This window comes from Hypanus sabinus, chromosome 6 (genome assembly GCF_030144855.1).
Source record: "Hypanus sabinus isolate sHypSab1 chromosome 6, sHypSab1.hap1, whole genome shotgun sequence".
Taxonomy (NCBI): domain Eukaryota; kingdom Metazoa; phylum Chordata; class Chondrichthyes; order Myliobatiformes; family Dasyatidae; genus Hypanus; species Hypanus sabinus.
In genome coordinates, this window is record NC_082711.1 from 125704533 (window position 1) to 125776621 (window position 72089).

At 41.2% G+C, this 72089-nt stretch overlaps 1 long non-coding RNA gene across 1 annotated transcript; it reads left to right on the forward strand.

Moving 5' to 3' along the window:
* Nucleotides 1-12872: 12872 nt before the first annotated feature.
* On the forward strand, nucleotides 12873-28693 carry LOC132395072 (uncharacterized). The gene is made up of 3 exons (XR_009512513.1): nucleotides 12873-12951; nucleotides 17346-17413; nucleotides 28513-28693. It is a non-coding gene; the product is annotated as an uncharacterized LOC132395072 (long non-coding RNA).
* Nucleotides 28694-72089: the final 43396 nt, after the last annotated feature.

Below are 72089 nucleotides of genomic sequence, written 5' to 3' on the forward strand. Positions count from 1 at the left end.
CATTATATCTTTCGTCGGTCAAGTTTCCTTAAATTTGCCAGGTTATCCTTCACCCTAACAGGAACATGCTTCTCCTGGACACTTGCGTTCACACTACAAAAAAACTCTGACTTGCTAATTGTTCATGTTCCTTTATAAGGACTCTTTCATTCCACCTATGCCAGATCCTGGCAAATCCATAAAAAATCCCGTTCGATCCACATTCCCATCACACTCGTCGAACTAATAGAATGAAGAAGGACTGAACAATTACAAGAGAAAAACATGGGAACATGAACCAATGCTGACAGACTGAATAGAATTGGAGAGTGTGAGTAACTTCAAGTTCCTGGGAGTCAAGATATCTAAGGATCTAACATGCTCCCAAAATAACAATGCAGCTATAAAGAAGCTATAAAGTGTTTATGTTGCATCAGGACTTTGCAGAGATTTTGTTTATGATCTGAAGCACTCACAAAACTCTATATATGTACCATGGAGATCATTCTGACAAGGCTGCATCACTGTTTGGTGGTTGTGGGAGGGGTGAGGGTGGGCTACTGCACAGGACCGAAAGAAGCTAACAAACATTGTAAAAGTACTCAATACTCAAGGGGCGATGCCTCAGAAAGGTGACGTCTGTGATGAAGGACGCCCTTCATCCAGGATATGCCCTCTTCTCATTGTTGTGGTTAGGAAGGAGGTAGACAAAATTGAAGGTGCACAGTCAGTGATTCTGGAACAGCTTCTTCCCCCCTGCCATACGATTCCTAAATGGGTTTTGAACCCATAAGCACTATGCCACTTTTTAGACGTATATTATTTCTGTATTTGCACTATTTTTGATCTATTTAATATGCATATATACTCATCGCTGTTGATTCACTTTTTTCTCCTTTCTATATTATCATGTATTGAATTGAACTGCTGTTAAGTTAACAAATTTCACAACACATACCGGCGATACAACAGATTCTTGATCAGCCCGGGGAAGTCGGCTGAGGAATGACCAATTGTGTTCAGTCCAGACGCGTGAGGTGTTGCAATTTGTGAAGTCATATCAGAGGAGGACTTTGTGAATACATCCCAGTCTCGCACAAAAAGGGCCTCCCCTCCATTGACTCCGTCTGCATTTCCTGCTTCTTCGGGAAAGCAGTTATCATAATCAAAGGCACATCACACCCATGTCATTCTTTCTTCTCACAACTTTATAACCAGTAAATTGCTGCTTTCCGTGTTGTATGTTGTGTTGAGGCAACGCTGGAGTGTCCTTGACAGGGCTCAAGCCTGGGCAAGGTTGTATGGAAGACCAGCAGTTGCCCATGCAGCGAGTCTCCCCTCTCCAAGCCACTGATGTTGTCCAAGGGAAGGGCAAGGGCCGATACAGCTTGTCACCAGTGTCGTCACAGGAGTTACCAGAACAAGGTAGCAGGCAACGTCGGACTGCCTTAGGGACTCCAGCTCCGGACAGGACCTCATGGTTTAATCCCGAAGCCTTTCCCATCAGTGGGTATGGCCACAAGGCAGCGGAGGTTTGAAATCAGAGCTTTCCCTCTCTGAGATGGACTGCCTTCCCAGGCTGACGAGCTCCATTTTCTCGTGTTCTAGTACCTTTAGATTAGGTGTGTATGATAAAGCAGCTTGGTAAGAGGAACAATAGCGCGGACTGTTGTCTAAATGGGGAGCTAATTCAAATATCAGAGGTGCAGAGGGACTTGGGAGTCCTTGTGCAAGACTCCTAGAAGGTCAATTTACAGGTTGAGTCATTGGTAAAGAAGGCAAATGCATTGTTGTCATTTATTTCAAGGGGAATAATATATAAAAGCAATGAGATAATGCTGGACTTTATAAGAAACTAGTCGGGCACAGCATTCTCAAAGGTTTTGGGCCCGCTATCTCAGAAAGAATGCGTTGTCATTGGAGAGAGTCCAGAGAAGGGTCATGTGGATGAATCCAGGAATGCAGAGGTAACATATGAGGAACATTTGGTAGTTTTGGGAGACACTGGAGTTTAGAAGAATGCGTGAGCATTTCATTGAAACCTACCAAATGTTGAAAGGACTAGATAATGTGGAGGTGGAGGGGATATTTCCTATGGTGGGGGTATCCAGAACTATATGGCACAGCCTCAAAACTGAGGGGCTATGCTTTAGAACAGAGGTAAGGAGGAATTTCATTTAGCCAGAGTAGAATATCTGTGGAATACCCAGTGAGTGCATACATTTAAGGCAGAAGTTGATCATTTCCTGAGCAGGATATGGAGAGAAGTAAGGTGTATTTGGATGAGTGGCGTCTGTAATCAGCCATGATGGAATGATGGAGTAGACTCAACGGGTCATGTTCGACGCAGCATTGTGGATTGAAGTATTGTGCTCTAAGTTTTCTATTCTATTCTATTCTATTCTATTCTATTCTGTTCTATTCTATTCTATCTTGTTGCACCAGTGTGATATGATGAAGCAGAACAGTCGGCCTTAGAACATCTGTCAACGCTAAAATGAGTTTTGTTCAATTGGCAATTCTCCGAGAAGTGCCATGAATTTTTTTCTTAAATACGATTTCAATATTTTAAAGATTCTTTGCTTCCAGCAAGGGCAGAGATGTGAGGTTATTTGAATAACCATTGATGGTAAAGTAATTTAGATAAGGAATCATTAAAGCCAATTTTTCGGGCAACTATCAACTTTCTTTTTCTTTTTGCCTTGGAGAACAATTTAAAGTGATTTCTTTAATCCCAACTTGCCGAAAGAGGTGAATATTATTGCCCTGGGATCATGGATGTCATTCTATGCCGTTTTCTTTACCGTGTACATGGGAACAAAAATTCTGTACACAACTGTTTGATTAAATAAATCACAAGACCCCTCCAACTGAAATTTGTGCAATGATTATAATCAATGATGGGAAGATTCAAATAATGAAGTGCTTCAACAATTTGGGGTGGCTTCATTTTATCAGTTTGCATGTTATAATCAGTGGCTGATGACATCACTGTGTCTTTAAATCAGAATCTATGAGAAATATTTTAGTATTGATATCCCAGCTATCAGATAAGAAGCACAAACTATTGTGTTTCTGTCTACAGCTCGGAAATACTAGAGAAATAAAGAGGTGGTAACTCCCAAACAAATGGGGTTGGGAAGGAGCAGATGCTTGCTCAGGCAAGAGGAAGAGGAAAGATCTCAGGTAATTCTGAACTTGTCAGTTCAGTGTATTTAAGAATAAACTAAATCTATATTTGTCTATAATGGTTCACAGGTAAGAAGAGGAGGAGCAAAAAGATCAATTTGGTCAAGGGAGTGTTTTTTCTGCGGTTCTTTCAAGGGTAACATGTTGGAGATGAACATTAAACTTTGAGGGTTTGGGCTAGTTGTATGGAGCAGTTTAGTGAAATATGTGAACGGATAGAATGGGATGCATTGAAAGGGCAGGGATGGGGAATCAATGTACAGAAATTAAGTTGCTGGATGTTAAACTTTTGTAAGTTTCCATCTAATCTTATTTTATCGCATCCGAAAATACTAACAGCTAGGGAACTAATCTATTGCCATTCCATTGCCCTTGTGCAATGTGCTTCCTCCAATGTGAGTGTCCCTGCATCAAAAGGTAACTCTAGCCTGACTTTACAGACTCACCAAGGATCCTGCAGCTCATCTGATGAATCTGCTTTTGTGACACTATCAGGTGTGAAGTTTTTTTTACAGCTATGTGCGATCTTTTTCAGTATTTATTGAAAATGCTTGGTAGGTACTTACAGAATTCCATATATCCACAGCTAACGTTATAGCATAGTACTGATGGGACAATCTCAATAAATTTAGTTGCTCATGAAGGGTTACAGTTGTTCATATCAGCAGAATTGTTTTCAAGTGCCAACTGTAATCTCGAGGCCTGGTCTATTACTCCTTTTGTCCACTATCAAGTCTATTTTTGTATACTATCAAGCTAGGGAACTAAGAACCGTATAACAATTACAGCATGGAAACAGGCCATCACGGCCCTTCTAGTCCGTGCCAAACGCTTACTTACACCTAGTCCCACCGACCTGCACTCAGCCCATAATCCTCCATTGCTTTCATGTCCAGATACCGATCCAATTTTCCTGTAAATGACAATATCGAACCTACATCTACCACTTTTACTGGAAGCTCATTGCAAACATCTACCACTCTGAGTAAAGAAGTTCCCCCTTGTGTTATCCCTAAAAATTTGCCCCCTTAATCTCAACTCTTGTCCTCTTGTTTGAATCTCCACTACTCTCAATGGAAAAAACCCTATCCACGTCAACTCTATCTATTACCTGCATAATTTTAAATATTAAGTACCTCCAGCCCTCAATCTTCTATTTCCAAAGTATAATGACCTAACTTTCTCTGTAATTTGTGCTGAAACCCAGACAAAATTCTAATAAATCTTCTCTGTGCTCTCTATTTTGTTGGCATCTTTGCTATAATTTGGTGACCAGACTGTACAAAATACTCCAAACGGCCTTACCAATGTCTTGTATAATTTTAACATTACATCCTAACTACTATACTCAATGAATCAATGATTTATAAAGGCCAGCATACCAACAGCTTTCTTCACCACCCTATCCACATGAGATTCCACCTTCAGGTAACTACGCCCCGTTATTCCTAGATAACTCTGTTCTACTGCATTCTTTAATGCCCTACCATTTACCATTCATGTCCTATTTTGATTAGGCCTACCAAAATGTAGCACCTCATACTTATCAGCATTAAACTCCATCCGCCATCTTTCAACCCGCTATTCTAACTGGCCTAAATCTCTCTGCAAGTTTTGAAAACCTGCTTCATTATCCACAACGCCGCCTATCTTAGTATCATCTGCATACTTACTAATACAATTTACCACCCCATCATCTGGATCATTAATGTATTTGACAAACAGCATTGGACCCATTACAGATCTCTGAGGGACACCACTAGTCACCGGCCTCCATTCTCACAAACAGTTATCCGCCACTATGCTCTGGCATCTCCCATCCAGCCATTGTTGAATCCATTTTACTACTTCAGTATTAATACCTAACAATTGAACCTTCCTAACTAACCTTCCATGCAGAACGTTGTCAAAGGCCTTATTGAAATCCATATGGACAACATCCACTGCTTTACCCTCGTTAACTTTCCCAGTAAACTTTGCAAAACATTCAATAAGATTAGTCAAACGTAACCTTGCACGCACAAATCCAAGTTGACTGTTTCTAATCAGACCCTGTCTATTCAGATATTTATATATTACCATCTCTAAGAATACTTTTCATTAAAATACCGACGTCAAACTGACAGGCCTATAATTGCTAGGTTTACTCTCAGAACCCTTTTTAAACAATGGAACAACATGCGCAATGCGCCAATCCTTCGGCAACATCCCCGTTTCTAATGACATTTGATATATTTATGTCAGAGCCCCTGCTATTTCTACACCAATTTCCCTCAATGTCCTAGGGAAATCCTATCAGGACGCGGGGATTTATCCACTTTTATATTCCTTAAAAGCGCCAGGACTACTCCTCTTTAATCTTCATAGTTTCCATAACTTCCCTACTTGTTTCCCTGACCTTACACAATTCAATATCCTTCTCCTCAGTGAATATGAAGAAAAAAAAATTCAAAATCCATCTCATTTGGCTCCATACTTAGCTGTCCACTCCTACTCCCTAAGGGACCAATTTTATCCCTCACTACCCTTTTGCTATTAATATAACTGTAGAAACCCTTTGGATTTATTTTCACCTTACTTGCCAAAGCAATCTCATATCTTTTAGCTTTTCTAATTTCTTTCTTAAGATTCTTTTTACACTCTTTATATTCCTCGCGCAACTTATTTACTCCATGCTGCCTATATTTATTGTGGATAACTCTCTTTTTCCAAACCAAGTTTCCCTGTATCCCTTGAAAATCATTGCTCTCTCAAACTTTTAACCTTTCTTTTCAACCTAAGAAGGAATATAAAGATTCTGTACCCTCAAAATTTCACCTTTTGAATTACCTCCATTTCTCTATAACATCCTTCCCATAAAACAAATTGTCCCTGTCCACTCCTTCTAAATCCTTTTGCATCCTCTCAAAATTAGCCTTCTTCCAATCAAAAATCTCAACTCTGGGTTCAGTCCTATCCTTCTCCGTAATTATATTGAAATTAATGGCATTGTGATCACTGAATTTGAAGTGCTCCCCAACACATACCTCTGTCACTTTACCTATCTCATTCCCTAACAAGAGATCCAACACTGCCCCTTCTCTAGTTTGTACCTCTATGTATTGCTGCAAAACTCTCTTTTGCGCACATTTTACGAGCTCCAAACCATGCAGCCCTTTTACAGTATGGGCTTCCTGGTCTATGTGTGGAAAATTAAAATCTCCCACAATCACAACTCTGTGCTTCATACAAATATCTGCTATGTCCTTACAAATTTACTCCTGTAATTCTCGCTCCCCATTAGGTGGTCTATAATACACGTCTATATGTGTTACTATACCTTTCCCATTCCTCAATTCCAGCCAAAGAGTCTCCGTAGACGAGCCCTCAAATCTATCCTGCCCTACCACCGCTGTAGTATTTTCTCTGACAAGCAATGCAGCACTACCCCCGCTTGTCCTCCGATTCCATCACACCTGAAGTAATGAAATGCAGGAATATTTAGTTGCCATTCACACTCCTCCTGCAACCATGTTTCACTAATAGCTGCAACATCACATTTCCAGGTATCAATCTATGCTCCAAGCTCATCCACATTTATTACAATGCTCCTCGCATTAAAATAAATGCATTTAATAAATTCTCTACTTCTTAATCTCTGTTAATATCTAACGGTGCAAACAACGTTATTAGGCAATCACGAGGAACTCTGCAGATGCTGGAAATTCAAGCAACACACTCAAAATATTGGTGGAACGCAGCAGGACAGGCAGTCTCGGGTGGAAACGTCGACAGCATTTCTCCCTATAAATCCTGCCTGGCCTGCTGCGTTCCACCAGTATTTTGTGTGTGTTGCTCAAACAACTTTATTACCTTTTTCTTCCTTCCCCCATATATGTGTTCCTACACTGTGGTTGACCTCACCCTTGTATATAGTTTAAATCCACTGGAGCCTCTCTAGCAAACCTACCTGCAACAAAAATATGTCCCCCTCCAGTTCAGATGTAAACCTCCTGCCGGAACAGGTCCCACCTTCTCTGGAAAACTGTCCAATTATCTATAAATCTGAAGACCTCACTCACGCACCATGTCTTCAGACACGTGTTGATTTGCGGTATCTATGTTGAAACCACCCCCCCCCCCCCACTGCACGTGGCACTGGTAGCAATCCTAGGACTGCTATCCTGGAGGTCCTGTCCTTTAACTTGGTGCCTAACTCCCTAAGTTCACCTTTTGGGTCCTCCTCACTTTTCCTACCCAGGTCAATGGTCCTTACATGGACCACGACATCCGGCTGCTTACCCTCCCTCTTGAGAATACTGAGAAGTCGATCTGAAATTTTACGGACACTGGCACTAGGGAGGCAACAGACCATCTGGGATTCTCGATCTCTTCCGGGAACCTCTTATCTGTCCCCCTAACTATCGAATCCCCTATCACTACTGCTCTCCCCTTTCCCTCCTTCCCTTCTGAGCGGAGGGTCCAGTCTCGGTGCCAGAGATGTAACCACTGCAACTTGTCCCTGGTAGGTCGTCTCTACAAACAGTATCCAAAACGGTATACTTATTATTAATAGGAATGGTCACAGGGGTGCTCGGCTCATTCTGTCTAATCCCCTTCACTCCCCTGACAGTCACCCAGCTACCTGTCTCCTAATTCTAAGGGGTGACTATCTCCCTGTAAGTCTTGTTTATTTCTACCTCTGCCTCCCGAATGATCTGAAATTCACCCAGCTCCAGTTCCAGTTCCCTAACACGGTTTGTCAGGAGCTGCAGCTGGATGCACCTTTTACAGGTGTAGTCATCAGGGACAATTGTGCTCACCCTGAATTCCCACATACTGCAAACAGAGCACTCAGCTGCCCTAACTTCTGCCTCCATTATCTACTCCTAAGGTAATTAAATTCATTAAAGGAGCTTACCCGGCCTTTCCTCACTGAGTGTGAAGCCCGTCCTCAGCCTCTGCTTGCTTTTTAAATTCTCCTGCTGATTCATGGGCCTACTTCCATGCGATTGTCCAGTCGTGTCCCGTTCAAACCTCGCCGAAGCCTGGTGAGCCAAAGCAATCCCACTCTGACAATGGCCGTGGTTTATAGTGTTTTTTTTTTAACTTTAGCGCGTGCCCGATTTACCGAACCAGCAGAAATGGAATAATACGTTGGAATCTGGTATTACTGTAACTAAAAGTGTTTATTAGTAAACTAAGTAACAACAGTACTATAAAATGCAAATATATATATATATTTAAAACAGGTTAGCCATGAAGAAGTGTGGAAATAGAAATCAAAACCAAGCTCTTTCAAAGTCTAGGGGTAAATGAACAGTCTTAAGATGGTGCAGAATTCGGTTCAGTTTAGTTTTAGTCGAGGTAGTTGCTGTTGTACCGTTGGAGAGAGAGAGACCGATAGGTTCTGCAGTTGCAAGCAAACCTTCCGTTGTCGTCTTGCCCTGGTGTGGTCACTGACTGTGACCATACCAGGTGCAACCGTTCTTCAGTGGTAGTCTGACAAGACTGGGTGACAACCCAGGCGAGAATGGACACACACGCAAGCCCCCACCGGTCCACCTTCACATGATGTGAACCTTTGATCGATTCTCCAAACCCGCACCTTCGCATGTGTGCACAACGCTCTTCCAGTGTTTGTGTTTGTGCTTGTGTCTCAGCAGAATTGCTTTCTATCTCCCCTGACGGGGTACCAGCCATCCAACAGCTATCCATCACCTAGAACCACTTTGCTGTCTCAGCAGGAATCCACAAGAGTAGGCAAAAAAAGCGTCCTTGGAGCAAAGTAAACAATTAGCGAAGAAACCATAATACTAAATCTCTCTCTCTCTCCCTCTCTCTCTCTCTCTCTCTCTCTCTCTCTCTCTCTCTCTCTCTCTCTCTCTCTCTCTCTCTCTCTCTCTCTCTCTCTCTCTCTCTCTCTCTCTCTCTCTCTCTATCTCTCTCTCTCTCTCTCTCTCTATCTCTCTCTCTCTCATGTTTTTAGGATCTGCAGCAGGATGCCTCCCCCCTCCTCTTCTCTCTTTCTCGTTAGCAGCATAGTTCACAAGGGTTGTCAACTCTGAACCCCATCTCAGCCTGTTTCGCTCATCACACATCACACGTGCTACGTCACGTGCCTGCGCAGTCTGAAAACGGCTTTTCTCCGAGATTACTTCATCCCGCTCTGCCTCTTGCTTCGATTTAAAAGACCGTTAAAAATCCCTCTCCTTTTTAAACCTTTGGTGCGCTACATCACACTCCTACACAGTCTAGCCTCTTTTCCCCGAACAGTTAAAAATAACCGCTTCTCTCTGAGATGCCTTTACTTCTTCCCTCACTGCCTGTTGCTCTGATTGGCAATCTTTTGCTATTCCCTTGCCCTTGTGCAGTCTGCTTTCTCAAAAGAGAGTGTCCCTGCATCAAACAGTAACTCCAGCCTGACTTTACAATCTGGCCAAGGATCCTGCAGCCCATCTGATGAATCTGCTGCTGTGACACTATCAGGTATGAAGTTTCTAACAGCTGTATGTGAGCTTTTCAGTATTCTTTGAGTAACTACCAAGTACATTCAATTAATACCGAAAAACTATTTTAAGCCTCTGCACATGCCTTATGTTCTGGATGAAATATTCATCTAAAAACCTTGTAAAACCTGTTTTCTAGAATTCATCATTTCAGTCTTTTTTATTTATTGATTTTCCAACAGAGAAAAAAAATACAAATCAGAGGAGAAGCTTTAACAAACACATAATACAAAAGATGTAGAAACAACAAAAAAATACTGTCAAAGTCAATTAAATATGATGTTAAGCTGTTTTATATAGTATATAAACAAGAAACCACTACTCTTCTTGACAAGTCATAAAGAAAATAAAAGATTGGAAATTTTATTAAATAGAAGAAAAAGAAAACCCGCTAAACTAGCCTAAGACAAAAAAAAAGAAAGAAAACATCCTTCCAGTCACCTCTGAACCTTCGCAGATAAGGATTTTTTCCTTAAAAAATTTTTTTAGAAATTAAATCTTTTGAAAATTTTGAATAAAGTACCGCCAAACTTGCTCAAAGTTAAAAGATGTGTCAAATGTCCAGCTTCTAATTTTCTCGAAACATAAAAAAACATAATGGAGGAAAGCCAGATAAAAACAGTAGGTGGATTATAATTCTTCTAATATAACAAGATAGCTCTCCTAGCCAGTAAAGTTGAAAAGGCTATCACGTGTTGAGCGGAAGCAGCTCTACCTGTTTCCTCTGGAATAATCCCAAAGATTGCTGTGAGTGAATTGGGTTGTAAATCCACACCTATAACTTTTGATAATATTCTAAACACATCCCTCCAAAAATTATTGAACTTTACACAGGACCAAAACATATGAGTTAGAGTAGCCACCTCAGCGTTGCATCTGTCACAAATAGGGTTTTTATTAGAAAAAATATGCACTAATTTATCTTTTGACATCTTTTGACGTATTATATTAAACTGAATTAGGGAGTCATGTGCACACATAGATGAATTATTAACTAGATAATACATTTTACTCCATTGATCATTTGAAAGTGAATGTTGATCTTCTATTTCCCATGAACGTTTAACCTTGTCATTAGGTGTCATACGTGCATTCATTAACTATTTATAAATAATAGCTATTAATTGTGTTTGAAATGGTTTAAGCTGAAAAATAGCATAAACCAAATTTGATGAGAAAGCCAAAGGATAATTCGGTAAAAAATCACGCGAACAATTCCTAACTTGTAAATATCTAAAAATATGTACTAGATATATCATATTTATCCATTAACTGCGAAAAAGTCATTAAACAATCCTCTGAAAGCAGATCTAAAAAAGTTTTTATTCCCCTAGTTTTCCATATTAAAAAAGCCTTATCCAGAGTTGATGGTTTGAAGAAAAATTTAGAATAGATATTACTAGAGAGTACAAAGTTAATGAATTCAAAAAATATATGAAACCGGAACCAATTTTTAAAGTATGTTTAACAATAGGACTAAGACCTTGTCTACCTATACTGGGAGAACGAAAAAGGAAGGGGTGCTCCGAGTAAAGAAGCTAAAGAAAACCCCCTTACCGAATTCTCCTCCAAATGTAACCATAAAGGACGATACTGGTTACCTATACCATGAATCCAAAAGGAGATACAACAAATATTAATTGCCCAATAATAAAATCTAAAGTTTGGTAGCACCAGTCCTCGATCTTTTTTTTTTGGTTTTTGCAATAAAAATGTATTCACTCTGGAACTTTTATTATTCCAAGTGTAAGACAAGATCATAGAATCTACTTTATCAAAAATATTTTCAGAACAAAAGATGGAACTGCATGAAATGTATGTAAAATTTCTGATAAAATAACTATTTTAATAGCATTTATTCGACCAATTTATGACATTGATATAGGGGACCATTTAGAAAGCGCTTGTTGAGTATATTCAATTAGAGGGGGGAAATTATATTCATATTGGTTTTTAAACTTTTTAGTCATTTTGATACCAAGGTAAGTGAAATAGTTTTTAGCAATATTAAAAGGTGTTTGATCATAATAATCGGAATAATTATTAAAAGGAAATAGTTCACTTTAATGTAACTTGAGTTTATATCCAGAGAAAATACTAAACTCCGTAATAATAGATTTTTACGTAAAAGGAATAGATTTCCTAGGGTCTGAAATACAAACCAATAAATCATCCGCATATAATAAAACCTTATGTAATTTATCCCCTCTCAATACCCTGCAGAGTATTAGAATCCCGAACAGCGATAGCAAGTGGTTCTAAAACAAACTAAATAATAAAGGACTGAGAGGACAGCCCTGGCAAGTTGCTCTATATAATCTAAAATAAGGAGACTTTTGATTATTAGTTATAATCGCAGCCACTGGGGCTTGATAAATCAGTTTAATCCAGGAAATAAATCCCAGACCGAAATTAAACAAATAAGGCCACTCCACCCTATCAAAAGCTCTCTCTGCATCCAGAGACACAATACATTCAGATTCTTTAACTGAGGGGGATTAAATGATATTGAACAGTCTTCGAAAATTAAAATGTGAGTACCTGTTTTTAATAAATCCAGTTGATCATTTGTGATAACAGTGGCAAATATTCTCTTAGCAAGAATCTTAGAAAGAATTTAAAAATCTACATACAGTAAAGAGATGGGACTATATGATATACATTCTAGTAAATCTTTTCCTGTTTTAGGAATCAATGAAATTAATGCTTCATAAAAAGTTTTCAGAAGATTCCCAGAGGGTAAAGAATCAGTAAAAGTTTTTATAAAAATGTGTTATAAGCATTTCAAAGAAAGTCTTGTAGAATTCATTTGTATAACCATCTGGTCCCGGAGTTTTCCCTAATTGTGTAGATGATATAGCTTTAGCTATATTTTGGGTATAATTTTGGATATATTTAATTTTTGCAGAAATCTGTTCATAATAATAGCATTGGCAGAGGATTGAGATTCATAAAGATTAGAGTAGAAATCCATAAATATCTTACTAATTTCATAAGGGTCTTAAGATTTCAAATCTAACTGGTCTACGAATTTTTAAAATCTGTCTTCTAACCATACCAGCCTTTAACTGACCAGCCAAAAGTTCACCTGACTTTACTCTGTGGTGAACTACATATACCTGTATGGACACGGCCCCTGCTGACTGCTCCTGCGGCTCCTCCCACAGATCGCTGTATAAAGACGATCGAGGCCTGAGCCCGGCCTCTCAGTCTCCAGGATGTTGTGTGGTGGTCACTCACTGCTTGTACCTTCTTCCAGTCAATTAAAGCCGATATCTCGCCTTTATGTCTCAGAGTGAGTTATTGATGGTGCATCAGACTCCATGTATATAAAATAGACTTTTAGATTTAAGAATTTGCTGTTCGATGGAAAAGGTCAGAAGCAAATCATATTGTGATTGAAGTTCGACCCTTTCTTTATATAGATCTTCAGTAGGTTTAACTGAATATGCTTTATCTATCTCTCTAATTTTATTAGTAAGCACTGACAGTTCCGCTTTAGTTTTCTTTCTTAAAGCTGCTGAGTATGAAATTATCTGTCCCCTAAGAAAAGATTTCATCATGTCCCATAAAACCAGGTTTGACATTCCTTCAGTTGTATTAAATTCAAAAAATATGGAAATTTGCTCCTTAATAAAACTAACAAAAGCTGGATCCTGTAACAATACGGGATTCAGTCTCCACTGCGACATTTTCAAAAAGCTATCCGAAAACTTCAGGGTTAACTTCAAAGGCGCGTGATCCGGCAACGTAATGATGTCATACGCACACTCAACAACGGAGTGTAACAAACGTGTGTCGAGGAAAAAGTAATCAATTCCAGAATATTTATTATGAACGTGAGGGAAAAGAAGAGAAATCCTTGTCGTTAGGGTGTTTATATCTCCAGATATCAACCAGGTCATATTCTAGTAAAAAAGAATTAGTACACGCCGCTGCTTTATTAGGAAGCGATGGATTGGGTGATGACCTGTCAATCGCCGGGTTCAGGCAACATTAAAGTCACTGCCCATGATCAACTTCCATTCATTCAAATTCGGTAGCTCAGAAAAAAAGCTTCTTAAAATATTCAGGACTATCTACATTAGGTGCGTATACGCAGACCAAAGCTATCTTTTGTTTGCATAATAAAACAGTAACAATTAAATATCTTCCAATCGAATCAGTAATAGTATTAAAATGTACAAAAGGGATTTTGGATTTAACAAAAATAGATGTCTCTAACTTTATTAGTCGATAACAACGAAATAAAGGATCTTGCCAAAATTTGAAAAATGGGTCATCCTGTCTCCGTAGATGATTTTCTTGAGCAAAAATAATTTCTGCGTTGTGTTTTTAAATTTCATAAAAATATCTTGCGCTTAATAGGATGATTCACACTGTTCAGATTCCAAGAGATTATATTAATTATTAACATACATGTTTAAAATTTAATTTAATATTTTATAAAGTAAACTATTGCACAAGTAGAGATTAATCCAAATGGCACGGATATGACTAGAAGGAATGACGTATTTGCGAAAAAAAATGTCCATCTAAAGAACTGCCCAATCGAGAAAGAAAACCTATTCTAATAGCCCCCCCCCCCCCACCACCTCCCCCGCATAAAGCCAGAAAAGCAGCAACCAATAGGCTGGTCGCATGCTAACCTTGACGCTATCCTCCATTTTGCAGCTACGCATATTAAATTTGAAATATTAATCTCATCCAATATAGCCATAATAAAAGGAACGAACAAATTTCAAATACTGCAATGTTATGTCTAACTGTAATAAAAACGTAACTGGCGACGGCCATCTTAAATTCATCTAAAGTTTATTAATCACATATTCAAAAAAAAGTAAATCCAAGCAAATAATATTACAAACGAAGTTCTTTCTCTCGAAAAGAAAAAAAATAATATATATGTCAATATTTATATATAAATATAAAAAATCCTAAAGCTATATTAATGTTGAAACAAACAAACAAAAAAAGGGAGAATAATACGAGCAGGACCAATATGGACCTTTATAGTATAATACTGTAAGAGTTCCCTATAAAACAATTATATACATATATACTAATTATTAATGAGTAAAAAAAACTCACCCACATCCCATACCAGAGACTCAAAACGCATAGAATAAACTTAACTCAGGGCATCTATAAACATCTCATACATCAAAATTACCTAATCAGCAATCAGCTTAACTCTTAACTTTAAGATTTTTAATGTACTCCTAATCCCTCCTGGGGGGAGTAGATTCTCAGTGACTGAGACCCTTCAGGAAAGATTATCTGCCGCGCTGGGTGCCGAAGAGATGGATGTAAATTTATCTTATACATTTCACTCATGACTTCTCGGTATTTCCTTCTTTCGGCAAAAGTCTCAGGAGGAACATCTTCGATTAGACAAACCTCTGTTGAATTGAAGATAATCTTTCGCTTTCTTCTGGCCTCTCGAAGTATAGCTTCTTTGGTTGTATAATAATACAAAGAACAATTGGTCGAGGATATAATTCAGATGAACGCTGAATAAATGGAACTCTATGGACTCTATTGATTAAAGGACTAGCTTCCAGGGTGTCACTAAAAAGTGAGTACAGCATGTCTGAGAAGAACTTTAACAGATCACCAGGCAATTTCAGGCAATCCAAGTATACACAAATTCCTCCGACGTGCTCTACTATCCAAATCAACTATTTTTTCTTTGTTTTAGATAGTTCTGAGGTAATTGCATTTCTTTTTCATCCAAGTCATCTTCGTTCTTTAATAGCTTGCCTCAATTGATAATGTTCATTTCCAATTCAATTTGTAGTCTACTTAAGCGTCTGAAAATGAAAGTCCAAATTCTTCAGAGATTCATGAACATTAGAGATAGATTTTTCAAGCTTCCTGTAGGTATCCATCAGCTTATCAATCTTAGCATTGAGCGATCCAAATTCCAACTTCATGTCGTGTATTGAAGAAAATATTCCTGCTGAAGTAACAGTTTCCTCCTGTTCAGTTATTTGTTCAGTTTGCTCCGTTTCAGGAAAAGTCTTGCCGCTTCTCAATTCAATACCAGATTGATTCACAGTCATCACAATTAAATCGTAAATCCTTCAGTAGAAGTAGTAAATCATCAAACTGAAAAGGAATCTCTCAGTGGGATATAAAATATCAAGAAAACTGGAGCCGCTGTGAAATGGTGGATCCTCTAGAATTCTTCCAGTCTGGTCAGGTGATTATTAATGATTCCACAGTAGTATATATAGGGTGCTAGAAAGTTTGTGAACCCTTTAGAATTTTCTCTATCTCTACACTGATGACCAAAAATCTGATCAGATCTTCATGCATTATAGACAAATGTAGATTAAGTTTGCTCTTAAATACACTGAACACTTACTCCTGCTCCTGACACTCACAGACCTCTGGAAAGTAACTTGTAGTATCTTCTGCAGTGAAGGCAGATGCAAAGCAACCATTGCGTGTATCTGCTACTATTTTGTCCCCCATTGCTACCTCACCATCATCATTTACCAATGGTTGAATATCAACTCTCAACTCTCTTTTGCTCTTTCCAGAATCAAAAAAAAAACTTTTGGTATCCTGCTTTTTTTGTATGCCTATCAATTTCAGAACTTCTTCGGCTATGCAACCTATGTATCCAGCACCTTATGAACTATTCCCAGAAACTTCAGCTATTTCTGCTCTGCTGTAATCCCTGCCAGTATCCTCCTCCAGTCCACCTGGGCACAGTTCTCTTTCATTCCTCTGTAAATCCACTTATTCCATTAGGATAAGGATATATCTGAGTTATGCTTCACCCTCTCAAATTGCTGTATGAATTCAATCAGAAAGTATTATGATCACAGCCTCCTAATGGTTCCTTTATATAAAGCTCCCATATGAGATCCAGACTATTATAAAACACCCAATCTAAAGATGGCCTTTTCCCGAGCAGGCTCGAGCACAAGCTGCTCTAAAAAGCCATATCATAGGCATTAAACAAATTCATTCTCTTGCAATTCAACATCAACCTGATTTTTCCAATCACCTCGCATATTGAAGTTCCCCACTTCAATTGTGTCATTATCCTTAGTCACAGAATCAGGTTTATTATGACTGGAATGTGACATTAAATTTGTTAACTTAGCAACAGCAGTTCAATGCAATACATTATATAGAAGAAGAAAAAAATAATAGTAAATAAGTAAATTAATTACAGTATATGTATATTGAATAGATTAAAATCATGTAAAAATAGAGAAACTAAGTATTAAAAAAGTGAGGTAGTGCCAAAGGATTCAATATCCATTTAGCAATCGGATGGCAGAGGGAGAAAAGCTGTTCATGAATCGCTGAGTGCGTGTCTTCAGGCTGCTGTACCTCCTACCTGGTGGTAAAAGTGAGAAACGGGCATGCCCAGAGCACTGGTGATCTTCAATAATGGATGCTACCTTTCTGAGACAACGCTCCTTGACGATGTACTGGCTCGTTCTCAAGATGGGGCCGACTAAATTTTCAAACCTCTACAATTTATTTCAGTCCTGTGCAGTAGCACCCCCATTCCAGACAGTGATGTGGCCCGTTGGAATGCTCTCCATGGTACATCTACAGATGTTTATGAGTGTTTTTGTTGACATAACAAATTTCTTCAAACTCTTAATGATGTATAGCTGCTGTCTTGCCTTCTTTATAACAACATTTATATGTTTGGTCCAGGTTTTATCCTCAGAGATCTTGCCATGCATGAACTTGAACGTGTTCAATTGCTACACTTATGAGGATTGGTATGTATTCCTTTGTCTTACCCTTCTGAAAGTCTACAGTCTGCTCTTTCGTCTTGATGATGAGTGCCAGGTTGTTGCTGTGACACCACTCCATTAGTTAGCACATCTCATTCATGCACGCACTTTTGTCACCACCTGAGATTCTTTCAGCAATGGCAATTTAAGCAAATTTATAGATGGTATCTGAGCTATGTCTAGCCACACAGACAGGGTATATAGAGAGTAGTGCAGTGAGCTAAGCACAAACCGCTGAGGTTCAACAGTGTTGATTGTCAGTGAGGAGATGTTATAACTAATCCACGCAGTTTTTGGTCTTACAGTAAGGAAGTTGAGGATCCAATTTTAGAGGGAGGTATAGAAGCCCAGGTTCTGCAACTGCTGAACCAGAATGATGGGAAAGATGGTATTAAATTCTGAGCAATAGTCGATGAACTGCATCCTGGCATAGGGTTTATGTTGTCCAGGTGGTCTAAATCCATGTGAAGAGCCATTGAGATTGCATCTGCCATTGACCAATTGTGGCAATAGTCAAACTACAATGGGTCCAGGTCCTTGCTGAGACAGGAGTTCTGTTTGGTCATGATTAACCTCTCAAAACATTTCATTACTGTAGATGTTAGTGTGATTGAGCAATAATCATTAAAGCTGCTCACATTATTCTTCTCAGGCACTAGTATAATTGTTGCCTTTTTGAAACAAGTGGGAACTTCTGCCTGTAACAGTATGAGGTTGAAAATGTCCTTGAATGCTCCTGTGAATTGGTTGGCATGGGTTTTCAGAGCCTAACCAGGTACTCCATCAGGACCTTCTACTTGTAAACCTGCTCAGCTCTGCCATACTGGTTCCCAGTATATGGAACAATTCATAGAATGGTACAGTATAGGGACAGACCATTTGTTACAATCCCTCTTGCGAGGATGCACTCTCTTTAAAGACAGCCTAACATCAGTCTCTGAGACAGAGATCACTGGGTCATCAGATGCAGCAGGGAACTTCTCCCTTTCAAAGCAGGCATAGAAGGTGTTAAGTTCATCAGGTAGTGAGGCATCACTGCCATTCATGCTATTGGGTTTCCCTTTGCAGGATGTAATCTCTTGCAAACCCTGCCTGAGTTGTCGTACATCTGATATCACCTCAAACCTCGTTTGAATTTGTCTCTTCGCCCTTGAAATAACCCATCGCAAATCAAAACTGGTTTTCAGGTACATTGGTCGCCAGAGTTGAATGTCACAGATCTGGCATTCAGCAGACAAAATGCAGTCCTTCATTCCTGTAAACTTTGTCTTTTTAGAAGTTGCCTCTGTGGTACAATTTAACACCTTGCTCTGTTTGCATTTGTACCCAATCATTGGCGTGTTCTTCCGTCATCTACTCGTAGATCTGCTGGGTCATCCTCAGCTCTGTCATACTGGTTCCCAGTATGTAGAACAAATCATTGAACAGTACAGCACAGCAACAGACTGTTTGCTCCATAATATAGTGCCAAACAATCTGTAAAGTAAATCAGTAAACCTCCAAAAGCTAATCCTTCTGACCAACACAAAGTCCATCTCCCTCTATGCTCTTCACGTTCATGTACCTATCTAAATATTCTGTAAAGAAAAACCCTAATATATTTAACTCCAGCACTCCAACACTCTGAGTAAAAAAAAAACATACAACTCACATCTCCTTGCAAACTACCCGCTCTCACCTTCAATGTATTGGACATTTCCACCATGTGGTAAAGACACTCCATATCTACTCGATCTAAGCCTCGCATAATATTATAAACACCTATCTGATCTCCCCTCTCCCTCTGCTGCTCTAAAGAAAACAGCTCAAGTTTGTCAGGGCACTTATGTTAGCACAAGCAATTTCAACCAAAAAGCATCCTAGTAAGCTTCTTCTGCTCTTTCTCCAATGCCTCAAAATCCTTCCTATACTGGTTCAAAAAGAATTATGTTCAGTACTGGAGATGTGGCCTAACCAGAGTCATTTTAACGTTGCAACATAAACTCTTGAACTTTCAGCTCAATAACTCAGCTAATAAGAGCAAACATGTGATAAGCAACTTAACCTTAAATTGACCAACGCCGTCACTTTCAAGGATCTGTAAACTTGGACCTCAAATCTCTCTGCTCAGCAACACTCTTAATGGTCCTCCACTTAACCCTTTGTTACTTGCTTTTGGCCTACCAAGGTGCAACACTTCACATTTATCCGTGTTCAGCTCCATCTGCCATTTCACTGTCCTTATCAGCGAATGATCTACATTGTGCTGTATACTTTGCCAGTCTTCTTAACAATCCACAACTGCAACACTCTTGGTATCATTCAAAAACTTATTAAGCCACCCATCTACATTTTCATCCCGGTCATTTTAATATTTCATAAGTAGCAGAGGTCCCAGCATAGATCACTACAGAACGCCACAAATTACAGACCTCCAGCTCGAATAAACCTCTTCAAACACTTTGATTAATCAAGGGGGACTTTGCTAAATGCTTTGGTAAAATCCATTTAGATGACATCATCATCTCTACTTTCATCTATGTCCTTTGTCACTTTGTAAGTAAAGTCAATCAAGTTGTGAAGATGGGACCTGCCCCACACGATGTCATGATGGCTCTCCCTACTTAGGACCTGGCTTCCAAAAGTTCATACATCCAATCTCAAGTAAGTTACCCAGGCATTTTTTGTACAACTGATGTGAAACCTACCCATCTACAGTTCTCTGGATTTACACTGGTTCCCTTCTTAAATACTGGTTTAACATTCACCACTCACACGTCCTCCGGGTACACGTCTGTGCCTGGGAAAGATATGAAGTTACTGGTCAAGGACAAAGTAATCTCGTCTAATGCTTCACTCAAAAACCTGGCGTAAATCCCATCATGCCCCAGCATGTTATTAACCTTAATATTCATTAGTAGACCCAATACGTCCTCCTCCTTGACCTCCAAACTCCCTAACATAATTATACATGCAGCACTGTATACTAGTCCACATCTTTTCCCTTTGGTAAATACTGAAACAAAGTGCTTGTTATGTAATTCAATCATATTCTCTGCATCCAAGCAAATATTCCCCAACCCTCTCCACAGTTATCCTCTTGTCTTGATATATGTATAGAGTGCCTTGGGATTCACCTTAATTCCACTTGCCAAGGAATTTTCATGGCTCCTCCTGGCTTTCGTAAATTGCTTTTTTGTTCTTTTCTTGATTCTGTTTAACCTTCAACTAATCCACTTGATCCTAACTTCCAAAACTTGATGTACTTTCACTTTTTATTCTTGACTAAATTCTTCACTTCTGTGGGCTTTCAAGTTTCTCTTCGATTTCCATCCCTGTCGTTCGTTCCAACAGGAAGACATACTTTCTGTACTCTGTGCAATTAATTTTTAAACACTTTCCCCATGTCTGATGTGGATTTACCAGAATAAAAGATACTTTCGATTAACCCTTCTTAGTTCCTGCCTAATGCCCTTCTAATTTGTCCTTCTCCTATTTATAGATGTACCACCCTTATCTATAGCTATCTTGAAAGTGAGGGAGATGTGGTCTCAGTCACCTAGCTGCTCACCCACTGAGTGGGCAGTTACCAGAATAGACTCATTACCCAACACCAGGTCCAATCCAATTCATTTGATAGCACACTTCCTGTTCTTCAGTTCTCTTCAAATGGACTCAATGTATGAAACCTCCACTGTGTCTCGCCTGTGAGTAGCTGTGAAATTGTCCCTGATTAGTAGTTCAACTCATACCTCTTTTACCTCCTCCTCCTGCCCATTTCTCAACTGAGTGTCTGTAATGGAAACAACATTACAGTTCCATGTACTTATCCATGTTCTGTCCTCATCAACTTTACCCATAATATTCCTGACATTAAAATACACGCCATTCAAAATATATGTCTCATCATATCTGTTAATTTGATTTTGCCCGTCCATACTTTCACTGATGTCTACCTTCGTGTCTGATCCTTCACTTGCTGACCTGGTGTTCTGATTCACTGCCCCTGAAAAGCGAGTTTAAAACCACCTGAGTAGCAGTAGCAAACCTCCCAGCCACCATATTACTTCCCCTCCAGTTTGGGCGCAACAGGTCCCTCTTCGAAAGGTCATACTTTGCACAGAAAAAGGTTCCGAAGTTTCAAGCTTGAAACCCCGACCGCTGACCTGTCAGCTCTGTCACTCATTAAATTGTGCTATCATCCTATTCCTATATGCAGAAGCCCATGGCACTTGGAATAATCCAGAAATTACTACCTTGGAGGTCCTTTCTTCATCCAATATCCTAACTCTGTATACTCAGTCTGTAGAACCTCATCCACTTTTTTGACAATGACATTGGTGCCAATATAAACCACGACCTCTGGCTGTTCACTCTTCCCTTTGAGAATATCCTACAGCCACCTGATACATCTGAACGCAATCACCTGGGAGGCAACACAGCATCCCGGAGTTTAATTTACGGCCACCGTATCGCCTGTTTGTGCCCCTGACTATCAAATTCCCGATCCGTCATGCACTGCCTGACTTTACACTTCCCTGCCACAGGGGAACCCCTAGGGTTTCTTCGTCTCATTTGGAACTTAAAGAAATTAATGGATTCGGAAGCAGGCAAAAATTACTAAGAGTGTGTGTGGACTTGGTCTGACTGCCAAATAGAAAGTGTTCAATACCAATTTTCTTCCAGAGACCAAGGGCGAGCTGCATGCTGCATTAGCTAGACGAGAGATAGTCCTTAGTGTACATTGGAGACAGGAGGAAAGAGCCGATATGAGACAGGGCAGTTACTGTGGATAGGGTCAGGGCCAGACCCATGACAGATATGTGCTGCAGAGACTGAGTCCAATTTTGGTCTAGCATGAGGAGCCGCTAGAGCCAGTGCCTGATTCCTGGAGCAACTTTCAGAGATCGCAGGACCAGTGGAAATGTCAAATTGGCTGGGTGGGAATATTTTACATAAAGCATAATTATACCCGTAAAATGCGGTACTGACATTGTGTCCTGTCCTGCATCTGGGGAGGAGCTCTGAGTGGAAATGGAATTATACTTTATTTCTGACTACACCAGTTTCCTTTCAGTGACCAAAGGCAAGTTGGATATTATGGTCATTGGCCACAAAATGCAGTCTGATGTGTACTTGGGTGACGGAAGGAAAGAGGCCTCTTTCCTAACTCGATACACTCAATATCTAGGATCTCATCTCATGTAGTGACAATGACTTTGGACTCATTTTGCACCAGTACCTCTGGATTTTCACTCTTCCTCTGGACAATATCCTGCAGCTGTACCTATACACCCTGGACGCCAGCACCGTGAGGCAACACACCATCCTTCTGTCTCTTTTGTGGCCACAGTATCTCCTGCCTGTTTCCACAAACTAGTGAGCGGACTGTCACTCTCACACTGCCTGACTTTACCCTTCCCTACCACAAAGGAACCATCAGTGTTTCCTCATCTCATTTTGAAATTCGTCGGATCAGGTACAGGCAAAAGTTTCCAAAAAGTGTTCGTAGACTCAGGCTGATTGTCTGAGAAACTCACTTAAAAAGCTGCTGCACTCTAGACATTGAAAATCTTAGAGATCGGGGCGAGAGTTCAAGTCTTGGCTGGTGTAAATAGATGCTGGCCGCACTGTGTTCCTTCCAGAGACCAAAGGCGTACTGAATAGTGCGTTCACTGGCTGAAGATACTGTCATTTGTGCACATGAGTAATCGAAGAAAAGAGACGATGTGAGACAGGGGAGTTACTATGGTCAGGGTCAGGGCCATATCCATGACAATTATACCCTTCCCAGAGAGAGCCCGAGTTCATGGACATGTTCTGAATTACATTGTAAAGAGACAGAGATCATTAAGAAATCACCCTAAAAGCATGATCCATGGGGCTTAATCACAACATTTACCACATTGTTATGAGAGTAGCACTATATGATGAATTACTGGCCTCACAATATGCTGCATAATGATCTGGCACCTTATGATTTACTTTTCTCTGCAGCTGTTATAATTTGTTCTGCATTCTGATAGTGTTTCAACTTGTCCTGCCACAATACCCTGCATTATTTTTTGACCCAGTATGTAAGTACACCAACAAGAGGAGAGGCCAGTCTAGATCTGATATTCTGGAACATTCAAGGGACAATTTTGAGTACAGAAGTTGATGAGACTTCAGGAGCAAGTGATCAGAGACCAATGTAATCTGGGGGAGTACATCAGTAAAAACAAAAGTCCTTAGATTGAATTTCACAAGGACAAAGTTTGTGCAGATGTGGTAAAGACCTCAGAAGGCAAACTGGAAGAAACTGTTTGACATTGTGTCAGTTGAGGGATAGTAGCATCAATTTAAGTGGGCAAATCTTTACGATTTATGTCAACAATTTAGATGAGGGCATTGAAAACTATATCAGCAAGTTTGCTGACGATACTAAACTGGGTGGCAGTGTGACATGCGAAGAGGACGTTAAGAGAATACAGGGAGACTTGGATAGGCTGGGTGAGTGGGCAGATACTTGGCAGATGTCATTCAATGTGAATAAATGTGAAGTTATCCACTTTGGAAGCAGGAACAAGAGGGCAGAGTATTGTCTGAACGGTGTAGAGTTAAGTAAGGGAGAAATGCAAAGAGACCTAGGAGTCCTAGTTCATCAGTCAATGAAGGTGAATGAGCAAGTGCAACAGGCAGTGAAGAGGGCAAATGGAATGTTGGCCTTTATTACAAGGGGAATTGAGTACAAGAGCAAGGATGTCCTTTTGCATTTGTACACTGGTGAGACCACACCTGGAATATTGTGTCCAGTTTTGGTCTCCAGGTTTAAGGAAGGACATTCTGGCGATTGAGGAACAGCAGCGTAGATTCACTAGGTTGATTCCTGGGATGGCAGGTCTGTCTTACGCAGAGAGATTGGAGAGATTGGGCTTGTACACGCTGGAATTGAGGAGATTGAGAGGGGATCTGATTGAAACGTTTAAGATAATTAAAGGATTTGATAGGATTGAGGCAGGAAATATGTTCCAGATGTTGGGAGAGTCCAGTACCAGAGGGCATGGATTGAGAATAAGAGGTCAGTTATTTAAAACAGAATTGAGGAAGAGCATCTTCTCCCAGAGAGTTGTGGAGTTGTGGAATGCACTGCCTCGGAAGACGGTGGAGGCCAATTCTCTGGATGCTTTCAAGAAGGAGCTAGATAGATATCTGATGGATAGGGGAATCAAGGGATATGGGGACAAGGCAGGGACTGGGTACTGATAGTGGATGATCAGCCATGATCTCAGAATGGCGGTGCAGACTTGAGGGGCCGAATGGTCTACTTCTGCACATTTTGTCTATTGTCTATTGTAATACATGTAGTGCAGGAACTGTTCATACCCAAGCAGAGGAGATGAAAACAAACAATAGATCCACTACATGGATGAGCAAAGATATATAAAAATATTGAAGAAACGATTGCAGAATAAAATGCATTTTAGTACTAACACATATGAAAATATGAGAGCTATAGTCAAATGAGAAATTCAGATTGCCAAAGATAGGTTGAGAAGGATATTAAGATTGACCAAGAGATTTTGTCCATATCTTCAGTCATAAAGTAAGTGTTAAGGGGAATGTTAAGTGTATGCAGAATATCAGTGGGGTGTTAAGTTATGTAGAGGAGGACATAGCGGAAACTTTTAACTCTGATTTTGCTAAAGTGTTCACCAGCAAAGATGTTTAAAAAAAGTTGCTTAAGCTGATTCAGAGATTTTAGTAAGTAAGCCCCTGCTTCAGCTGAAAAGGTTGAACGTTTATAAATCTCAGTGTCGGACAACATGTATCCAAAGGAACTTATAGAAGTCTATGATTAAAAATGCAAATACATAACAAGAATTTGCCAAAACTCTGTGAAGACTGAGGAAGTCTCTAATGACTTAAAATGGGCTAAAATTTTCCTGGAATATAAGAGGGGTGACAGCATTGACCCTTTTAAGTACTTACCAGTAAGCTTAACGTGTATCGTGGGGAAGAGAGGAGAAACATTAATTAAACAAAAACACCGAGTTCGAAAAGTATCTGTTAAGAACAGAGATACAGCAAGTGGGAATAAAGGGATCCTTGTCTGGATGTCAGCAAATGACTAGTGATGTTCAGCAGAGATTGGTGTTGGGACAACTACATGTTGCCTTAAAAAGTGATTTAGATGGTGAAATAGATGGATTTGTTGCCAGGTTTGCAGATGATATGAATATTGGTGGAGGGGCAGGTAGTGTTGAGGAAACAGGTAGGATGCAGAAGCACATAGACAGATCAGGAGAAAGGGCAAGGTAGTGGCAAATGAAATATAAAGTTGGAATGCATTGTCATGCATTTTGGTAGTGGTCATAAATGTGCAGTCTATTTTTGAAAAAGGGAGAAAACCCAAAAATCTGACAGGCAAAGGGTCTTTGGAGACATTGTGTGCATCACCCTAAAGGTTAAATTGGAGGTTGAGTTGGTGGTGAGTAAGTCAAATGCAATATGGGCATTCATTTCAGAGGGTCTAGAATACGAGAGCAGGGATGTGATGCTGAGCTCTCACCTTGAGTATTGTGTACAGTTTTGTGCTCCTCATGTCAGAAGCGATGTGCTGACATTGGAGAGGGTCCAGAGGAGGTTCACAAGGATGATTCCAAAAATGAAAGGGTTATCATACGAAGAACATTTGATTGCTCTGGGTCTATACTCACTGAATTTAGGAGGATGCGGGAAAATCTCATTGAAACCTTTTGAATGTTGAAAGGCCGAGACAGAGCAGATGTGGAAAGGATGTTTCCCATGGTGGGAGACTCCAGGACAAGAAGGGACAGACTCAGGATAGAAAAATGTGAATGTAAAACAGAGATGTGGAGACACTTCCTTAGCCAGAGGGTGTTGAATTTGTGGATATTGTTCGCCATGTGCAGCTGTGGAGGCCAGGTTGTTGTCTGTATTTAAGATAGAAATTGACAGGTTCTTGATTGGACGTGGCATCAGAGGTGATGTAGAAAAGTCCTGGAATTGGGTCTCAGCAGGAGAAAGAAAGGATTAGTCATAATTGAATGTTGGAGCAGACTTGATGGGCTGAATGGCCTACTTGTGCTCCTATGTCTTATATTTTATTGTTCTCTGTTAGCAGAAAGACAGTATGGGTTCAGAAAGGGTAAATCATGTTTTACTTACCTGTTGCAGGTCTACGAAGAGGGAACTAATATTTATGATAACAATAAAGAGGTGACATCATTTTCTTGGGTTCAGAAGGATTTTGAGAAGGTACCACAGAAGACGTTAATATTCAAATTGCAGGAGGTAGGGATTCAGGGTACGGGATGCGAATTTGTGCAGAATTGGCTCAAAAACAGCAAAGAAAATGTTATTGTGAGAGGATCATTGTCACACCAGGAAAATGTTAAAAGTGGGGTCCCACAAGAAACAGTTTTGGGGCTGCTACTGTTTTCATTTACATTAATGATTTGGAGAAGCACAGAAATGATAACCAGTTAAGTTTGCAGATGACGCAAAATTAGAGAGATGGGCTAATAACTTTCAGGCAGCAGAATCAATAAAGGCGGATCTAAACAATATCCTGTTGGGGGCAGATAAATGACAGTTGAAATTTAATGTAAGTAAATATAAAATATTACATATAGGAAGCAGAAGTATTGGATATAAATATACGATGGTGGTCTTGAATAAGAAAATGCATTGTATCAGAAGGATCTGAGTCTCCTGGAAGTCATCACTATCAACACCTAGGCAATGCACTGACGCAATCAGGAAGGCTAATATAATGTTGGGCTATATAATGCACTCGGAGGGGTTGACAGCTAGAGACGTCTACTTAAGCTGTTTCATGCTCTTGTGAGACCACACCTTGAGAACCGTGTGCAATTCTGATCTCCATTTTTTGTAAGGGATGTCACATCACTGGAAAGAGATCAGAAAAGGGCAGCTACTCTCATTACAGGACTGCAGGGTGTGAGCTTTTAGAAAGATTGAGAGAATTAAATCTATTTGGGCAAAGTTGACTTATAATGAGAGGAGATATGATAGAAGTGTTCAGAATCATTAAAGGTAGAGGCCAGTAGGATGCCAACTGCTAATTCAAAATTAATCTATCGACAAGGAAACATGGTGATTGATTTCAGACTAACATCAGAAAGCAATTCTCTACAGAGGGATTTGACAGATACACAATGAACTCAACACTCTCACTCAGAAGCACAGACTGATAGGTACAGAATGAACCCCACTCTCTCAGAATCAGAATCAGAATCAGAATCAGGGTTATTTTCAGCGGCATGAGACGTGAAATTAGTTAACTTAGTAGCAACAGTTCAATGCAACACATAATCGAGAAGAGAGAATATTAATAATAAAGAATATAAAAATAATAATGATACTAAGTAAAAATGTAAATCAATTGCAGTATAAATATATTGATTGATTTAAAAATGTGCAAAATCAGAAATACTGTATGTTAAAAAAGTGAAGTATTGTCCAAATATTAAATGTCTGTTCAGTAATCGAATGGCAGAGGGGACGAAGCTGTCCCTCAATCACTGAATGTGTATCTTTAGGCTTCTATATCTCCTACCTAATGGTAACAGTGAGAAAGGGGCATACCCTGGGTGCTTGACATCCTTAATAATGGACATTACCTTTCTGTGAAGCTGCTCCCTATAGATGCCCAAGGTACTTTGTAGGCTAGTACCCAAGATGGAGCTGACAAGATTTACAACGTTCTGCAATTTTTTGGGCTGTGCAGTATCACACTGTATCATAGACGGACAGGGACAGAGTGAACACCACACGCTGACACTGTACCAGGGACTGACAGGTACAGAATGAACCCCACACTGTCACACTGTATCATAGACTGACAGGTACAGAATGAATCCCACACTCACACTTTACCAGAGACTGACAGGTACAGAATGAACCCCACACTCTCACACTGTACCAGAGACTAGGAGATACAGGAGGTACACCACAATCCTGCAATCTATGCATCTGTTTCTGGCTGTCTTTCTGCCTGCTTAACCTATCTATTTGACAGGCAATATTTCTCTCTCTCTCGTCGTCTAACAATATCTCGCCTGTCCATTCCTTTCCAGATTGAAATATTTATTCTCGATTTCTATTGACCTTCGGCAGATTTGAGATACCGATTACAGACTGTTATGTCAGCAACGTGACACACAAAATGCTGGATGGACTCAGCCGGGTTCCTCGTGTTGCCCTGGATTGACAACATTTTCTGATTTTCGGCAGTTTGTGCATTAGCAACGTTCTCATTTTACCGTTTCCATCCTGATCTCGGTCTCTCTATTGTATCTTGGTTCGAATCTGTGTTTGTGTACTTCGAATTGTATTGACAACATCCTTCATGAGAAGTAAAAATCTTTACGTTATGTCTCTGTTTAAATGTGCAATGTCCAATTTATAGTGACTTATAATAAATAGTATATACAACAGGACAGTCACATTTGTGTTCTCGCTCAGGTGTGAGAGAACGCTGAACTAAACACCGAGGTAAACTGTAGTCAATGAAAATAGGATTGCAGTAAGATTAACCGTTCACTGTTCACGCTTCCACATTAACGTATGGTGAAAACTGTTGATAAAACAATACAACATTTGTACAGTATTTGTTTCCACTTGATATCAAATTTACATCGTAAATACATGCAAAAGTAAAATACAACAACTGCATTACATTAAAATGCAGCATACAGTCAAAATCTACCTACACCATTGACCGATTTAAATAGACTTCAACACAAACTATCCGCAACTCTTTAACTAACGAAAACATAAACCTTATCAACCGTCATTACTTTTAACAGAATCAGCGTTAAAATTTTAATTCAACATATCGATTATCTCATGAACTTACGGCGTTGCTTCACTATGCTTCTAGTGCGTAGAAAGACAGCTTTTCTTGCGCTGATCTTGCACATGTGAGCCCCCTCCTTCCCGTTTCTCCAAACCGGTATGTTCCCACAAGACGCGGCGAAACCGGGTGTGACGTCATCGCAATCCGCGATATATCACAAACAACGAATTTACGTTAAACCATCTTAACTTTAGCTAGAAAATGCTAACAAACTAATTACTAACGCGAAAATATTATAAACTAAAAAAATGCCAATAATGCAACACACTCCCCGCTTGACCTTCGTGAGGTCACAATGAACATAATACAGAACTTCAGTCCCTAAATCCGTCGGTAGGTAGAAGTAGAATGAGTTCTGTAACCGGCCTTTGGTAAATTTTCACATCACCTTGGTCAACTTTCCTGACGTGTCCACCCCTACTAGGGAATGTGGCAGTGATTCTGTCCATTGGCCAGCTGTTGCGGGCGATTTGCTTGTCCCTGAGCAGGACTAAATCCCCAACTTGAAGATTCCTGCAGGGTTCTGTTCATTTTTGTCTGAGTTGCAGCAAAGGTAGATATTCCTGCCTCCAACGAGACCAGAACCGATTTGCCAGAGCCTGGACCTGTCTCCATTGCAGAGTGTACAAATCCTTATCAGAGAAGTCCCCTGGTGGAGGGCGGGCTCCTGCCTTCTGCGGAAGGAGCATTGATGGCGAGAGTATGAAGGGGTCTTCCGGGTCAGAAGACACAGGTAGGAGTGGTCATGCATTCATAATGGCTGTGACTTCTGCCATTAGTATGCACAGTACTTCTTGGGTCAATTGGGTGCGTTGCTGCATCTTTGGTTTCCTTTTCAGGGTTTATTGCAAGGACGTGAACCGCTCGACTGCCTGCTCTTTGTTGTTTGGCAAGCACTGGCGTGGTTATCTGAAAGGTAGTGGGGCGACCCCATTATTTGCTTCATCTCTGAAGACCTTGGTGTCCATTATTTTTAAGAAAATGGCGTCTTGAGCTGATGGAGCAAGTTTATTATCATGCTCAGTTTGAGCAAAGACTGACTGACCCAGCGTCTTGTCGGTTACTTTACCTTTGTTAAAGCCTTGTCGTGCTTCCTTGATACACATGAAACCTGTGCAGGGTTGAAAAATTGAATGGCGGCCATTCTAGCACATCGGTCTTGAATGTGTTAACCGTCGGTTTGTGTACATAGCCAGGGTACACCTCTCCTATCACCACCCAGCCCAGATCCAGGAGTTGCGCAAAGGGGGCGTCGTGTGGTCCATTGACCTTCTGCCTAACCTTGTGCACCCGGAGAACATCTCTTCCTAATAGCAGGAGTATTTCTGCTTTTGGATCCAGTTCTGGGATGTGCTTAGCGATGTGGTGGAGATGTGGCTGGTGTAGCACCGCACTTGACGTTGGGATCTCAGTGCTGTTATTCACAATTCCATTGCAATCTAAGAGTGGAGGGAGACAGTTGACAACTTTACCATCCCGGGACTCGAGCTGGAAGTCCTCTGCCTTCCTTCCATAAGTTTCCACGCTGCCTGAGCAGGTTCTAAGGTAGTATGGGAACTGATTACTCTCAACGTTGAACAAGTTAAGGAACTCTGGACTGACTAGTGTGCGATTGCTCTGATCGTCCAGAATTACATAGGCTTTGATGGCCTTGTCTTTGCCTCCCTTAGGGTGCACCTTAGTGAGGCAGATCTTTGAACAAGAACGGCTTGACTAAGCTTGACCACAAACTTCTGTGCAGCTCGAGCTGACAACGGTTGTCCTGGAGTGAGCCTTTTCCTCCTCGCCGTCCTGTTGTGGGGGTGAAGGAGCTTTGTCGGTTTGCGGTAACGGGCAGGGATGCATGGCCCCATCGTGATTAGTGCTATTATATTCCGGGGACTTCACGGCGATAGTACACTCTCTAGCAAGGTGAGAGGTAGAGGAATAACATTTCAAACATATTTTTTTCTCCTTGAGAAGGGCCATCCTCTCTTCAAGGGGTTTTTCCCTAAATGTTCTGCATTTTTTGAGGCGGTGGGGTTTGTTATGCAATGGACAATTCCTGCTAGGGTCCTTGTTAGTTGTAAAGGCTTCAGTCTTAAGCACTGAGACAGGTTTATTAATGTTGAAATTATTCAAAGTGGATTTCTCTGGCATTGTGTAAATTGTAATGCTTCCTGGACCCATGGCTTCTTCGCCTTCTTGCACACAAACCTAGTGAAATAATCGAAGGGAGGAAATTGGCCATTGTTCTCTTCCCTGTACTCTGCGCCAACGGACACCCACCATTCCTGCAGCTCAAATAGAAGTTTGTCCACGATGGGTTATCTAGGTGTAATAGACCAGTTGAGTAGCCATCATCTTGGCGCCTTGAATCTCCATGAGTAAATCTCCGAGCCCTCTTAACTTAGTGTGGTCCTTGGCTGACACCTTAGGAAGATTTTCCAGACATCGGTGTAGTGCCGCTTTAATAATTTCCGGGGCCGCATAGCCCTCCCGAAGTCTCTCCCATGCTTTGCGTAAGGCTAGCTCGGGGTTGTTGATGTACACTGAACGTATGCATTTCACTTGTTCGCATGATTCTTTTCCCTGCCATTTCGCCAGAAGATCCAGCTCTTGGGTTGCTCTGAGCTGGACTCCGTGGATGTGGAGTACCATGCACGATAATTTTCAGGTTTATCGTCAAACTGGTCTAGTCCTGAAGTGACGAGATCTCGTCGTGCTAAATACTGTGCCATGGGTTCAACTGCTAGTGGCATGCGGGCTGTGGGAATACGTCGGCGGGTATATGACTGAGGGCGTACATCTGTTATGGGATTTGTAGTTCTGAATTCGGCCTGTGCCTCTCTTCTCACCAAACCTGGTAAGTTTGGTGTCGAGAAGTATTTGTCATCAGCCCTTTCATTCTTGAATTCATCGCGGAGTTGCAAGGGTAAATTGTCTTCCTCGGATGGATGTGATGCAATCGGGCCTCTCTGAGGCTCCTCATGAAATAGGACGTTATCAAATAAGTAAGAAGAGGAACAACAAATCTTCCAGTCTATTTGTGATCGGACATAGTCGCTTGTGCATTCCAATCTGATCTTTTCTGAAGTAGATTTTACGTCAATCAGATCATGCATTTCTTCAGCATCTTCTATGAACTCTACTTCCACCCTGGCAGCTTCTGCTTCTCGGTGCAGCGTCAGCACTTCTAACTCTGACGCTATCCTTACCTTTTCCAACTGGTTTTCGGCTTCTCTGGCAGCCGCTTCCTTCCAGTTTTCGGCTTCTCTGGCAGCCGCTTCCTTCCAGTTTTCCGCTTCTCTGGCAGACGCCTCCTGCTGGGTTATGGTTTCTCTGGCAGCCGCTCCTATTTTCAATTTTGCTTCTTGTTTGTCGTAGAACGCTCGCAACTCTACGGCTTCTGCCTTAGCTCCTGCATGGGCAGCCTTACTTGATGATGCCCTGCTGCCCCTGTCGCTCGATGGCAACGACATGATGCTGGATCGAGTTGTCATTGCAGCACTTGAAACACCTGTTAATGCCGCCTTTTCACTGTAGTGTTCTCGCTCAGGTGTAAGAAAACGCTGAACTAAACACCGAGATAAACCGTTGTCAATGAAAACTGGATCACAGTAAGATTAACCGTTTACTGTTCACTCTTCCACATTAACGTATGGTGAGAACTGTTGATAAAACAATACAAAGTTTGTGCAGTATTTGTTTTCTTCTTGATATCACATTTACATCGTAAATACTTGCAAAAGTAAACTACAACAACTGCATTACATTAAAATGCAGCATACAGTCAGAATCTACCTACGCCATTGACTGCTTTAAATAGACTTCAACACAAACTATCCGCAACTCTTTAACTAACGAAAACATAAACCTTATCAACCGTCATTACTTTTAACAGAATCAGCGTTAACTTTTTAATTCAACATATTGATTATCTCATGAACTTACGGCGTAGCTTCACTTGTTTCCAGTGCGTAGAAAGACAATTTTTCTTGCGCTGATCTTGCACATGTGAGGCCCCTCCTTCCCGTTTCTCCAAACCGGTATGTTCCCACAAGACGCGGCGAAACCGGGTGTGACGTCATCGCAATCCGCGATATATCACAGGCAACGAATTTACTTTAAACCATCTTAACTTTAACTAGAAAATGCTAACAAACGAATTACTAAAGCGAAAATATTATAAACTAAACAAATCCCATAAAGGCAACACAGTCACTATAACAAAAAATATATTTATGCTATTGTGTGTCTGTGTGTGTGTGTGTGTGTGTGTGTGTGTGTGTGTGTGTGTTTATGTTTGTCTCCAGGAAGAAGCTGAAGGACTGAAAGTCAGTACAAAATCGGAAACTACATGGACTTGAGTGGGATCGGTCAGTGTCGCTGGTCTCCTTTCAGAGATGAATAATTAGCCAACAAAAAGAAAAAAATATCCGTAAGCGTCGCTGCTTAGTAACAATGCTCAGACTTTGAAAGTAAATCTACCAGCCTGTTTCCACCAGAGTCGCTGCTGAGGTAATGCCAAAGAATTTTGACGTATTTGTCTCCAATCGCCTCAATATTTACAACAGAAGCAATGGTATTGAATCAAGCAACTGTAACTAATTCTGTTAGAGGGTGTATAACCGTATCTCTGGAGACAGATCCTCTGTATAAATCAGGGCCGCTTTGAATGGATCAGCTGTCTGCCGGAGCTGTGAATACACGAGCAACAGAAATCACAGATTCTCACAGAAATGGTGTATCCGGTCATCTGGCGGATCGAAGACATTTACTATCATTTTATTTCAGCCTTTGGAATTCCCGGTACGCCGCAGTGTCGGTTGCCGTGGGTAGATGTCGAAGTTTAATTCCAATTATGTGATTGATTCTGTCGCTGTTTTAAACTCTCACTTTCCAGTCGCAGTATTCCGCATTTGAAGAATGGTGCGGAAACACCAGAACTATAGATGCAGGGATTTGGATCTAAAAAGCACTGTTGGGAGTTAGCGAAACTTCCAACTTCTGTGGGACTGAGCGGGTCAGGCATCGTTCTTCCAGCAGTTTGTGATTAATAATGAGATGTTTGGCTCTCTGCTTTTGGTCTTGTAGTAGCTGCATTGCATTTGCAACTGTTGTGTTTATACAGTCCGTGGAGCATATGCCATTTACGCTTGCATTTCAATGTGAGTGATTGTCTACTTAAGAGCACCAAGCAAACCAGCGACTGTAGTAACACTTTAGCAAATGTGAGGAGTTCCGTGTTGTAACACAAAACTGTTGTGGATTTTTAGTAAAGGTCTGCGATATGCCTGAATATAAAGCAGGTGATGGACAACACAATGCAGTCGATGCTGAGTCAATTAACACAAGCGACGTGGTGTTTCATAGTTATCAATACTGTGAAATGCTTTATATTATATCTACACCTGACACGGTTACAGGCATCTGACTACGGCAGCGAGTCTGAATTCCTCTCCCCTACTTCCCTGTGATGGATTCAGTGGGAGGCTTCATGTCTGACTGTGAGGTTGTGTCAGACTGCGCTGTATCTGTGAGAATCAGTCAGTGTTCTATTGTAAAGTCAGTGATATGGCAAATGCTGGAATAGGAAACAAACTCGGAGAATGCTAGAAACACTAAGCCTCAAGTAGCTTGTATGGAAACAGAAACCAGTTAACACTCGTGTCAGTTATCTCTTTGAGAACAGTTCTGAGGAGAGATACTTTAACTGTTTTCCACATATTCTGTTTTGCCTGGGTGAGTGTTTCCAGCATTTCCTGTTTTTGTTCCGTCCTTCGGCTGTTCTGACGCCGACAGGGATCACAATGGAAGTTGATGATTGTCTAATCCAGCCATCAGCGTCCGGATTTATTCATTTCATCCAAACGCGACGCGGAGTAGAAAATATTCCATCCAGTATTGACGCTGAGAAGATAGTTACCCAGTTTTAGCTTTCCGCTGCCACGTCACATTTCCGCATCAGTAAGGAATCCATATTCAGGTCATAGTGCAAACACGAGGAAATCTGCAGATGCTGGAAATTCAAGGAACAACACACACACAAAATGCTGGTAGAATGCTATGTCGTTTTATATTTCGAGCGAATGCAGATTCTCTCATGTTTGTTTTGTAACTCTGTTCATCGCATTGTTTCCATTTACCCATAGGTGGGGAGCTAAAATAGGGAGAATGAAGGCAGCTGAATTGTAAAACTTTACAGCATTTATGTCTGATGTTTCATGAGCTCCAAAATCCGATTCAATGGGTATTTTACCGCATTCTTTAGTTCCTCTCGGAATTTGCTCTGAGTCAATACACGTGTTGGTGCAGGAACTGAGAATCTGCAGCATTGCAGCTGTAATATCTGTGACAGAATAAGCAAAACTCATTGAAATCCGTCTATAGATATAAAATACCTCTAGTGTTCCCCACAACAATATGAAACTACCGGTTATGGTGAAGAGCTACAAACAATGGTATGACAAACAAATGACAGGGCAAGAGTTTCACGTAGGCGATAAAGTTTTGGTCCTATTTCCTGTAGTTACCGACCCGCTACAGGCAAGTTTTCAAGGACAGTATAAAGTGATTAAGAAAATAGACTCACTGAATTATGTGATTGAAACGCCTGATAGACGAAAGCCGAACCGGTTGGTTCATGTGAACATGATGAAAGGCTATCATGAAACGACCCCCGCGGTGGTCAGTGCAGTCATGAAAACTGATGAGGCAGAAAGGAGTGTTGAGGAGGCACCAGAGTGGTTTGCGAAGATAAGTATAGTACCCACCAGATTAAAGAACTCTGTTATTTTAGCAAGCTTTGCTGCTAGAGGCAATCACTGACAGCCTGAACAGAGGGAGCAGGTGACACAGCTCATTAAACGGCATACAGATTTATGTCCAGATGTTCCAAGGAGGTGTAGAGGAACAGAGCATGATGTGATTGTTACCTCGACACAGTCTATTAAACAATCTCCTTATCGGATGAATTCGGGAAAGAGCCAGCTAGTAGGAAAATAGATTGAGCATATGCTAGCTGCTGGTATAATCCGCGAATCCTCTTCTGCGCGGGCCTCTCCCTGCGTGGTCGTCCCAAAAACGGACGGTACCATAAGATTCTGTACCGATTACAGAAAGCTGAGTGCTGTTCCGCAGACAGATGCTTACCCTATCCCTAGGGTGGACGATTGCATTGATAAAATGGGGCAGGCAAGTTACATCACTAAAATTGACTTGTTAAAGTGGTACAGGTGCGTTCCTTTACCGGACAGGGCTCGAGAAATTTCAGCCTTTGTCAACCCATCCGGCTTTTACGAGTACAATGTTCTGCCGTTCGGAATGAAAAATGTACCAGGAACATTCCAGAGGATGATCGACACAGTGATAAAAGGGTTAACCAACAGGAAGGCGTATATTGACGATGTGGTAGTTTGGAGTGACACCTGGGAGGAGCACAGTGAGGCTGTAGAAAACCTGTTTAAAAGAATGTCTGCAGCCCAACTTACAGTGAACCTTGCAAAGTGTGAATTTGGTCATGCCGCAATCATGTACTTGGCGTATGTGGTAGGAAAGGGGCAGTTGGCTCCTGTGCATGCAAAAGTACAGGCTATTTCTGAGGTTCCTGTACCCACCAATAAAAGGGCACTGAGAAGGTTTTCGGGCATGGTGGGATGCTATCGAAAATACTGTAAAAACTTTGCGGATATTGCTCTCCCACTTACAAAACTCATACGGAAGGAGGAAACATTTGAATAGAGCAACTCCTGTCACAATGCTTTTGAAAAGTTAAAAACCATGTTGTGCCATCACCCTGTGTTAAAGGCACCTGACTTGTTAGAACCCTTCTCTCTGGCGACTGATGCAAGTGATGAGGCTGCAGGAGCAGTCCTATTGCAGAAAGCAGGGGATGGAGTGAAACCGCCGGTAGCATATTCCTCTCGGAAGTTCAATGTGCACCAGAGGAATTACTCTACCGTAGAAAAGGAATTATTGGCACTTGTTTTGGCAATACACCATTTTGAAGTGTACATTGGTCTAGCGCATAAACCCTTAATTGTTTAGACAGATCACAACCCCTTGGTATTCCTGGCTAACATGAAAAATAAAAACAGGAGGTTATTAAGTTGGAGTCTGATGCTGCAAGAATTTGATATTAAGATACAGCATATTAAAGGAAGTGATAATGTACTCGCTGACTGCTTATCTAGATGCTAAGTTGAATGTACATCTGTATTGCTCTGTAGTTAAAAAAAAAACTCTTCGGTATTTTGTTAGATTCTGTAATTCTGTAAGACTCCGCATTAGTTAATTTTCCCCTTTGGTGAAAATTTCTAGAACGTTGGGGGTGTTACGAAGGATGAACAACTATGATGGGCAGAAGGCTGCAGAGTGGTCCATGCACCCCCCCCCCCCCGTCTTTGGAGAATCGCAAACCGTTACTATTTCGATGCTGCTAACAAGGAAGTAAGAGAGACCAAAGGAAAGCTGCCAGGGCAGTTGTTATTGGTAACAGCTCATGAAAGTTAATGAGAGAGAGAGACACAGCTAAGAGGTACCCCACGGTGGAACGGCTCCTACTAACAAAAGAGGAGCGAACCATTGATTACTGCTATTGTATTTTGGAGAAGGATTGTTTACTTGGTACTGTTCTATTCATTGAAACTCCTCAGGGGGCAACCAGAGTGGGCTGGTTTGATGGGTTACATCATCCCAACCTGATTAACACCTGAGTCCCCGTGAGTGGGGATAAAAGTGAGGTCTGGGGTAACACCACTCAGACGCACCAGGAGAAACACTAGTGAGCAGCAGAAACCCATGAGACAGTGTGGGACATCGGAGACCGAACGAAGGGTCGGTAAATTTTAACTCACAGTGTTCATAACGAGACTGTTGGGATTTCTGCGTGTGTCCACCCTTGCCTGGGTGACGAGTCCACCACGGACGAACGGTCCAGCTAAAGGACGGAGGGGTCATACGTGAATGGACACAACAACGACACATCGACGGATCGAAATCGGAAAGGAAGGTTGGCAAAGGCCATAGTTGTTACTGTTTGCGCGCTCTCTTTCTCCCGTCTCTCTCTCTCTCTCTCTCTCTCTCTCTCTCTCTCTCTCTCTCTCCAACAATTGCAACACATCGACCGACAACTACCGCAGCCTGCATGAACAGAACTGAACATTATATTTCCATCGGACAATTCATTATCCCCTAGACAACGATAGAGCTTGTTTTATTATTGATTACTATTATACCCACACTTTTAGGTTTAGTATTGCTAACGTATATTATCTGTATATTCGCATTGGTATTATTTTGTGTATTTTTGCTAATAAATATTGTTGAAAATAGTATCACCAGACTCCAACGGACACTTCTATATTTGCTGGTAAGCCACCCAGTTACGGGGTACATAACACTGAATACAAAATATTGCAACCAGAGAACGGCGCCTGTGGTTATCGGCACAGTGAGTGTGCCGGCATGTTTGATGAGTGTCCCCTGCGGGTTTGTATATGCGCCTAGAGAAATATTTGACGGTGTACCCTGGGAATATGTTTATACACCGAGCTACACCAACTCTCCCTCATGGGTAGCATTTGAGATATTTGGCCTTATTTTAGACCTTTGTGTCCCATTCTTTATGATTTTGCTGTTGAATATTCTGACTGACAGGCGGATTCTAGAGGCCAGTCGAGCCCACACGGGGCTCCGGGGATATAAGAGTGGAGAGAATGACAAGGACCGGGAGATGGAGAACCGACGCAAATCCATCGTTTTGCTCTTCACCATAACCGGTAGTTTCATATTGTTGTGGGTAACACTAGTGTTATTTTATATCTATAGACGGATTTCAATGAGTTTTGTTTATTCTGTCACGGATCCCCGTTTCATCACAAATATTACAGCGACAATGCTGCTGATTCTCAGTTCCTGCACCAACACGTGTATTTACACCCTGACTCAGAGCAAATTCCGAGAGGAACTAAAGTATGCGGTAAAATACCCACTGAATCGGATTTTGGAGCTCATGAAACATCAGACATAAATGCTGTAAAGTTTTACAATTCTGCTGCCTTCATTATCCCTATTTTAGCTCCCCACTTATGGGTAAATGGAAACAATGCGATGAACTGAGTTACAAAACAAGCATGAGAGAATGTGCATTCGCTCGAAATACAAAACGGCACACACAAAATCTGATCCTGATGAAGGGTCTCGTCCCGAAATGTCGACTTTTTACGCTTTATCTCACACAAAATTTTGGAGGAACTCAGCAGGGCAGGCAGCATCTGTGAAAAATATAAGAATGTTGACCTTTCAAGTAGAGATCCTTCATCAGAGTCCTGTCAACTGTTTTCTCTTTTCCCGTTTTGGGTGTGTTTCCTTAGAGTTACAAAACAGCTGTTTACAGCTGATGCCGATGGCATCACTGGCCTCAACATCCCAGAGATATCCCTTCAGAACCTCATGTCCCACCCTGTTAAACTGAAGCTTGAGACGAGCCTGTGACCCCTGTCAGCCAGTTCTGACAATACTGCTGATCTTGGAGTATATTTTCATCTCTATCAACCACTCCCGCTCCTGTCAAAACCCATACTTTCCTTCACCCTCTTTTTTCTCCTCCTTCTCTATCTGTAGCTTCTCCTTCTCAGTGCCAACTTGAACTATCTTCCTGTGAGAGAATTTTCCTCTTTTACATAGAAACATAGAAAACAGGCCCTTCAACACACAAAATTGTGCTGAACATGTGTCTAACTTAGAAATTACTAGACTTCCCCACAGCCCTCTATTTTTCTGAGCTCCATGTACCCATCCAAAACTCTCTTAAATGAACCTATCCTATCTGCCACCACCACTGTTGCCAGAAGACCATCCCACGCACTCACCACGCTCTGAGTGAAAAACTTACTCTTGACAACACCTGTGTACCTACACAAAAGCAGCTTAAGCCAGTGTCATATTGTGGCAACCAGTTAAGCACTGGGAAAATGCCACTGACTATCCACACGATCAATGCCTCTATCAGGTCACCTGTCATCCTCCATCACTCTAAGGAGAAAATTGCCGAGTTCACTCAACCTGTTTTCATAAGGCATGCTTCCCAATCTAGGCAACATCCCTGTAAATCTCCTCTGCACACGTTCTATGGTGTCCACATCCTTCCTGGAGTGAGGCGAACAGAACTGAGCACAGTACTCCAAGTGGGGTCAGATCAGAGTCCTATATAGCTGCAACATTACTTTCTGGCTCCTAAATTCAATTCCATGATTAATGAATGTCAATGCACCGTATGCCTTCCTAACGATATCATCAACAGACGCAACTGCTTTGAGCGTCCTATGGACATGGACCTCAAGATCCCTCTGATCCTCCACACAACAAGAGTCGTAGCATTAATACTATATTCTGCCATCATATTTGACCTACCAAAATTACCACTTCAAACAAATCTTGGTTGAACTCTGTCTGCTACTTCTTAGCCCAGTTTTGCAACCTATCAATGTTCCACCGTAACCTCTGACAGCCCTCCACACTATTCACAACACCGCCAGCCATTGTGTCATCAGCAAACTTACTAACCCATCCTTCCGCTTCTTCATCCAGGTCGTTAATAAAAATCACGAGGAGCAAGGGTCCCAAAGCAGATCCCTGAGGCACAGCACTGGTCACCGACCTCCATGCAGAATATAACCTATCTACAACCACTCTTTGCCTTCTGTGGGAAAGCTGTTTCTGGATCCACAAAGCAAATTCCCCTTGGATCCCATACCTCTTTATTCCTCAATAAGGATTGCATGAGGTACCTTAACAAATGCCTTGCTGAAATCTATATACACTACATCTATGGCTCTACCTTCATCAATGCGTTCAGTCACATTCTCAAACAATTCAATCATGCTCTTAAGGCACAACCTGTCTTTGTCAAAGCCATGCTGACTATTCCTAACATATAATTTTCCAAATGTTCATAAACTCTGCCTTTCAGAATCTTCTCCCTCAACTTACAAAACACTGAAATAAGACTCACTGTTCTCTAACTCCTTGAGCTAACCCTACTCCCTTTCTTGAATAAAGGAAAACATTCACAACACTCCAACAGTCCGGAACCTCTCCCGTCCCCATTGATGATTCAATGATCATTGCCAGAGTCTCAGCAATCTCCTCCCTTGCCTCCCACAGTAGCCTGGGGTACATCTCACCCGGTCCCAATGACTTATCCAACTTGATGCTTTCCAAAAGCTCCAATATATCCTTTTTCTTATTATCTACATGCTCAAGCTTTTCAGTCTGCTGCAAGTCTGCATTGCAATCACCAAGATCCTTTTCCATAGTCAATACTGAAGTAAAGTATTCATTAAGTACCCCTGCTATTTCCCCCAGTTCCATATACACTTTCCCACTGTCACACCTGATAGGTCCTATTCTTTCACGTTTTATCCTCTTGCTGTTCACATACTTGTAGTATGCCTTGGGGATTTCCTTAATCCTATCTGCCAAGCCCTTCTAAAGACTCCTTCTGGCTCTCCTAACTTCCTTTTTAAGCTCTTTCCTGTTCCTTATAACCATCTAGATCCCTAACATTACATAACACTCTAAACCTTTTGTAAGCTTTTCTTATCTTTTTGACTAAATTTATTGCAGCCTTTTTATACCACGGTTCCTGTACTCTACCATAACTTCTCATTAAGTGTCTCATTAAAATGTACCTATGCTGAACTCCTATGAAGATTTGCCACATTTCTTCCGTACTTTTCCCTGAGAACATCTCTTCCCAATTTAAGTTTCCAATTTGCTGCCTGATAGCCTCATAATTCCGCTTACTCAAATTAAATGCTTTTCTAACTTGATTTTTCCTATCTCTCTATAATGCTATGGTAATGGAGATAGAATTATCTTCACTATCTCCAAAATGCTCTCACACTGTGAGATCTGACACCTGACCAGGTTCATTACCCAATACCAAATCAAGTACAGTCTCTCCTCTTGTAGGCCTATCTACATATTGTGTCAATAAACCTTCCTGAACACATCTAAAAAACTACACTCCATCTAAACACCTCGCCTTAGGGTGGTGTCAATCGATTGAAGACAAAGTATCATTACGTCCATTGCAGTTCTGTGAGAGATACAGAGATGGTGGGCTGAGGGCGCGAAGGAGAGAGTGAATGAGACATCTTGAGGATTGAGCACGCGGGAGTACACATGAGCGAGAGGGCGCAAAGGATCGGGCGTCATGGAGATGACGCTGGAGTGAGCGTGAAGTAGAGGGCATGCGGGAGAGGGTGCGGGAGATGGTGAGCGAGAATGAAAGCAACAGAAGGAGACATCGTGAGAGGTAGAGCGCACGAGGGAGTTGGTGTGAGGGGGAGGATGAGAAGGAGAGCACGTGAGAGAGAGTGCGCGAGGGATAGGTCACGAGGAAGAAGTCATGAGAGTGAGCGCGAGGAATGGCTTGTGGGAGAGACAGAGTTAAGGAATGAGAGAGACACAGCAAGAGAGTGAAGCGACAAAGACATCGTGAGGGAGACAGTGGGAGAGGGAGAGGGAGACTCAGAGAGAGAGGGCGAACAGGCTGCGTGACGTTGCCAGGTCTGCGGTTCCTTTCTATCTCTGATATCCGCTTGTTCGGTGGATGATAAGTATTATGTTGCATTATGTACAGTAATACTGTAGATTTTGTTTTTTTTTAATTTTATATTAAAAAATCCTAAGAGTTCTAGCAAATTACAGAGTTTCAACACGTGTGCAGTCTCCTTTGTTTGCGAATGCATCAGTAAATTGCCTGAGCTAAATCAAAGAAGAATACAATGAATGAATTTTCAAATAATTTTCATTACAAAGAGGCTATCAGAAAGCACATAAACGCATGGGATGGAAAGATATGAATCACATGTAGCAAACATTATAGCATTAGACACAGACAGGAGTATCTGTGGAAATGAGTGAGATTTCAGGATGGTGCGTTACCCCCATCATGCCAGGGCCAACTATGTCTCTGAGAAGGTACGGGCCATTCGGAAAGGGCAGTGTGAGTAGCCAGAGACTGCGGTCCTTATGAGTGCTAAGAACAGAGAGACAATGTTTTGCAAGGAGAATTTAGGGAGTTGGGCAGAAAGTTAGGAAATAGGAGTTCAGTGGTTATGATTTCAGGATTCGTTCAGGTTTCCACATGCTTGCGAGGTTATATATGGTAAGTCGGTAAATGTAAATGTGTGGCTAACATCTGGTGCAGGAGGGAGGGCATCAGGAACACAGATCATTGGGGTCTTTTCCAGGATAGGTGGGACTGGTGTAAGGAGGAAGGGTTACACTGAAGGGAAAGTAATATTCTCAAAGCGAAGCTTGCTGGAGACACCCTGATGATTTTTATCATGTGGCATGTGGAGGGGGTGTTTGAATCCAGTGCTACAGGTCAGTAAGCAGCATTGAGCGGAAAGTAGAGATGAGGTCGTGGAACCCTAAAAGGAAGTAAAGATTGGGCCATGTTAATGAGCACAGTGGTACCGAAGGGCAGAAATGAGTTTATTTCAGAGCAGGGTGTAGAACAGTGAAAGCAGATGTACTTAGACCCTGGATTAGTACATGGCACAGTGATTGATCCAGTACAGAGATATGGTTGAGAGAAAGGCAGGACTGGTATTGAAACATTCCAGGATTCCTATGATTCAGAGAGTCCAGAGGAAGCTAAATGAGTTTGCGGATCAGCCTTGCTGATCAGGCACAATGTCACAAAGGTGGGAGATTATGCCCGGAGCCAGAGTTAGCATGTGAGGTAGAAAATGAATTCTGGTGTTCTCTAAGTGTACAAGGAGGAAAGCGTGATGAGAAAGGAGGCATGGTGATATTCTCTGGCGTGTTGATACTAAAGAGGAGGTGTTGTTGGGTCTGTCAGAACTTTAGATTTTTAAGTCCTTTGGAGGATTTAGTCCATTGGGGGACAAAGAACACATGCAGTTAAATATGATGTTTAAACTTCCGGCACGGTACTGTAAGAACAGAGATTTTAACAACATCTGATCCGTACTGGAAGGGAAGGGAATAGTCTATCTCTTGAATAATCCTGTATATGTGGCTGCTCAAGAAAAGGCAACATTTGACTATAGGAACAGTGAACTTTACAATATCTAGAGCTTCGCTACCAGGACAAAGAACAATAAAACTCACAACACTGTGCAGTGAGCACACAGTCCTATACACATCCAGCACTCTACTCCACCGTTAAACACTAGAACACCTACAGCACTTCAAGGGCAGAGAACTGTACAACCGTGATAATGGACTTCAATTCATGGACACTCTCTATCCCCTAAATCCCGCTGGACATCTCTCAGAATGTAACAGACTTGGCAAAGGAGAACGTTGAATATTGTGTGTTTCAATTTCCAAAGGTTTTTGAAATGCTGCAGGCAGAAAGAGGAACATAAATGAAGGTAGGTTCTGGAAAGTTGTATAAACAACAGAACTGTGTGTGACTGTAATTTCCCCAACATTTACTCAGATCGTCTTAGTGTAGAGGCTCCGAGGAGCAGACTTTGATGGCATCGTGGAAATATTACCCAGCATTTAGAGCTTATACTATATCAGTTTGTGCAGATTTAGTATGCCATCAAAATCTTTGATAATGTTATTTAGATCTATAGTGGAGAATAGCCTGACTGGTCTGGTTTAGAAACACCAATGCCCTTGAATGCAATAGAAATTGAAAAGTCCTGAATGCATCCAGTCCATTAACGGTAAAGCCGTTCTCACTAGTGAACACATCTACAAGGAGACATGTTACAGGAATGCAGCATCCTTCACGAAGGACCGCATTATCCAAGTGATGCCGTCTTCTCCATGCTACCATCAAGGAGTTATTGGAGCCTATGGTCCCACAGTACTTAGTTCAGGAATAGCTATTACCCCTCAACGATCAGGTTTTGGAAGCAGAGGGGATAGTGTCACTGAGCATAACAATGAACTCACATTCAGGAACTCCACAGCTCATGTTCCTGATAGTTGCTGATTTTTTTTTTTGTTTGTTACACAAAATTATTCTCTTTATTGTCTTTTCTACATTTGTATCTTGTGCGGGTAGATGGAACAAGATCAGTCTTTTCTCTTTGACAGGAAGCAGGATGAGAGAGGACTTGATGGAGGTATACAAAATGGTAGGAGGCATCAGATGAGTGGAGATCCAGAGAATGTTTCCCAAAGGGGAAGTCACTAATACAAGGACGCCTAATTCTAAGGTGATTGGAGAAAAGTGGAGGGGGAGTGGATGTCTGAGGATAACTTTTAAAAACAGAAAATGTGTAGAGTTTACTTCTAGGGATGGTGGTAAAGGCAGATGCATTAGGGCACTTAATAGACCTTGCACTGGGGCACGACCCTTGCAATTGATGAATTTCAGAAGGAGACCATTTTGATAACAGTCATCCTCAAATATTGACACAATCTTGGGAGAATGTGGCAAACTAAGGGCAAGTTAATGATCATCTCCCACCTTGTACTTCATCCTCTCCTTCCAGCACCTTCTTATCCTGACCTCTCATTTCTTTTTTCCAGTCTTGTTCAAGGGCCCCTGCCAGAAATGTTGACAGTTTACTCTTTTCCATAGATGCTGAGTTCCTGCTGAGTTCCTCCGGCATTTTGTGTGTGTTGAAAGCTTATTATAAATATGTTATGTAGGAGCTGGGTAGAACAGAGACCAGGAGCAGCTGTAACTCACAACTGACCTGTGAGAGTTATTTAAAGCAGAGTGGTTCAAATTTCAAATGGTTTATATGAGGGGGAAAGACAAGAATCCAGATCTAAAAAAATTGCATGATCAGAGATGTTGTAAATGCAGTCAAAAAGGATAAGGGATGATAAGGAATGTTTACAAAGTGGAAATTAGACAATGCCCTTGATGGAAATGCAGCAATATACAAATTCAAAAGATACTCTGCAGTGTTGCAAGATGGTAAGGGACAGGGAATGATTTTGTTGAGCAAGCTAGGGGAGAAAACCTTGTACAAACCTTAAAAACAAAAAGGGCACTGCAGAGAATGCAGGAATGTAGCTCGCTCAGTGGTGGAGCAGTGAAAGTATGTCTGGAACTGGAATAAGTGACCAAATCACCAAATGAATATTTCACGTCAGTATTCCCCAAACAGAAAGTGAAGGGGAGAAAAATAAGCATCAGGAAGGATACGTTGATATTCCACACACATTGCTAACACATTGCTGGAACATTGCTGGTGCCTAGATTACCAGGATTGGATAGAACTCATTCCAGGCAAGATTGCAGATGGCAGGGGTTTTCACAGAGATATTTGTAGTCTAATTTGAATTACACATGTTGTTACAGAGGACTGCAGATGAACCAATAATGTTTCCTGTTTTACAAGGGCTATAGTGACCAACGAACAAACTGCATAGTTGACACAAAATATCGGTGCCGTTGTGGTTATTGAGGAAGGTTGCAGAACACAGACCGGCTGGAAATGTCGGCAGATGAGTGGCATATCAGGCGTTGTACACTAGGTCGTGAAGTTTTAGAGTAATTTCTTTTTCTGAATCTCTCTCCCTGACGGAGTAGCAAGAATGGCAGTTACACCAGTGACATGCTCTGCCTCAGGATGTGGGAGATCAGGGAGTTGGTCAGTGTCCCCTATAAATAAACACGAGGGACATTCACCACCTGCAACTCCTGACTGACCGTGCGAAGTAAATGGAGGTGCAGATCGACAGACCTGAGCTCACATAGAACAGTGAGACCAGAATCCTTAGTGAGGTGGTCACACCTAAGGTGAAGGATGGTCATAAGTTCAGTGACCACCAGGACAGACAAGAGAAAGAGTGGGACAGTGCAAGGTCCCCCAGTTGCTGATCCGCTCACAACATGTAAACATTTTGAATACTGACGGGGGAATGCCCTCTTAGGGCACCCCAGCAGCAACCAGGCTTCTGGGACTGACAGTGTTTCAGATGTCCAGTAGCGGAGGACGAGATCAGGTGGGACAGTATTTGAGTGAAGACTCAAGATTCTGTGGCTGTAACCGGGATAGCAGGATTATGTGTTGCCTCTTGAGTACAAGGGCCAGGAACGAATCAGAGCAGCTGTAGAAAATTCTTAAGTGCTCGTGCTGCATATAACTTGGGGAAAAGGGGGTTGAGCTTATACACAGTGAATAGAGGGAATTAGGAAAGAATTTTAAAAGCTCAACTTCAAAAATAGTAATCTCTGGATTACACCCTGTGACAAATATTTGTGAGGATATAAATAGAATGATGATTCAGATGAATATGTGATTGACAGGCTGATGCAGGGGGCAAGACTGAGATACTTGGATTACTGCAATTTCTTGTGTGGTCGGGAGACTTGCGCACAAGAGATGGATTGCTCCTGAACTGAAGGTTCCCAATATCCTGTAGATTTGCGAGTGATGCTCAGAATGGTGTAAATAGGAATGGTGGTCAGTGTGGCCCTGAGCAGGGGATAACACTTTTGCCAATGAGAGAAAATTTAGTCAACCGGATAAACAAGAACACAGACAAAGGAGAGGAAAGACAATTGGTTTAAACTGCATTTCTTCAGTGTAAGGTGCTTGACAGGTGATGTGGATGATCTCAGGTGTGCCTGACTCTGGAGACGGCTGAATCACTTCTTTTTTACGTGTAGGTCAGTGAGTTGGGTGACAGAACTAATGGCTTTGTGGTGAATTTGCAGACAGTTCGAAGACAGGTGGAGGACAGATAGTGTTGGGGAAGCAGGGAATCTGCTGAAGGGCAGACAGATTGGGAGAATGGGCAAAGAAATGGAAGCCAGAATATCCCGCAGGGTAGGAACTGTATGGTAATGATTATAAACAGTAATAGTGTTGACTCTTCTAAATAGGTTATAAAAATAAAAAAGACAGTTGGAAAGATACTTGGGAGTCCTCTTGTAGGAAGTGTAACTTGCAGTATGACTCCGTGATCAGGAAGTCAAATCAAACTTCAGCATTCATTTCAAGAGTACAAGCATACCAAAGCAAAATGTGACATTAAGTTTTCCAAGGCATTGGTCAGACCGCACTTGGAGTACTAGAGCAGTTGTGTTCCCCTCATCTAGAAAATGATTTCCTCGCATTGGAGAGGGTCCAAATGAAATTTCTGAGTTTGACTGGGAAAATTAAATGGTTAATGTTTGAGGAGTGATTAGTGGCTCTAGAACTGTACTCGGTGGAGTTCATAAGAATTCGGTGGAACTCATGGAAACCTATTGAACATTGAAAGGCTTATACAGAGTCGATATAGAGAGGATGTTTCCTATAGTGGCGGTGTCGAAGACCAGAGTGCACAGTTACAGAACAGAGAGCTATCCATCTGGAACAGAAAAGAAAAGGAATTGCTGGCAAAGTGGATAGTGAAACTGTAATTTCTTGCCACTGAAAGGTGTGGAGGCCAAGTCATTCAGTATAACACTAAGGTTGATAGGTTTTGATTAGTCGGTGCATCAGTCGGCTGTGGGGAAAAGGCAAGAAAATGGAGTAAAGATGGATAAAAGAACGAGCCATCATGGAATGATGGAACAGACAGGATTTGGCTGAATGGCCAAATTCTGTCCCTATTTCTTATGGTCCTATCACAGCCACAACCGAAACATAGCTGATGGAAGGGAAGAATGGATATGTAAATGTTACAGGATATAAAGTTGCAGGTAAGAAGGGAGAACTGGAAAGACTATGCCAAGTAGGAGTCCTTTAAAAGTGTGAGGTCAGGTGTTTAGAACCTGCATGACTCTTTTAGGGTAAAGGAAAAGGCTGGCATGTTTCAGCAACCTTGGTTGAGAAATACTGATGCCGTGGTTGAGGAAGTGGAAACAGCCTGCTTATATTTCATTTGAGCCAAAAGAGATAGCTTCACTCGCCTTCACTTGCCCTATCATTGAAACCTTCTCACAACAAGTGAACTCACTTTCAAGGACACTTCATCTCATATACTCAAAGTGTATTTCTTGTTTAATTATTGTTCCTTCTTTTTGCATTTGCACAGTTTGTAGTCTTCTTCACTCCAGTTGAGCGCGCCAGTTGGCCGGTATTGCTTTGATTCTGTTATAGTTAGCATCTATAGAAGAGATTACATTTATTATTCTACAGATTTGTTGAGTAGATTAGAAAATTAATCTCAGGGTTGTATATGGTGACATATATGTGTAACTCTCGCTTCGGCTAGTGGCTGAATATAGGGGGAGATCGCCCCCGACCCGGCCAAATTTAAGAAATATGGTTCGGGTGGATGCTGCGTGATGTGCCCCCTTTTACAAATCAGGACATATGGTAGAATATAGTATTAATGGTAAGATTCTTGGCAGTGTGGGGATCAGAGAGAACTTGAGTCCGAGTCCATAGGACACTCAAAACTGCTCTGCAGGTTGACTCTGTTTTAAGAAGGCAGACAGTGCATTGGCCTTCATCAATATTAGTATTGAATCTACGAGCTGAGAGGTAATGTTGCAGCTATATAGGATCCTGGTCAGACCCCACTTGGAATACTGTGCTCAATTCCCGTCCCCTCACTACAGGAAGGACGTGGAAACCAGAGAAAGGGTGCAGAGAAGATATAAAAAGATGTTGCCTGGATTGGGGAGCATGCCTTAGGAAAATACGTTGAGTGAACTTGGACTTTTCTCCTTGGAGCGACGGAGGATGAGAGGTGAATTGATAGAGATGTATAAGATAGTGAGAGGCATTGATCATGTGGATAGTCAGAGTCTTTTCCCCAGGGCTGAAATGGTTAGCACGAGAGGGCAGTTTTATGTGCTTAGAGTTTGGTGCAGGAGAGAAGTCAGAGGTTATTTTTATTACGCAGAGAGTGTTGAGCACGTTGAATGGGTTGCTGGCAGCGGTGGTGGAGTTGGAAATGATAGGTTCTTTTAAGAGACTCCTGGATGGCTACATGGAGCTAAAAAAAATAGAGGGCTACGGGTAAGACCTAGGTAGTTATGTTATGTAGGGACATGTTCGGCACAGCTTTGTGGTCCGAAGGACCTGAATTGTGCTGTATGTTTTCTATGTTTCTAGTACCCCGAAATAACAAACAGTACACAATATGCGATTAAATTTTTAAGCTTTATAATTCTTTCTTTGACTATATGGTTAGTAAAGAAAACGAGAAAAAGAAAAAAAAAGGCCCAATCTTATGAAACAGTCTGTTGCGCATTGCTGGAAATAAGCTGGTCTTCTACCATCGACCTTCTCCGATCGTCACAGCCGTTCAGACCCTTACTCCAATTTCACCCCGTTCGTTGGTCTAACAACTCTTTCCATTCTCGTCTTCTCTCTTGATCTCTCCCCAGCCAAAGACAGAGAAAATCTCTCTTTGCAACTCACAAGAAAGAACAACAACATTCCAAACCCCATTATCTCTAGTTTGCTTGCAACACTATGTGTCAGACAGAGTGGTCAGCAGCACTGCGGCTCAACAGGGGACTGTCCTGTCTCCCTTTCTCTTCACCATCTACACCTCGGACTTCAACTACTGCACAGAGACTTGCCATCTTCAGAAGTTTTCTGATGACTCTGCCATAGTTGGATGCTTCAGCAAGGGAGATGAGGCTGAGTACAGGGCTACGGTGGGAAACTTTGTCACATGGTGCGAGCAGAATCATCTGGAGCTTAATGTAAAAAAGACTAAGGAGTTGGTGGTGGACCTGAGGAGGGCTAAGGCACTGGTGAACCCTGTTTCCATCCAAGGAGTCAGTGTGGGCATGGTGGAGGATTACAAATACCTGGGGATACGAATGGGCAATAAACTGGACTGGTCAAAGAACACTGAGGGTGTCTAAAGGAAGGGTCAGAGCCGTCTCTATTTCCTGAGGAGACTGAGGTCCTTTAACATCTGCCGGACGATGCTGAGGACGTTCTACAAGTCTCTGGTGGCCAGTGCTATCATGTTTGCAGGAAATATGTTCCAGATGCTGGGAGAGTCCAGTACTAGAGTGCATGGTTTAAGGATAAGGGGTAGGTCATTTAGGACAGAGTTAAGGAAAAACTTCTTCTCCCAGAGAGCTGTGGGGGTGTAGAATGCACTGCCTCATAAGACAGTGGAGGCCAATTCTTTGGATGCTTTCAAGAAGGAGCTAGATAGGTATATTATGGATAGGGGAATCAAGGAATGTGGGGACAAGGCAGGGACCAGGTATTGATAGTAGTTGATCAGCCATGATGTCAGAATGGCGGTGCGGGCTCGAAGTGCCGAATGGACTACTTCAGCACCTATAGTCTATTGTCTATTGTGTGCTGGGGCAGCAGGCTGAGGGTAGCAGATACAAACAGAATCAACAAAGTCATTTGCAAGGCCAGTGATGTTGTTGGGGTTGAACTGGACTGTCTGACGTTGATGTCTGAAAAGAAGATGCTGTCCAAGATGCATGACATATTGAACAATTACTCCTATCCAGTCCATAATGTACTGGTTAGACACAGTAATACATTCAGCCAGAGACTCATTCCACCGAGATGTAACAGTGACCGTCATAGGAAGTAATTCCTATCTGTGGCCATCAAACTTTGCAACACCTCCCTCGGAGTATCAGACACCCTGAGCGAATAGGCTGGTCCTGGACTTATTTCCACTTGGCATGATTAACTACATACAGAAAGTATGCCTATCTGTCTGTATATCCCAAATGTTGCTGCTACAGAGAAACAATTACATTATCAATGAAATCTTACAGCATGTTACACAGCACGGAAGCCTTTCAGCATGTTACATATATATATTTAAGTCCGGTCAACAGCCTTCTACACTTTCCTGAGTTTGAAAAGATTATCGTTATTTATCACATTTACGTTGAACCGCACTGAAAGGTATCGTTTCCATTTCTTTCTAAATCCTGTCTATTGCCTTGATCGCAGGACAATATATCAGTAGAATCGTCAATTCTGTGAAAAGGTAATTGTAAAGCGCAAGTCAAGAGATGGATACAAAAATATTTTAAAGTCACTGAACATCTCTTGAAATACAGTTAAATCAATCACCAAAAATCTAAGGAACAAGGCACAGTTGTAAAACATAGAGATCGTGCAAGAGGGGGACGAGTGATGGAGGCCAAAAAAAGACCTGTAATAACTCAGAAGGGGTTACAAGGTTCAGTGCCGAGATGGGAGAGACAACACATACAACAACTGTTGTCTGGGTGCTTCAGCAATTGTCTTGCTTTTCAATAACATTTTTTACGGAGTTGCTTGGAGTGCTCTTTTGTCTTCATGGCATAGTATTTGTCAAGACACTGACTCAGCAGCAATTGGTCCTGGTGTATTTTTACGACAGTCAATTGAAAGATTCTGACTGCACATAGTGATCTGAATTTAACTAATCATATGAATTCTATGACCAAGTGGCTGCACCAGTGATTATTTAGTGTGTCATATTAAAGGAGCTGAATAATCATACAAAGGATTATTATTTTTTTATTGATTTTTATGCACTTTCTACAACACTACAAAAAAACCCAAAACAAAATAGGAAATTAGTACAGTGCAAGATAAACATACAATGGTAATATAATACAAAATATAATAATTGAAAAAGCACCCAAATTGAAATCGTGTAGTTAGTGTCCACCCCCACCCCCACAAAAAGAAAACTCCAGACCAAGCAAAGCAAAATGTAGAAAATATAAATTAGAACAGTCAATCCCCCAGGACTGTAAATACAATTAAAATAGAAGATAATAATGCCGACTACCAAAAAAAAAGCTGAAAGCAAGGGACTGATAAAGAAACGTAATTAAAAGGAAAGTTATGAAAATACTCATTAAAAGTCCCCAGACCTTATGAAACTTTATATCCGAATGATGAATTGAGTAATTATTTTTTTCAAGGTCGAAACAGGACATAATATCGTTAAGCCATTGAGCATGCGTGGGTGAGGCAACTTCTCTCCATCTAAGAAGAATTAGATGTCTAGCCAGGAGAGAAGCAAAAGATAATATTCGACATTTAGTCGAACTCAAGCGTATATCTGTCTTACTTAAGAAACCAAAAAGAGCAATTAAAGGGTTAGGTTATAAATGGTGATTCAGAATACAGGGTAAAGTTAAAAAAATATCTCTCTAAAAATTTCTCCAGACTAGGACAGGTCCAATACATATGAATGAGAGAAGCCTCGCCACTTTTGCATTCATCACAAAGAGGACTAATATAAGGATAAAATCGAGATCATTTAGATTTGGGCCCTATGAACAATATTAAACTGTAAAAGACAGTGACGAGCACAAAGAGAAGTTGAGTTCACTGACTTGAAAATCGAGTCCCAAACCTCATCAGATGAAGGGATATATAAGTCATGCTCCCAAGCCATTCTGATTTTATCCAAAGGAGCACGCAGTAAGGATACAAGTTTATCATGAATAAAAGATATGAAGCCTCTACCCAATGGATTAATAGAAAGAAACAAGTCCACAGCATTTTTTCTCGGACATTTCAGGGAAGTTCGATAATAATGGATTGATGAAATGTCTAATTTGAAGATATCTAAAGACATGGGCATTAGGCGACATACTAATAGTGTGCTTCTTTGTTAATTGGAAAAAGTTCACTCTTATGTAAATTAAGCTTATAGCCAGAGAAATGGCTAAAATGATCAAGAAGTGAAAACATTGGAGGTACGGATGTGGACGGATTTGAAAGAAAAAGTAATAGATTATCAGCATAAAGAGAAACTTTATGCTCAACACTCCCCCTCCAGATCCCCGTCAATTCAGGACAGCTTCGAAATGCAATCGCCAGAGGTTCTACATCCAAATCAAAAAGAAAGGGACTTAAGGGGCATGCTTGGCATGTGCCATGTTCAAGGTTAATCAACTGGGATTGCAGCGAATTAGTCAAAACAGAGGCGGTGGAACTTAAATATAGCAATTTGAATCGAGAGATAAAACGTTGACCGAGGTAAAGTTTTCGAAAACCACAAAAAGGTAGTTCCACTCTGTACGATCAAATGCTTCCTCCACATTGAGAGAGATAACGCATTCAGGAATCTCAGTTGAAGGTGAGTATAAAATATTGAATAAACGCCGTATATTAAAAAAATGAAGACGATTTTTAATACAACCAGTTTGATCATCAGAAATAATAGGGGGTATAGCGGTTTCTAATCTATGAGCCAAAATTTGAACATCAACATTAAGCACAGAAAGTGGCCTGTAAGAGGAACACTCTATTGGATCTTTGCCCTTTTTGAATAAAAGAATAATAAAATAATAATTAAATGAGGGTGGCAATTTACCATAGTTAAACGAGTTTGATAGTACTGAAAGTTACTGAAATGAAAAAAGTGAAGAGAATGATTTATAGAATTCTATGGGGAACCCATCAGGTCCATAAGATTTGCCTGAAGACAGTGCAGAGATTGCAAAAGATAGTTCTTCTAACATTATAGACGCATACGTTTTGCTTTAGAATCAGATGAAAGGGATGTTCAAACTATTTAAAAAAAAGATCAACAGAAATATTCTCATTCAGAGATTCAGAGGAATAAAGCTGAAAATAAAAATTCTTAAATACGTCATTGAGTTCTGAGTGAACGTCTCAACTGATCAACTAGAAATTTACCGGATTGTCACCATGAATATAAAAGCGACTCTTACTTACAAGAAGTTGATGTTCAACTCGTTCAGTAGAGAGAAGGTCAAATTTAGTTTGAAGTTCTACACGCTTCTTATATAATTCCTAGTTTTTAGTCTGAGCATATAACCGATCTGCTTAATTAAGTCTAATCACTCTATACGAGACTTTCTATTAAGGTTCGCTGTATCTGAAATTACTTGACCCTTCAAATATGCTTTCATAGTATCCCAGACAATCTGTGATGAAGTTTCAGATGACGTATTAGTATTTAAAAAAAGTTATCTGATCCTTAATAAATTTTAGAAAATTATCATCCGATAATAAAGTCGGGTTAAAACGCCAATGTTTATTCCTCTGAGGAAGACCAGGAAAATTTAGAGACAAAGTGACGATCGGAGATCAATATACTGTGATATTCATAAGAATGAACAAATGAAATAAGCTGATATTCAATTAAGAAATAGTCAATTCTAGTAAAGGTATGGATAACATGTGTAAAGAAGTAATAATCCCTCTCAGTAGGTTGAAGGAAACGCCATATATCAGAGATACCATTGTTAGAAAGAAAAGAGAGAATAGCTAAAGCAGATTTTGTAGGTAATCTAGTAACAGGGGACGATCGATCCAACTTTGGGTCTAAGCAGCACTTAAAGTCGCCACCCAATATAAGAGAATATAGATTCAGATCTGGTAATGAGGAAAAAAACCGTTCAAAAAAGTTAACATCGTCAAAATTGGGAGCATGTTTGATTTCTTTTTTTTTTGGAACAGAGATACATTCGTTCTTTTTTCTTACATTTCAAGATATCGTTCTGCTTTCTTCTTCCCTTAAGACCTCATTTTCTTGCTGCGTCTTTTTCAATTGTTTATGCGTGAAAACAATCAACAACACGAATCGCTGTTTGCTTACTTTTATTAGACCGTAGTACTCTGCTCTACGATTTAAACTTTAAAAAAACATTGGTAGTGGTTCTTTTTTTGCTAATTTTTGATAATTTTTGTCGTATATTTCCCAGATTATGGGTAGCTTTATCAACTTTTATTTCTTGGGCTGCTATCAGGAGAGATGGGTGTAGATTCAGCTTTAGTTTACCTCTTGGCCAATCTCTGGCTTTTTTCTGGGTCCTGTTGGGTTGGGGGAGTGGTTCACTTTGTTTTTAGATTAGAATTTTTTAACTAGGCTAATTTGAAACTACTGAAGTTTCCGAATTGTTGTTACTTCCGGTTACTCTTACAACCTTTATTCCTTTTCCGAGTTCATGAGTGTGCATTCTGGTTAACACTTTACATACCATATTACTGGTGTTACAATGATGGAGAAGGTTATCAATTTTGTTTCGTGGAATGCAAACAGTTTAAATTATCTGATTAAACAAGAAAAAAAGGTATTCCGCAGACTGAATGTTCATATAATTTTTATACGAGAAACTAATGTCAGGAAAGAGGATGATCAGCGTCTTTTTAGGTTTTGGTAGATTCAGAAGTACCATTTGAATTCCCAAGCTAAAGTGAGAGGAGCTTCTATTTTTATAGATTCATCTATTTCATTTGTTCATTATGATACAATTTCGGATCCGACTGGTAGGTTTTTCTTAATTACTCGCCTACTCTGTAATAAAAATGTGGTCAATGTTTATGCTCCGAATATTGACTACCCTGAATTTTTCAAACAACTGTTCACATACCTTCCCAATTTAAATTATTATATGTTGATAATGAGAGGGGATTTTAATTGTTGTTTAAATCCTTCAATGGATAGAAGATGTGTCTAATCAGACACATCCAAATAAATTAGCTACCTTTATTAATTTTGTTATGTTTGTGGAATTATAGAAACTTAGAAATATAGAAATTTCTACATCCAAAGCAAAAAGAGTTTTCATTCTTTTCCCATGTTTACCATAGTTATTCTAGAATTGACTTTTTTATTGACTCTTGTTTAGTTCCATCTGTTACTGACTGTAACTATGATTCCATTGCCATCTCTGACCGTGCACTCCTGAAACGTCCATCAGACTAATGGATACGCCTTCTAGTTTTGGACATTGGCAATTAAGTTTTGTATTACTACAAGATCCAGACTTCGTGAATTTCATTAAGGAACAGATTGATTTTTTTTTGAACAAATTCTACGGATGAAATTTCCAGCGGTGTTTTATGGGATACTTTTAAAGCATACATCCGTGGTAAGATTATCTCATATTCTGCTGGAATGATAAAACGAGTTAATAAAGAGATTGGTATGTGGGTTGATAAGATTAAAGCAATTGACAAGATATACTCTTTGGCTCCTAGTCAATATCTTTATAAAAAATGGTTGAATTTCAAATGGAGCATAGTTTACATTTAAGGTCATCGATTGAAAATCAATTAATTAACACTCGGAGTCGATTTTAGAGAATGGTGAAAAACCTGGTAAACTATTAGCTAGCCAATTGAAATCTGATTCGGTTAAACGTCAGGTTATCAAAATTCGTAAACGAGATGGAACTATGACGGTTGATCATCAGATGAAAAAATCTTTTCAAGAATTTTACACCTCCTTATACCTTTAAGAATCTCCTGATGAATCCACTATAATGCATGAATTTTTAAGCAAATTTAATGTTCCGAAGCTATCACCTAATGAACGATTTGTACTAGATGCTCCGATTATGGAACAAAAAATACAAGATGTTATTCCCTCATTGAATTCAGATAAAGCACCTGGCTCATATGGTTTTATAGTAGAATTTTTCAAATCCTTTTCCACTCTTCTTTCTCTCTGGTTATTTAAATTCTTTAGGGATGCCCTATTTATAGGTAAATTCCCAAATTATTTCTATGGTGTCTCTTTAATTCTTAAAAAAGCTAAAGATCCTACATGATATGCTTCATAAAGGCCTGTATCCTCATTGAATACAGACTCTAAGATTTTTTTTCGAAAATAGTGGCTACTGGATTGGAGAATTTATTACCTTGAATTATCTCAGTCGATCAGACCGGATTTATTAAAAAACCACTATTCATTCTTTAATATTAGGAGACTGATGTATATTGTTTACACTCCCTATCTAGAATTCCAGAATGTGTCATTCATTAGATGCCGAGAAAGCATTTAATAGATTTGAATGGCTATACTTATTTACCAGGCTTGAGAAATTTAATTTTAGTTTTAAATTGATATATTGGGTTAAATTTATATATTATGCCCCTATGGCTTCGGTACTTATCAATAACATAAGATCTCCTTTTTTTAGTAATTTCTCGGTACTAGGCAAGGTTGTCCTCTTAGCCCACTGTTATTTGATATTGCCCTGGAACCTTTAGCTATTGCTATTCTTGACTCTGCTTCTATATTTGTCATCTCCCGTGGGAATGTGATAGACAAGTTATCATTATATGCAGATGATTTGTTACTATATATTTCGAATACTGAGAAATCCATTCCGGCTGTTTTATCCTTGCTCGCTCAGTTTAGTAACTTTTCTGGTTACAAACTGAATCTTAATAAGAGTGAAATTTTCCCCTTAAATATGTCAGTTCCAGACTGTAGGCGATTACCGTTTAGTTTAGTTACGGATTATTATACTTATCTAGGAGTTAAGATTACTAAAAAAATAATGATTTATTTAATGTTAATGTTTTACCCTTAATTGATCAGTTCAAACAATCACTTATTGTCTATGTCATTGATTGGCCGAATTAATGCTATAAAAATGATTATTTCACCTTAATTTTTATATCTTTCCCAAGCGGTGCCAATCTTTATTCCTAAATCCTTTTTCGATAGTATTGACTCTAAACTTTCGTCTTGTATATGACAGAATAAAAATCCTAAGGTAAGTAAATCCAAAAAGAATGGTGGATTGGCTTTTCCGAATTTAAGATTTAATTAATGGACAATTAATATTCGATATTTAATATCTTGGACAGATGAAGTGGATTTGAATGTCACTCCACAATCTTGAACGCAATTCAGCACAAGGATTTTCATTGGCTTCCATCTTAGGAACTTCGCTACCCTTGCTTCCCTTTATATTGAATAAACAAAATGGTTAATCCTATAATTAAACATACATGGCGAATATGGTTTCAGTTTTGTAAATTCTTTGGCTTGAATAAATTTATTTTATCAAGCCCTATTATATAGATTTTTTTTCAACCCTCTGTCATGGATCAAGACTTTATGGTTTGGAAAATGAAGGGTAAAATATGTTTTCGTGATTTATTTTTGTATAAAGGTTTCATGTCTTTTGAATATTTCTAATAAAGATGGTTTGCACAAATCTAATTTTTTTAGATATTTACAGATTAGAGATTTTTTAAATACAATGTTCCCGACCTTTCTGATTTCATATCCAACTGATAGCGTGGAAAAAATTCTAGACCTAAATCCTTATCAAAAGGGTTTAATAGCAATGATTTATGGTGTGATCATGAATATGTAACCAGATATATCTGATAAAATTAAAAAAGAATGGGAGAAAGAACTTCAACTCTCTGTACCTATAGAGAACTGGGAGAAAATTTTACAATTAGTTAATTTTTCTTCTATTTGTGCTAAACATACATTGATTCAATTTAAACTGGTACACAGGGAACATATGCCCAAATATAAGTTAGCTCGATTTTCTTCTCATATAAATCCGATTTGTGATAGACGTCATTCTGAGGTAACCTCTCTGGCTTATATGTTTTGGTCTTGTCCTCTCTCGGAAAAAATTTGGAAAGATATTTTTGATATATTCTCTATAATTTTACATATGGATTTACAATCTTATCCAATTACTGCAATATTTGGCTTACCAATGATTGGTTTGCCCAGTGCAGCTCGGCGGATGATGGCATTTGCTACCTTAATGGCTAGAAAATCCATTCTATTTAACTGGAAAGAGATCAATCCTCTAACCACATCTCAATGGTTTTCATTAATCATATGGTGTTAACATTTCGAAAAAAACATAGAAGTGGTACATTTTACCTCTTGGTTAAATTTGAAGAATCTTGGAGGCCTTTTATTCAACACTTTCACAGAACGTAATTTGACCTTTTCCGATTCCTTTATATCATTCATTGATTGGAGTAGAAGTGAGGAGTTGACGACATTAAAGATTTTATTTAATAAAATTGAATAGCCCAGCTTTGTTCTGTTTAATTTTAGTTTGGTTTAGTTTAGTCTTCATTTTGATTTCAAATAGGGTTTTTTTTTCCCATTTTTATTTTTTCCTCTATTTTGGCTACATTAAGGGTTTGGGAGGTCAATTATATTGGTGCTATTTATAGTTTTTTTATGTTGTTACGTATTCAGGCAACAATAAATATATGAGTTCGGCAAGGGTTTCTTATAACAAACAACACGTTTATTAAACACAGAAAACAAACCCCCCAAAAGTAAACAAACGCTACCGTAACCGGAAACAGCTGCTGAGCGGCTGTTCAAACAGTTCGTAAAGTGATATTCCAAAACAGTTCTTTAAAGTGGTATTGCCAAAAGTTCGATATGCTCACAGTCCATTTAAAAGGAGAGACTTTACAGGACGATTTAGGTTCTCTTTCACGTCGCTTGCTTCGATCCCCGACATCGAACTTCCCACGAAGAATTCACGAAACAGAACGGCTTAAAGGCACTGACCTTTTCTTCCTCACTACCTTCAATCCTTTCTAGGTAAAACCTAGGGATTAACACGAAGATAGTCAACGAAATCCTTCCGAATAAGGATCAAACAAAGGTCGCCCCCGTTTCACCGTAGAAAGCGATTCTCCTCGATCTTTAACTTCCAACCTCGAATCTTCACTCTCCTCTAATTTCGAACTAACAGAATCATAAAGAACCTGTTGGCAATAACCTTTTAAACTTTAGGCATTAAATAAAAACTTCATCCTTCAGCTAAACTGCGTCATCACTTCAAACACGCAGTGGCATGAAGTCAACCTGGCAAATCCAGCCACGAACTGCCCCTCCTCACAGGGTGGGGTCTACCTTTTATAACCTGTAAAAAAAAACCGTCACATGATCTCTACTGGCGGGAAAATGACGTCACCACCATCACAAGACCATCACCTCAAGTCCAGTACAGCTTCAACCCCAGTCAGATGACAAGGGCTCCACTGTCATGTGTCACGAGTACGTAACAATGTACGTTAACTGTCAACAATGTAATCCCACTCCCTTTATACTATGATAAACATTGCGTATTTGCTTTTGAAGAACTTAATACAAAGATTGTAAAAGAAAGAGAGATATAAAGGCTCCGGACAAAAAAAAAAGAACATACTCTGGGTTTAGGAGGTCAGAATCGAGCAAATCACTTGATAAGAATAAAAATTATTAGGAATACTCTTAAGAGGGAAACCAAGAGGACAGACCAATGTTATGTGATTGATCCGGCAGGTCAGGAAAATACCAAGAGTTTCTATAGCTATATTAAGAGTAAAGGTGTGGCGAGGGAGAGCGAGGCCCCATAGCGATCAACAGGGCCCAGTGTCGAGCCATAGGGAATGAGTGGGATCATGAGTTAATTAAAGAATATTTCTTCTTTGTATTTACTGAGTACAATATCATGGTTGCTCAATAGATAATGCAAACTAGTGGAGTTGCTTTGGAGGACATTCGTATTACCAGCGAGCTGTTATTTGCAGGCTTACAGTGCATTAAGGTGGATAAATGCACAGGGCCTGACCAACTGCTTTGTGGAAGGAGAGAGAAAATTGTGGAAGAACTTCTGAAAATAATTCCATCATCCTTGACCACTGAGGGTTGCCTCACAGACTGAAGGAGTTGGGCAGGCCCTGAAGATTCATCCACCTTAACCGACTGCTACGAACTGGAATGTAGAAAGCTGAGTGTTGAGCATATAGCGGTCTATAACTCCTGAGGGGCGTGTTGATAAAATGAATGGCTGCAGTGTTTTTCACAACAAAGGCCATCTAAAAATAGATGGAGTAGATTTGTGGTAGGACGAGAATGATTTAAAGGACATGTAGGGAGAACTTTTTGCACAAATTTGGTCGGTCCATGGAATGAGCTGTCAGTGGGAAGTGTAGATGTGAGTATATGTAGAATGCATAATGTTCCTAATGCTTCCAGCTATGTCCAGGTGTCAATTTCAACTAATGTTTCGACGACAAACTACACCATCTTCATCAGGTACTCGGCTAGAAGGTCAAGACGAGTTTATGCATCATATGCATAGGAAAAACATCAAGTTCTTATATTTTTATAATGTTGACTATATATTTGAAAAGGTACTGAACAGGAAAGGCTGCGGGGGATATGAACTTAATGCAAAAAGATGGGACCAGTTGAGATCAACAGCTTGGTCGGCGTGGATGCCGTGGTGATTGAAATGCTCATCCAGATGCTCTGCAACTACCTGGTCACATCATCCCTTCAGACAGAATGTTCCAAATTGTAACCTTCTGGGTTAAAGAGGAAAGTCTTCCTCAGTTCCCCTTAAAACACGTGCTCCTCTCCTTTAACCTCATGTTAAACATTCTTCTGCCTGGAGTCAGAGAAAAAACCCCTTCATTGCAACTGGTCCATGCTGACTTCAGCTAGTCCCGTTTGCCTTATTTTGGCCCATATCCCTCTGAACAGGTCCTATCCACGAACCTATTGGAATGTCTTTAATCGAGTATTTGAACCCACCTCTGCCTGTTTCTTTGGTAGCTTTTTCCACATAAACATCAATATGTGTTGTCCCTCATGTCTCCTTAACACCTTCATTTTCTGCCCTACCCTCTCTATTCTGCTTAATTCCCTCCCCACTCTTCAGTGTTCTTTCCCGACCTCATGCTTCTTATTGTTTCAGTGAAACACTCACTACCCCTTTACGTACACGAATCCCTGAATCTGCCTACCTTGTCCTACTCCCTGATAGTAATATGGTAAACCGGAACTCTTAGTACTTCAGTCTGAAATGACTCCTATATCCACAATGTAGATTCACCTACCGGTAACATCTTCACATCCACACTTGCCAGATCCTGCCGGTGGTCATGAAATGTGTGTTAATTTCCAGACAATTCTTAGCTTTCTGTCCGTTTCCAGCCTACTGACATTCTTACTGTAAATGTGGGACGGAACTGTGCACAACACTTTCAGGTCTCAACAAGGACTTATATATTTTCAACATGAAGTCCATGTCCCAGACTGATTTGAAACATCTTAAATTCTGTGCTGACTCGTTTCAAACACATTGTCCACTGATACTTCATCCAACTCCCTACCCTATATCAAGCAGGACTATCAATGTACTGGCATAAAAAAGCTCTCCTGGATGAAGTTCACAAATTCATCTTTATCGTTTTACTCAAAGTTGATTCAATTAATTTTGTTGAAATGCTCGATTGCTGTAACGCTGTTCCCGTGACATCTCTATGATTTATCAATTGATATGTTCCTCAATCTACCACCAACTAATGGGATATTTGCAGTATAATTCCAGCAATATGATTGTTATTTTATTTGTTTCTAAACTCTAATCACACGGCCTCATATGAGTAATCTTCTGAGCTATATTACCTCAGAGATGGTGTCTTTGATCTTTAATGCCAAATTCCTCTTCCCATTTTTTACATACCTCCGAGTCACATGTGAACGATCTACACCTAGAGTGAGAAATCTCCAGTGCAGTCCGTCTTTCACTCAGTTACGGAGTTGCATAAGACAAAAACGTGGCCACACCGACCAGTGAGTTTACCCTCTTGTCCTATTTACCTGTGTTTGGTGCATATCCCTCTACTTCTCCCCTGACCATGTACCAGTCCGAAAGTCTGCTAAACATTGTCATTGAATCTCCTCTGCAGATTCCTCTCTGAGCTTCTACCATATACCCAACACCGTCTGTGTGAAAGAAGATGCCCGAGTGTCTCTTTTGATACTTCCCCTTTCATATTACCAAAGCATTTTGCTTAGTGATTTTCATCCTATAAGTGAGACTCCATAGCTGCACATAATACATTGGGGTCTCACTAATGACCTGTACTGTCAGAAAATGAAGTCCCATGACCTGTACTCCAAATTCTAACTGATGAATGCCTTCTTCCCCATCCTATCTGCACTTACAGAGAATTATCTATTTGTAATCCTTAGTCTGTCTATTCTGCAACACTCTTGAGGATCTGACTAGCTGCCACAAATACACCAGTCGGTGCCCCCATTTAGGTAGTTTTCTGTCTCTGTCAGCAGCCGAGTCCCATTTGCACTGAGGAGGGGGGAGGAGCCAGAGGACTGAAGTCCAAACATAGCCTTCAAATCGTCGTAGAAACGCTTAGTGTCGTGACTGTCTGCGTAGCCCTGGATCTCTTCGGCCTTATTGCTGAACCAGACATCCTGCATCTCACGGACTTTCTTCTGCACTTTCCGTCTTTCACTAGCGAAGGCATCTATCTTTGCTTGCGATGTGGGATCGTTCTGGTGCCCTCTGAACAGTTGGTGTTTCTTTAACAGCAGTGCCTGTATCTCCTCATCGTTCCCATCGAAACAGTCTTTATGTCTACGGATTGCTGGTCCGAGGTGTTCGAGAGCTGTAGAATAGACTGCATCTCTGAAAGCCGTCCACTGCTCTTCAATGCAGATGTGGCCATTCTGGGGTGTGTCAAGCAGCCTGCTATCTAGGTCTTTAAGAAATTGCCAAAGCCAGAGCTGCCTTTGGGAGACTCAGTTAGAATGTATGGGAGCAGAGAGGACTCAGCCTTACCAGATATCTGAAGGTCTACCGAGCAGTGGTTCTCACCACCCTCCTGTATGACAGCGAGACCTGGACTGTCTACAGCAGACAGGATAAACAGCACAACCACTTCCACTTGGGCAGCCTCCGCAGACTTCTCCACGTACGATGGCAGGACAAAGTCCCAGACACGGAGGTTCTGGAGCGGGCTAGCACCCACTGCATCTACACCCTCTTACAGTAAACCCAAGCCAGATGGGCTTGCCATGTCGTCAGGATGTCTGACAACCGACTACCAAAACAGCTGCTGTATGGAGAGCTGAGCCAGGGCAAGCGCTCAGTTAGAGGGCAGAAGAAACGTTTCAAAGACTGCCTCAAAGTGTCCCTCAAAGACTTCAACATCAATCCCAGTAGCTGGGAATCGCTTGCTCTGGACCGCCCAACCTGGTGGAGCAGGACCACTAAAGGAGCGTATGCAACAGAAATCAGATGCAGCACACAGGTTCAGAGGAAACGCGCTGCGCACAAGGCTCGAGCTACCTCCACTTCCACTGCAGCACCTACCCTCATGTGTCCCACATGTGGGCGATCTTTCAGGGCCCGGATTGGCCTCACCAGTCACCTCCGTACCCACAGTCACAAACACTCCACCTGACGGAAGTCATGGTCATCTTCGACTCCGAAGGATGAACAACAGCAATTTTCTGTCACTGAAGCTCACTCAGTACATTGAACAGTACTGTATAGGAACAGGTCCTTCTTCCCACGATATCTGTGTGGGACGAATGTCACATCAAACTGAATCTCTTCTCTCCCTTCAATGTCTCTATCATATCTGATTACATCACTCCCCATGGCAGCCTGTACCAGGCCCCACCACTTTGGAAATAAAGCTGATCTACTACTTGCCCTGTTCTCCATCTTTAAATTATCAACCTGTCACTGTAAAGACAGCCAACTTGAATTTGACATTTCCACCTTGGGAAAATGACTCCGACTGTTACCTTATTTACAACTCTCATAGTTTTATAAACTTCTGACACGTCTCTCCCGAGCTTCCTTCATTCAAGTGAAAACAGTCCCCGTGAGTCTGATCTTGTAACACGAGCCCCCATTCCAGGCAAAATTCCTGTGATTTTTTTCTGCACCTTTCCAGCTTAATCACTTCCTTCCTTGTTGTGATGACCAGAACTGGTGTGGGGGCGGGGGTGCAGCATTATTGGTAAAGTATAGTATCACGGGTACAGAAAGGGAGGATGCTGCAGAGGGAGTGTCCACTAAGTCGTTCTGAGTGGAAGTCAGAAATAGGAAGGGATCGACCACTGTGCTGGGAGTAGTCTATAGGCTCCCAAATAGCCCTCAGGAATCCAAGGAGCAGATAAGTAGGCAGATTTTAGAACGGTGCACAAAATACAGAGTAGTAGTTGTGGGGGATTTCAACTTCCCTCATGTTGACTGGCATCTCCTGAGTGCAAGTGGGATAGATGAGGTTGAATTTGCCAGGAGTGTTCAAGAAGGATTCCTGGACAGTATCTGGACCGGCCGACGAGAGCAGAGGCTAGACTGGATCTAGTTCTGGGTAATGAACCAGGCAAGGTGGCAGACCCCTTGGTGGGGGAGCATTTAGCTGAGAGTGACCACAACTCCCTTAGGCTCAGCATAGCTGTGGGAAAGGATAAAAGCAGACAAAATGGGAAAGTGTTTAACTGGGGAAGGGCTAACTATGAATGGATGAGGCAGCAACTAACGAGAGTAAATTGGAAACAGGTGCTCAAGGGTGAAAGCACAGAAGTAATGTGGAGGAAGTTCAGGTACTGGGTTCAGGATTGGTTTCTCCCACTGAGACAAGGAAAAATGGTAGGAAAAGGGAATCGTGGCTGACGAATGCATATGTTAGATATAAGAAGCAGGAAGCAGGAGGGGCTCATGAGAAATATATGGTAGCCAGTGAGGAACATAAGACATTTTCTTCGGCGGTTTAATGGCGGCACGACTGCGAAAGCGCATGTAAGTCTGACCGTGAAGCAGCGGGAGAATATAAAGGGAGCACGGAGCGGGCGACGTTGCAGCGGGCGACAGAGTAATGGGAGACAGAGAAGGAAGGCTTTGTCTCCAGAGGCTTCAACGAGCAGAGGCTGAGGACGAGCGTCACTCCAAGTGAGGTAAGGCCGGGTAAGTTCCTTTAAAAAGAGAACGTTTCAAAAGTTGAGGCAACGTATTGGGTAGGTCATGACAGCTGAGATCGGCACAGTGGTTTGTTCATCCTGTAGCATGTGGGAAATCAGTGATACTTCCTGTGTCCTTGACGACTATATGTGCAGGAAGTGTGTCCAGATGCAGCTTCTGGCAGACCGCATTAAACGGCGGGAGCTGCGATTGGATTCATACTGGAGCATCCGCAATGCTGAGAAAGTCGTGAATAGCACGTTCAGTGAGTTGGCCACACCGCAGGTAAAGGCTACACAGGCAGAAAGGGAATGGGTGGCCACTAGACAGCGTAGCAGTAGTGCCCGAGTCCCCTGAGGTCATCTCCTTCCGAAACAGATATATTGTTTTGGACACCGTTGCGGGAGATGTCCCATCAGGGGAAGGCAGCAGTAGCCGAGTTCATGGCACTATGGGTGGCTCTGTGGCACAGGAGGGAAAGAAAAGGTGTGGGAGAGCTATAGTAATAGGGGATTCGATTGTAAGGGGAATAGATAGGCGTTTCTGCGGCCGCAAACGAGAATCCAGGATGGTATGTTGCCTCCCTGGTGCAAGGGTCAAGGATGTCTCTGAGTGGCTACAGGACATTCTGGAATGGGAGGATGAACAGCCAATGGTTGTGGTGCACATAGGTACCAACATAAAGGTAAAAAAAAACGGGATGAGGTCCTGCAAGGTGAATTTAGGGAGTGAGGAGATAAACTAAAAAGTAGGACTACAAAGGTAATAATCTCTGGATTACTATCACTGCCACATGGTAATGACAGTAGAAATAGGAGGATATTTCAGATGAATACATGGCTTGAAAAATGGTGCAAGGGGGAGGGATTCAAATTTATGGGGCATTGGAGCCAGTTCTGGAGAAGGTGGGACCGTTACAAACAGGATGGTCTGCACCTGGGCTTGACTGGAACCAATGTCCTAGGGGGAGCGTTTGCTACTGCTGTTCAGGAGGATTTAAACTAATGTGGTAGGGGGATGGGAACAAGTGCAGAGAGACAGAGGGGTGTAAAATAAGGGTAGAAGCAAAAAGTAGTAAGATGAAAAGTAGAAGTGGCAGGCAGGCAAATCCAGCAGAAAAATCAAAAAGGAACGCTTTTCAACGTAGTTGTATAAGGGCTAAGAGTGTTGTAAAAACAAGCCTGAAGGCTTTGTGTGTCAATGCGAGGAGCATTCGTATCAAGATGGATGAATTGAAGGTGCAGATAGTTATTAATGAATATGATACAGTCGGGATTACAGAGACATAGCTTCAGGTTGACCAAGGATGGGAGCTCAACATTCAGGGATATTCAATATTCAGGAGGGATAGACAGGAAAGAAAAGGAGGTGGGGTAGCGTTGCTGGTTAGAGAGGAGATTAACGCAATAGAACGGAAGGACTTTAGCCTGGAGAATGTGGAATCGATATGGGTAGAGCTGCATAACACTAAGAGGCAGAAAACGCTGGTGGGAGTTGTGTACAGGCCACCTAACAGTAGTAGTGGGGTTGGGGATGGAATTAAACAGGATATTAGAAATGCGTGCAATAAAGGAACAGCAGTTATAATGGGTGACTTCAATCTACATATAGATTGGGTGAACCAAATTGGTAAGGGTGCTGAGGAAGAGGATTTCTTGGAATGTATACGGGATGGTTTTCTGAACATACATGTCGAGGAACCAACTAGAGAGCAGGCCATTCTAGACTGGGTATTGAGCAATGAGGAAGGGTTAGTTAGCAATCTTGTCGTGCGAGGCCCCTTGCGTAAGAGTGACCATAATATGGTGGAATTCTTCATTAAGATAGAGAGTGACATAGTTAATTCAGAAACGTAGGTTCTGAACTTAAAGAAGGGTAACTTTGAAGATATGAGACGGGAATTAGATAAGATAGACTGGCAAATTATTTGAATGGTTGACGGTGGACATGCAATGGCAAGCATTTAAAGATCACATGGATGAACTACAACAAGTGTTCATACCAGTTTGGCAAAAGAATAAACCAGGGAAGGTAGTGCACCCGGGGGCTGACAAGATAAGTTAGGGATAGTATCAATTCCAAGTAAGAAACTTACAAATTAGCCAGAAAAAGCGGCACACCTGAGGACTGGGAGATACTCAGAGTCCAGCAGAGGGGGACAAAGGGCTTAAGAAGGAAAGGGAAAAAAGATTATGAGAGAAAGCTTGCAGGGAACATAAAAACTGACTGTAAAAGCTTTTATAGATATGTGAAAAGAAAAAGATTGGTTATGACAAATGTAGGTCCCTTACAGTCAGAAACATGTGAATTGATCATGCGGAAAAAGGAAATGGCAGACCAATTGAATAACTACTTTGCTTCTGTCTTCACTAAGGAGGACATAAATAATCTTTCGGAAATAGTAGGGGACCGAGGGTCTAGTGAGATGGAGGAACTGAGGGAAATCCATGTTAGTAGGGAAGTGGTGTTAGGTCAATTGAAAGGATTAAAAGCAGATAAATCCCCAGGGCCAGATGGTCTGCATCCCAGAGTGCTTAAGGAAGTAGCTCAAGAAATAGTGGATGTATTAGTGATAATTTTTCAAAACTCCTTAGATTCTGGATTAGTTCCTGAAAATTGGAGGTTGGCTAATGTAACCCCACTTTTTAAAAAAGTATGGACAGAGAAAACGGGGAATTATAGACCGGTTAGCCTGACATTGGTGGTGGGGAAATTGCTAGACTCAGTTATCAAAATGAGATAACAGCACATTTGGAATGAGGTAAAATCATCGGACAAAGTCAGCATGAATTTGTGAAAGGAAAACCATGTCTCACGGATCTTATAGAATTTTTGAGGATACAACTAGTAGAGTGGATAGGGGAGAACCAGTGGATGTGGTATATTTGAATATTCAAAAGGCTTTTGACAAGGTCCCACACAGGAGATTAGTGTGCAAACTTAAAGCACGCGATATTGTTGGTATGGTAATGATGTGGATAGAGAATTGGTTGGCAGACAGGAAGCAAACAGTGGGAATAAACGGGACATTTTCAGATTGGCAGGTGTTGACTAGTGGGGTACCGCAAGGCTCAGTGCCGGGAACTCAGTTGTTTGCAATGAATATTAATGATTTAGACGAGGGAATTAAATGCAGCATTTCCACGTTTGTGGATGACACGAAGCTGGGCGGCGGTGTTAGCTGTGAGAAGGATGCTAAGAGGATTCAGGCTGACAGATAGGTTAGGTGAGTGAGCAAATTCATGGCAGATGCAATTTAATGTGGATAGTTATGAGGCTATCCACTTTGGTTGCAAGAACAGGAAAACGGATTATTATCTGAATGGTGGCCAATTAGGAAAAGGGGAGGTGCAACGAGACCTGGGTGTCATTGCAGATCAGTCATTGAAATTGGGCATGCAGGTACAGCAGGCGGTGAAAAAGGAGAGTGGTATGTTGGCATTCATAGCAAGAGGATTCGAGTACAGGAGCAAGGAGGTTCTACTGCTGTTGTACCAGGCCTTGGTGAGTCCACACCCTGAGTGTTGTGTGCAGTTTTCGTCCCCTAATCTGAGGAAAGACAGTCTTGCCATAGAGGGAGTGCAAAGAAGGTTCACCAGATTGATTCCTGGGATGGCAGGACTTTCATATGAAGGAAGACTGGATCGACTTGGCTTATACTCACTGGAATTTACAAGATTGAGGGGGGATCTTATTGAAACATATAAAATTCTGAAGGGATTGGACAGGCTAGATGCAGGAAGATTGTTTCTGATGTTGGGGGAGTCCAGAACGAGGATATAGGGGAAGCCTTTTAGGACTGAGATGAGGAAAAATTTCACACAGAGAGTCGTGAATCTGGGGAATTCTATGCCACAGGAAACTGTTCAGGCCAGTTCATTGGCTATTTTTAAGAAGGATTTAGATATGGCCCTTGTGGCTAAAGGGATCTGGGGGTATGGAGAGGAAGCAGGTGCAGAGTTCTGAAAACACAAAATGCTGGCAGAACTCAGTAGGCCAGACAGCTTCTATGGGAGGAGGTAGTTACGATGTTTTGGGCCGAAATCCTTCATCAGGAATCTGAGGATCTGACTTGGATGATCAGCCATGATCATACTGAATGGTGGTGTCGGCTCGAAGATCCGAATGGTCTACTCCTGCACCTATTTTCTATGTTTCTTTAGGACCTAGCAGAGCCCGAAGGGGGCAAGAGCTGGCCTTGGCATGTAAGATTAGGGAGAACTCCAAGGCCTTCTATGCGTATGTGAAGAACAGAAAGATGACGAGAATGAAGTTGTGGTTGCTGAAGGTTAAAGAAGGTATCCTGTGTCTGGAGGCGGAGGAGTCTGCGGAGGTTCTAAGTGAATACTTTGCTTCAGTATTCACATGTGAAAAGGACCTTGATCAGGATGAGTTTGAAATTGAACAGGCTTGTGTGCTGGACAATGTGGAAATTAAGAAAGAAGAAATGTTGGATGTTCTTCAAAAAACGTCAAGATTGATAAGTCCCCAGGGCCGGCGGTGATATACCCCAGGTTGCTGAAGGAAGTAAGAGAAGAGATCGCTGGAGTAGTAGCTATGAGCTTTGAATCCTCCGGGAAGTGCTGGAGGATTGGAGAATGGCAAATGTAGTTCCCTTGTTTAAAAAGGTAATAGGGAGAATCCTGGGAACTATAGACCGATGAGTCTTACGTCGGTGGTCTGCAAACTATTGGAAAGGATTCCTAAGAAAAGGGTCTACGAGCACTTGCAGAAGAACAGTCTACCTCAGATATAGTCAACATGGCTTTGTTACAGGAAGGTCGTGCCTCACGAGTCTAATTGAGTTTTTTAAAGAGGTAACAAAAATAAATTGATGAGGGCAGGGCGCTAGATGTGGTCTACATGGATTTTAGCAAGGCATTTGACAACGTTCCACATGAGAGACTCATTCAGTAAGTCATGAGGCATGGAATCGGTGCAACCTTGGCTGTTTGGATAAAAAATTGACTAGAAGCAAGAAAGCAGAGTGTAGTTGTGGAAGGAAAGTTTTCTGCCTGGCGGTCGGTGATACTGGAATGCCGCAAGGATCTGTCCTGGGACCCCATCTCTTTGTGATTTTTATAAATGATCTGGATGAAGAGGAGGACGGATTGGTGAGTAAGTTTGCGGATAATACGAAGGTAGGAGGAGTTGTGGATGGAGCTGTAGTTTGTCGAGGAATACAAGAGAATGCAGAGTTGGGCAGAAAAGTGGCAGATGGAGTTCAATCCGGATAAGTGTGAGTTGATGCATTTTGGAAGGATAATCCAGAAGGCTGAGCACAGGGTTAAATGCCGGTTACTTAAGAGTGTGGATGAACGGATGGGCCTTGGGGTTCAAATCCATACATACCTCAAGGTTGCTGCAAAGGCTGAAAGGGTAGTTAGGAAGGATGCCAGGTTTTATTAATAGGGGGATTGAGTTCAAGGGTA